General features: G+C 38.1%; 1 protein-coding gene and 1 pseudogene across 1 annotated transcript; one reads left to right on the top strand and one right to left on the bottom strand.

The window, feature by feature from the left end:
* Positions 1-34,731: 34,731 nt before the first annotated feature.
* LOC138382426 (zinc finger protein 726-like) lies at positions 34,732-62,759 on the bottom strand. The gene is made up of 4 exons (XM_069466932.1): positions 62,748-62,759; positions 55,716-55,842; positions 54,783-54,878; positions 34,732-36,542 (listed from the first exon to the last, which is right to left on the bottom strand). The coding sequence occupies exons 1-4, from the start codon at positions 62,757-62,759 to the stop codon at positions 34,732-34,734; spliced, it is 2,046 nt and encodes a 681-aa protein (XP_069323033.1).
* LOC138382861 (UBX domain-containing protein 7 pseudogene) lies at positions 45,118-45,974 on the top strand (annotated as a pseudogene).
* Positions 62,760-72,089: the final 9,330 nt, after the last annotated feature.

Genomic DNA, 72,089 nt, shown 5'->3' with positions numbered 1-72,089 from the left:
TGTTAGCCAAAATTTTATCTCTGTGAGAACAGATAGTTAAATTTTATGAAGAACAGAATCAGCAATGTGAATTATTGAAAAAAGATTGCTATAGAAATACAGATTTCTGTGTGATATCATGTCAGATAAAAATGACTTGAATATTTTTTTGCAAGGTAAAAATAATTCTATATATATATGATATGTGGCAAAAAAATCCAAACATTTCAAAAAAAAGAACCTATCTTTTTTTCAACACACTTTTCTTCAAAAGGAAATGTTGCATGAACATTTTCCTCAGTTAGCAAAGGTAATTGATGAGCAGAATAATATATGCAAATCATTTTTGAAGAATATGCAGCTGTTATAGACCTATTAGTTGGAGAATATAATGAAAGTTTCATTGACTTTGAGAATCATGACATCACACTCAAATTAGCACTTTGGCCTCACCTAGTTGATATCACCAAGCCACCTACAGAACTACAGATGGAATTGATCGAGCTCTCAGTAAGTGACATTTTAACGTCATTGTTTAATATTAAGAAAAAAACCAATTGACATATGGGAAAATGCAGTAGAATACCCATGCTTTTGACACCATGCCCCCAAAATGATTTCTTGCTTTTCAAACTTATTGCTGTGAATCTACATTCTCCTACCTAACCAAGTCAACATACTCTTAAGGTCACAAATGACTGACCCTGTCTAAAGGACCGACTAAAACTGCAGACCTCTATACTGCAAGCAAATATTCAAATGCTTTTCCACAAAAAGTAGACATAACAAAGTCATTAAAAGGTTAGTTAACTTTAAAATTAACAAATGATTTTTATTTTTAAATTATTAAGTATATAGTAGTTAGGTTTTTACAAAATAATGTACATTTTTAAGCATATCTAATTAAAGTTTCTTGAATGTGACCTTATTTGATTACAGCTAAATTAATGCACCCTCCCAACATGAAAATGTTCCCCATCCCTGACATAGTGCAAACCTGGGAGAATCAGAATAGAGACGAAAGAAAGAAAGAAAAACCAATAGAAGTCATATATAGGTTAGTCGGAATGTAAAGGAGAATTGGATCCTGTCTGATACCAAAATATTATAAATCTGAATGCACATCTCAGCACATGCTATCAGATGTGGTGACCCAGTGTCTTTGGGCCAAGAGTGAAGACTCTGAGCACTTTTAGAGATAAATAATGAAGATCAAGTTTATGTTCATTATTCTCACTTTCATCATAGGCTATAACCGTGAATGTAACAGCTTTTCTGAGTACTTTCTATTATTATAATGAATTATCAATCCTAAGAGTGGTCCATACAATACCTGACAAAGTTACATTGGAAGTGGAAATTGCTAAAAAGACTCTGACTTACTGAAATGTGGCAAAAGCACTGCTTTGGAAAACAATTCAAAAAACTTTGATACCTAAATGGCTACCAAGTCATCTATGAGGTGAAATGGCAGGTATGCTGTGATCAATTATTAGAATAAAGGTTACCAATGGAATTTCAGAATGACAGACCCAACTTCTAAAGAGTTGGCTGAGTGGCTACATAATGGCATTCAAAATAAATAGCAAAAAGTGTTTACAAAAATGCTAGTAGGGGGCTGGTAGACTGAGATAGTCCAAGTGCTTTAAGATCCTGAGTAAGCAAACCAGAATCGCATGTAAACAGTAGAATGAAACTGGAGACTTTACTAATTAAAAACCACCAACTAATCTCTGACTAGGGTATTCTTGCTCCATGCCAATCAAGTACATTTTCTTCATCTTTTCTGCACATAAAAGCTCACAGCCCATGTTGCTGCAGAGGAGCACTCTACATCTCTTGATTCTGAGCACTACTTCATTCATGAACCATTCTTTGTTTGGAAAACCTCTATTAAATTTATTTTGTCTAATCTTTTAAAACATTTGGTGTTGGAAGTGAGGATCAAGAAAGGATCTACAAGCAACTAGAAAGGGATTAACAAAATGGCAATAGTACGTCTTTACCTATCAATAATCACACTGAATGTAAATGAATTAAATTCATCAGGTAAAAGACAGAATAGTGGAAGAAATAAAGAATAAAACAATACCCAGTGATATACTGCCTATAAGAAACTCACTTTACCTACAAGAACCCTCAGACTGAAAGTGAAGGGATTAATGAAAATATTCTACATTTTTTTTTTTTGCTTTCATTGCCTTGATTTGGGTTATATACAAAAAAAAAATTGTTGTCCAGACCAATGTCAAGAAGCTGTTTTCTTTTAGTGGCTTTACAGCTTCAGATATTACATTGAAGTCTTTAATCCATTTAATTGATTTTGCATATATTATGAGGTTAGGCCACCATTTTATTCTTTGCTTATGCACATCCAGTTTTCCCAACACCATTTATTGCAGAGATGCTCTTGTCCATATGGTGTGTTAGTAGAATTACTGAACACCATTTGATAGTAAATACATCATTTTGCTCCTGGGGTCTCTATGCTGTTGAATTGATCAATATGTCTTTTTAAGATAAGACCATGCTGTTTTGTTTACTATAGGTTTGAAATATATTTTGAAATACGATAGTGGATAGCATGAAGCTTTCATCTTTGTTGTTCTTTTTCAATATCACTTGGCTACTCAGGGTATTTTGTAGTTCCAAATGAATTTTAAAAGAGTTTTTACTATTTCTGTAAAACATTCTATTGAACTTGATAAAGAGTGTGTTAAAATTGTATATAAAAATATTATTCAACAATACAGCTTAAATAAAGTTTAATGAAGTAATGAAGCATGCTACAATATGTACAAAACTAAAAAAAAATGCTAAGTAATAAAAAAAGCAAACATTGAAACGTTACATATTATGTGATACAATTGACATAAAATGTCCAGAAGAAGGAAATACATAGTGAGAGAAATCAGATTAGCAGTTGCCAGGGGTGGGGATGGTGGGAGGGATGAGAAGTGACTGTTTATTGAGTGTGGATTAAGTTGTGTGTCAGAAAAGTTCTGAAACTAGCTAGTGGTCATGGTTGTACAACATAGTGAACATACTTAATGGCACTGAATTGTCTACTTTAAGATGGTCACAATGATAAATTTTATGTTATGTATATGTTATCAAGATCTTCAAAAAGGAACTTTGTATGGTTGCATAAAAGAAAGCCAAAGTTCCCAGTCAGCAAAATAAGACAAATAAAAATGTTGATGATGTGCTATAAAAATATAATTTATATCATATACAAAAGAGCATGATGTATCTGGATATCAATATATATGCCTATATCTGATCATTAATTTTTATTTGCTTATTATTGCTTATTTAGATATTCCCTGTTTTATCTTTGTATCATAAATAAGTGTCCATATCTTTCTATCAAATTTTTCTTGTGTTTATATCATTAAATGTACTTTAAAAGTCTTGATTATTTATCTCTTTTTGGGAAGTCAGCTGATGCCACTCTTTTTCATTTTTATTATTTGGTAATATTTGCCATTATCAAAATGAACTTTTCTCATATTTTAAATAATATTTTATAATCTCTTTTATCTCTTCCATGCTAATACTCATTTCATATTACAATGCAATTATTTTAAGCATAAGTTTTTTGTTTTTCATGCTGAAACATATACTTGTTTTCAAAGCAATTTAGATAGGAGTCCTTTAAGACTCACAGACATGAAAAACATAGGAAAGTCACACAATGAGTGAGAATTCTAGGTCTTCAACCACAATCTTGTACCACACCACACATTTATTTTGGAGAATTGCCAGTGGATTTCACCCAGAATCTGACCTTGGTTTCCCTGCAGATTGGGGTCCTCACTCTCCCCATGTCCTCAGTTCTCCGGCCATCTCAGTCTCCTCACAGCTGCTTCAGCTCCAGCTCAGAACTAATTATCTCTGTCACCTGCACTAGTACCTGGGTCTTGGGTCTGGGACTGTCACACCTGGGCACAGGATAGTGTTGTGATGACTGAACAATAGGTCTTCATCTCGTATTCATGTTTTCATACAGAAAAGACTGCAAAGGGACAGAACCCAACTTTTGCAGAAATCAAACCCTGAGATATAAAGAACTTGAGTGTAAAGAATATTGCTGACAAGCTGTTTGCACGCTGCCTTTATGAGTGTTGCAGGTATGTGTTAAAGACAAAGATCCAGTTTAGACAGAGTTGGCTTTATACTTGGTCATTTTATTTCCAATTCTGCTCTCTCAAAATCCAACATTCACATGGTAGCCATGGTGATTATTCCCAATGCACTGTGATTATGTGGACCTGGTGACATGTGGCCTTTTTTAGCTTTCAGTTACAAAATGAGCCTGACGTTCTTACCCATCAGAATCTGACCTACACCTACTACTTTAGCCTCAACTCTGCTTCCCATTTCAAGGCAATCAATCACTCAGGGTTGCAAATCATAGAAAGGCAAAACATGTTTTAATTACCCAAGCAATTATACCCCCCTGAAGCAAAGTAATATGGTTTATATTTAGTTTACTGTATATTCAGGTCCATGAGGCCTAGGACTATAATGATATAGAATTCATTACCAGTGAATATGCATTGAATAGTAAGATAATAAACTCAGGTTAAGGGTGGATCTGGCTTCAGACATAATTGGAATCAGGACTGAAGCATGATACCCAGTGGTCAAAGAGGGATGGCAATGTGTAATCTCACCTCCTCCCCTGGAATCACACATCACTGCTTTAACTGTCTGAAGAGAATTAAAGTTATAGTGAAATAAGTAAATAAAACAGAAGAAAATAGAGAAGTAGTAAATTAGGTTAAGGAAGAATTAAACCTGGCTTTAAAATAGAGAGATAAAGACATAGAACTATGGAAAATGCTGAGGAGAAATTAGCATAGGTAGAGCAGCACTTAGATCTAAAATGACTTCCATTTATACTGTGATAGAGAAGAAATATATTTAAAAATAATTATTAGTTCCTGAGATAATTTTGTAGATGTAGAAAACTGACAAAAAGAGTTGCGCCTACCCATTGAACAAACAACAAATGAAAAAATGCAGGACAAACTAAATAATTTTTCCTAAGCCCTTCAGAGAACTGAGGTCCCAGGGCAAGTAAATAATCTGTTATCTGGGGACACAGGAGCCTACTGGAGGCACAGACCTCAAGCCTTTGCACCCTGACAACCATGTACACGGAGTAAAACTAAAAACAAGAAGTTTTGAACCAGTCCCTGAAGACTGTGTGGGTGGGCGAAGGAGAATGTGAAACTCTGGAGTCTGCAGACATGGGGTTTGCAACCCCCAGGGAGGCTTTTCCTCAGGCACCGCACAGGCATGTCAGGGAAGATGGGGTGGAATCCTGAGAACGCTGCCCCCACGGTGCTGACGGGGAGGGACCACGGGCCAGGGCTACCACTCTGGAGACAGGGCTGTCCCCTGCAGAGCGCGGGGCCCAATCTACGGAGAAAGAGCATGAGCCTGAGCCAGAAGGCACTGGGGGAAACTCACAGCAGCTGAGGGCGGGGACACGAGGCCACCGGCCGAATCTCTGCGCACAACCTTCTCTCATGAAGAAAATAAAGCCTGAGCCTTCTGGCCGCTGTGGTCTGCGGGCTGCAGGAAGTTGCCGGCGGACGCTTTTGCCACGGGGGCCTTTGTCAGGGACCCCGCGAGGGGCACCGCCGGCCGCCGCCACCCGCTCTCCCAGCAGCCGGCGCTCCCGCTGCGGTCCGTCCCGGCGCCCCGCCCGCTCCGCCCGTGACGGGCCCCGCGACCTCCGCTGCTTCCAGCCCGGGCGGCGCTGTCCCCTCTGCGGGAAGCCGGCGGCCTCCGCCCCCTCCCCGAGGGCGCCACGGCGGTGAACGCGGGAGGTGTGGTCACCTGTATCAGCTCTTCCAGCTCAGCCTCTGGCCCTGCTTCGTGTCACACTGAGGGTTCCCAGAACAGTTTCCTGTCCTGCTCCTCCTCTGTTCCCTCTTCGCGGAGCAGCGCTAATCGCCATACCAATGGGAATCCCAAGAACGTCTCTCTCCAATATCCAAGGCATCGTGAAGAATGAGCGAATGGATTGTTCTGTGGCAACAAGCAAATCGAGTGCACCTGGGATGACACAGAGTCATAGTGGTGTGACAGAAATTAGTGGCATGCCCCTACTGTGTAAAGTCTGTGGGGCTGTGGCGTCAGGATTCCACTGTGGAGCTCACGCTTTGGAAAGCTATAGGGGTTTCTTTCAGAGAAGTATTCAACAAAATATCCGGTACAAGAAGTGCCTGAACAATGAAAACTGCTCTATAAGGAGAATGAATAGGAACAAATGTCAGCAATGTCACTTCAAGAAGTGTTGGTCTGTTGAAATGTCAAGAGATGCTGTTTGGTTTAATCATATTCCTAAGCCTGACAGGGGATGATAATTGAAATGCAAAGTGCCATGAAGACTATGACGGACAGCATCTCCCCATAGACCTATCAGCTGTGTCGCACTTAAACTGGGGAAGTTACACTGAATTATCACACTGAATGTTAAACTTCTTTACCTGCCAAAACCAAAAGCCATTTTATTTCCCTGTGGTATAAATATAATATGATGCATATTGACAAGTATAGGATGACTTAGAAATTAATCCTTTTGGTAGAAATTCTGTTGAATGATGGAAATACTGTTACCACCGTGAGACTTTTTAATGTGGTAATTGGAGACTTTGGGAATTAGGAGATCTCCTCGTCTGTATTTCGCTCTGCCTCTGTTAAAGTTATATGATCTTGACCAGGTTACATGGTTGTGGAAAATGAGAATTGATAATGCTCCCAATACCCTACCTCACAGACTTACTAAAAAAGTCTATAAAGCATATTTAGTTCTTAGGAGATAGGCATTATGGAAATAAGGTAAAATTTTTGTTGTAATTATCCATAATGATCTTCCTTTCTTATCTCTAAACACTTCTGGGAAGTCATTTCACAGTCCATATCAACCATATAATTCAGGGTTCTTGCATAAGTGTGGGGTATCCTACTAATATACACATATTCAAAGTTTATGAGTATATCAAATACAGAGTACATGTGCATAATATGTTTGTGAACATAAACACAAATATATTTTACAATATTTTATTTGTATTAATTTTCAATTATGGATACAGAATAGTTATAAATATTTATAGGATACATGTGATGTTTTGGTACAGGCATATAATGTATAATAATCAAATCAGGGCAATTGGAGCATCCATCACTTCAAGCATTTATTTTTTTTTAGGGTTATAAAGTTTAATATATGCTTTCTTGTGTTTTTTTATTTCAGGAAATTATGGGGGTACAAACATTTTGGTTACATGTTATGACTTTGCCACATCCCAACCATGATTTGAGATGCACCCTTTCCCCTCCTACAATGCTCACCACGTCCATTAGTTTTGAGTTTACGCACCACCAAGCCCCCTACCCCCAAAGAATATAACTACTGTACCTCAAGCAATTATTATTTCTTTATGTTAGAAACATTCCAATTCCACTCTTTTATTTTAAATTATGCCTTAACTTATTATTGATTATATTGACTTTTTTGTGCTATCAAAACTTCACAAACTTCATATTTTAAACTTTAAGTTCTTTAAACAAAGAATTTTATCATACAATAAACAAGAGATGTCAAAAGACTCAAATTAGATGCATTTGATCTGTTGATGACATATAACCATTGCTTTAGAATGTCTATACAGGAGAATATTGAATTTCTACTCTATTTTTGTTTATTGAAGCAACATAATGTGAAAGTGCAACAGCCCATTGAGTCCAAATTTCCAAAAAATATGTATTTTAGTGTTCATCTTTGCTTAAATCTTTGGTTCAAGGCACTGGTTGCTTAAAATTTCATTCGTATTCTCACCTTGTGCTAAAAAAAGGACATACTGCTGCCCCTCATGCACATGCTATAGGTCAGTGATAAAGAATTTTAATTTTTTGTGGAGAACTATTAATGTTTAAGGAAACTGTTTAATATGATGGCATGGGTATGTGTGCTCATATGTATGTTTTGATTCCACCTTTTTCTACACCACAAGGATTTTGTCAAATTAAATTTAATCTGTAACTTAAAAAATCATTTAGTGTGTGACCTACAACCTTTGAAATGGCATAGTCAAAAACATGTCATCCACATTTCTACTAGTGGGCTTTAGCACATAGATAAGATCAGCCTGTGTATATGGCCATAAGAGAAATAGCCAAAGTTGATGATTTTATGTAGGACGTTATTTGCCCTGGAAAATATAAATTAATTGGATTTTTTGGTAAAGATTGCCTTCTATATACATCCAGATTATATAAATTTGCAAAAATGATAAAAGCTTACTTTATTGTACTAAGCCTGTTACTTTCATGATGTGTGAGTAGAATGCCTCATTTTGTAATTATATTTAACTTGTTTCAACTGGGACTTGACTTTCTGTGGCACAAGTTAAGTAAATTAAAAAAAAAGTTAAACCCTCTCATTATGAAAGAGAAAAGTGATGGTGATTTCTGTAATAAAATATAAACCATAATTGTGATATACCTTAAGTAGATATGACTTTTATGGGGCATACCATATAGTTGTGTGAATTTTTTACATGATAGCATAATCATTTTTCAATTTGTTTTCCTAAGATAAATGCATGGTTTTCTTCCATGAGAGACAGAAACAGCTTTTTGAGGTAATATTGAAAGCCTCCATGATCATGTTGATTCTTAATTTTTGCCTTCTGTATAAGCCTCTTTATAATATGTTATTTTAAAATACAGCTAAGTCTAGGAATGTGTAACCAGAATTATATTAGTTTTGCTTTAGTTAGGTTCAATATATACATGTACACATTTCTATATAGGCATATAGATTTGCATTGTGTCTACTAAAATTTTATTTGAATAAATTCTCCCTGTGGGTAATGGAAAACAGAATAGTTCATGTTCTACTTATAGCATTTCTACATTTGAAAATAGCCTAATATAAAACCTCTGATTCTAAAATTAAACCAGGAGCCTATTGCAAGCATAATAATTGATTGAGTCATTGGTTATAAACTTACTAAATACAGAGAAGACAACCAGTTTAGAAAACTTCTGAGTCAGTGGGATATTGTTGACCAATAATATACTGTATAAATTAAGTGATATATTAACTACGATTTTATATTTTAAAGCTAAAATGTGGGCATTATGTCAGCAAACTAAAACATTTTTTTCCTGTGCTTTTGATGCATCTCTTTACATGATTTGAGAGAGGACTCAAACTTTTAAAAAGTAATAGCTGAGAGAAAGGGGACATATCTTAAGATGAAGTTTGTTCTTATGGTGATGGTTTAATTACAGATTAAAAAACTAGAAGGAAATTTCAGTGGATTAATTATATATCTTTCATATCTACATTAAAGGAAATTACCATTATGAGTTGAGATGATTTTTTTATGTAAACATCATTGTAAAGCAAGGTGTAGATGCTCAGCTAGATCTTTTTACTGTGCATGACAGTAAACACTTATCTCAATTTTCTTTTCCAATATAAATTTTGCTGGATGTACAAAAAGAGCTTGTCACTTAGATAGAGAATTTTTTTAGTGCTTGGAGAGTGGGGGCCTCTATCAGGAAATTGTTACCTATAAACAAAGATTGACTTGATTTGATACAAAAGATAAAACTTGAAGTGATTATTGAACTAACATAGAAAAATTGCTTTTAAAAAGTGATAGAAATATATTGTTGAAAGGATGTGAATTAAGTTTATTTTATACGAACTGTAATTGATGAGTTAATGAAGACATGAATAATATCTTTATCATTCTGAGAAGTAATCTGTACATGGGAAGAAGGGATAAATATTATTTCTGAGCAAAAAAAGAAGAGGAAGAAAGAAGGAAGAAGAAGGAGAAGGAAAAGGAGGAGGAGAAGAAGGAGGAGGAGGAGAAAGAAGAAGAAGAAAAGAAGAAGAAGGAAGAAGGAAGGAGAAGAGAAGGGAGGAGAAGGAGGAGGGAGGAAAAGGAGGAGGAGGGAGGAAAAAGAGGAGGAGGGAGGAGGAGTAGGAGGAAACCAAAGGTTTACTTTACAGGGCACTGTTGCAAACCCACTTCAGCAGGGAGTTAGGCACAGGGACAAAGTGCATCTCATCACTAGGGGAGGGGCAGGAATGTGCTCCTGTCCCAGCATTGTGTCTGCAGGAGGAGCAGGAAGATCTTTGAAGGTCAACACCTCCACACCCTGGTGCACAGTGCTGGCAAGTCTAAGACTTCATCAGAACATCAGAGATACCCTCACTCCCCCACCCCTCTGCCACCAGGCTAAGAAACATGGAGTAAAAATAACAGTGGAATATAACTGGGCCAAGTGCAAGAGACTGGTAAGTAGCACAAAGGGAAGGCACAGCAAACCTGGGAGATATTAGCAAAATACGATGAAAGGAATCTGAATTCTCTGGTGCTCATAAGTTTATCACTGCAACAAATTTTAATCCCAGCCTAACTCTTGTCTACATTAGCAGAAACTCATACTAAGCCCTATCTGAGGGAAAACTATTCATTAATAACCTTAAAAATTATTTGCCCCTAAGATGCTATCCTTTACAACATATACTGCTTTCAACAAAAATTACAAGGCAAGTCGTCAATTCTATTTTTATTTTCAAAATTGATTTGATCATGTGATTTCCTTTGCTTTCACACATGGATTTTAGGGTCATTTGGTCAATTTATGTAAAAAGACACTTGAAATTTCAACAGGAATTGCATTGAATCTGCAGATCTATTTGTGGAATATTGTGATCTTATCAAGTTAAGTTGTGTTATCTTTGAATATTAGCTGCCTTTCCATTTATTTAGATCTTTCCATTTTTTTTAACTTTACACTGGACAAGTCTTAAATTTCTTTTGTTAAATTTGAAGTATTTTTGAGCTATTGTGAATGGAATTGTCTCTTGATTTCATTTTGAGGTTGTTCATTGCCAGTTTACAAAAATTCTATTTTTTATATTGCTCTTGTAACCTGCAACCTTGATGAACTAATTTATTAGTTCTAGTATTCTTTTTTATGTGTGAATTCCTTAGAAATCAATATATACAGGATAATGTCACCTGCATAGGCTTCCAAACGGGAAGCCATTTGCTTTCTTTGTTGTAGGATACACCTGGTAAAACCTCTGGTATAATGTTGAATAGAAGTACGAAAAGCAGGTATTCTGGTCTCATTCTCAAACTCAGATATAAAGCTCCCAGGTTTTCACCTTTATGATATTAGCTGTAGGTTTTTCATAGATGACCTTTAGCAAGTCTAGGAGGTTTCCTTCTGTTCCTGGTTTGCTGGGGGTGTTAATAATAAACTGTCATTGGATTTATCAAAAGCTTATCTCTGTCAATTGATTATTTTGTATTTTATTGTATTATAGTCTATTACACTGACTGATTTTAAATGCTACACCATATTTGCATTTGTGAGATAACCCCTCTTGGTAATGGTGTCCAATCTATTTGCACAGAGAATCACAACCAAGAATGTGGAGAAAGAGCAGTGGAAGTGTGTATATATATCCTTTTTTACTTTTGAGGGTTTAAACCAAATTGTCTTGGTATCTAAAGCAGTTTTTAGTACAGAGAAAAAGAGTAAAGGGAAGCTGAATCAGTTTTTACATTGGGTAGGTCACAGCATGTATGAAAAAGTCATTTACGTAAAGGTACAATGTTGAAATATTATTTTGTTTGTTTTTACATTTTTGTATTAAAAATGCAATAAAAAGCCAAGTTTAAAATTCATACTAAGGTAAGTGACAGCATTGTTATTGAGTTGCATGGTAGTCACGCATTTTGTTCACATTTACACAATATTTAATAGTATGATTTGTCAGGGAAGGCAATGTGGGTGATGGTTCTGAATTTCTTTTACTCTTAGGGTATCTGGATCTAAGAAAAACATTTTAAAACTTATCAAAAACTCAGTAGCATTTAGAACATATAGGTTTAGGATTGGAAAAAAATACAGGTATAGTAAGAAAAGTGACCTCTATAGAAAGCAACATGAGGTTGTTGGTTGACTGTAATTAAAGGAGGGACAGATGCAGGTTGTCAGCAGTACCTGATTGCTGTATGACTGGGATGTGATTGTTGGGGTTTGTCTACTGGAATAACATTTTCTAGAAATTTTCTGACCTGAAAGTTTTCTAAATGAAGTCCCACTTCTGGGTCATGTGCCCCTTTCCTGAAGATGTGAGAAGACAGAAATGTGTAATACATGGGTCTTGTGGTCTCTCACCTTCAGGGATTTTAATTTCCTTGAAGGTAGATTTTTTTTTTATCCTAGATCTAAAGTGAGTTTCTTGTATACCGTATGTAGTCATATCTTTGATTTTTATCTATTCAGATGCTCTATACCTTGGATTAGTGAGTTTAATCTATATACATCCAAAGTAATTATTTATAGTTAAAGACTTCGTATTGCCACTTTGTTAATGGCTTTCTGTTTTGCAATTTTTTTTTTTTTTGGTTCTCTTTTGCTGCTTTCTATTTTCCTTTTTGATTTGATTTTTTTGGTTTTTTTTAGTGATAGTTATATTCATTTCTCTTTATCTTTTTTACATCTATTGAAGGTTTTTCTTTGTGCTTACCATGAGGCTTGCATAAGAGTTCTTGTAGTTAATAACAGTTTTAAGCTGATAACTTACCTTTGATCACACACACAAACCTCACTTTTACTTTCCTCACACGTTATAGTAATTATGTCAGAATTCAGTTCTTAGTATATTATGTATCCATTAACAAATTATTGAGGCTACAGTTATTCTTAATACATTCTTTTAAATTTTATACTCTGTTTACAGTGATTTACACACCACAGTCACAGCATTACATTACTCTGTATCTATCTATATATTTACCTTTAACAGTGATATATATATATATATTCACATTCATGTGCTTTTGCTTTTGTTATCATCCTTTCTTTTCAAATATAGAAACCACTTTAGCATTTCTTTTAAGGCAGGTCTAGTAGTGATCACTCCCTCACCTTCTAGGTCTTTCCTAAGAGTGCACCCATCCTGAACATTGACATGGATCTCTAGATTCCCAGGAACGGGTGGATGTGTTTCAAAGCCCTAATCCTCAAAGCATCTGATTCCCTGGTCTTTCCACTTGGGCTATTCAGCGTGTGCAGTGTTTGTCCCAACTGGTGTCCTTTGCCCCAGGGCATACAGTAGTTCATTTGCTTTTAAATGTTTTAAAAAATATTAGCCTGTTGCTAATTTTTTCTCTTTTTTACTGTAAGCATTTACTGCTATACATTTCCCTCTAATCACTATTTTACAGAATCTCATAGTTTTTGGTATGTTGTCGTCATATTAATTAGTCTTCACATATTTTTTTTTTTTTTTTTTTTTTTTTTTTTGAGACAGAGTCTCACTCTGTTGCCCAGGCTAGAGTGAGTGCCGTGGCGTCAGCCTAGCTCACAGCAACCTCAAACTCCTGAACTCAAGCGATCCTCCTGTCTCAGCCTCCCGAGTAGCTGGGACTACAGGCATGCGCCACCATGCCCGGCTAATTTTTTCTATATATATTTTTAGCTGTCCATATAATTTCTTTCTATTTTTAGTAGAGATGGGGTCTCGCTCTTGCTCAGGCTGGTCTCGAACTCCTGAGCTCAAACGATCCGCCCACCTCGGCCTCCCAGAGTGCTAGGATTACAGGCGTGAGCCACCGCGCCCGGCCAGTCTTCACATATTTTGAATTTTCCTTGTGCTTTTTTTCTTTGATATGTTGGTTATTTAGCCCTGGGTTGCTTAATTTTCACATAAAGACAAGTTTATCAAATATTTTGCTGTCATTGACCTGTAATTTTTCTTTCATTTTTGCTGGACATTTTTTATTTTTTAGATTTTAGTAATTTTCTAATGGCCTAGTATATGATCAACCCTGGACAGTGTTGTATAAACATCTGAGAAGAATGTACATTCTGCTGGTTTTGGATAGATTGGTTTCTACATATCTCTTAGGTCTAGTTAGTCTATGGGGATTTTTCAAGTACATTTCCTTGTTGATCTTCTGTCTAGTCATTCTATCCCTTATGGAAAGTGAGATATTGAAGTTCCCAAATATTATTGTTGAATTATCTATTTGTTCCTTTGTTTCTGAATTTCTTTTACTTCATGTATCTGTGAGTATTGTTAGATGTATATATGTTAGATGTATATATGTTACAAGTGAATATATTCCTGAGGCATTGGCACTTTTATCTTTATAAAATATCCCTTTTTGTCTCTAGTAACTCTTATTTGGTTTTAATGTATTTCATCTGATTTTAGTATAGTTCCCTCATCATTCACATGGTTGTGTTTGTATGTTTAAATGCTTTTACTTTTATCCTACTTATGTCTTTGGATCCAAAGTGAATGTTGCACAAAGAACATATATTTGAATCTTTTTCTTATTGTTTTTATTTTTAAAAAAATTTAGCTTGACCTATTGGATTGTTCATTGTTGTTATAGTCAATGTCATTATTGATATAATTGGATTTGCATCTATCACTTTAGTTTTTTTCTGTATATCATATTTGATCAGTTCCAGCAGTCAGACAAATTCACTCAAAATATCACTTTTAGAGTTTCTCAAAATCCATAGCACATGATTTTTATTCAAACTACACCTTGCCTTTCTGACTCTGACCTCTCAGTGACATTTCTCCTGCCTTTGCTTTTTCTCAGGAGAGTGAGAATTGAAGGTCTTCTGATTGTGAATATCCACATCAGCTGGTGTTTTCTTCCCATACACCCTCCACTAAGTCCAATTGCCAAAGAATAGCAGTTTTCTTTCAGTTATTCAAGGATATATTATGCTCTTCATATGTATTCTTTTGACATTTGTACTTTTCATAGATGTATCTCCCTACAAACTGAACTAGAAGGAAAGGTGTTTTTCTTCCATAAAATTATCTGCTGCATTTCACAGATCACCAGCTCTTACCACTGAGCCAAACTAACCTTTAATATTTTCACCTGCAAGTCTCATGCTAGCTTTATGCTATTTAAAATCAATCATAGGTTTTAGAAGCCTTTTTCTAGAATATGATAAAATTGATGACAAAATTAAAGAAAACATAGGGTATTATTTTGTGATTACATTATATAATATTATCTAAGCTGAGCATAGTAAAATAGATCTGTTTAGTATATTGTATCTTTTATAAAATAACACAACTTAAAATTAGACATTATAATAAAGGTGAGGAAATACATTTTATCAAACTTCATTTTCCCCAACATATCATTTTTTTCTCCCAAAATAACACTTGGATTTTTGTAAATGGTTTCCTTTTATTACATTTGTTATCTTCAGGTGACTGATATAACCCACAGTCTTTTCTACCTGCTCCATTAAATGGTGCTATTTCACAAGGACTGTCCATGGTTATGTATATACTTTGAGGATTACTGTATTTAAAATAGCCTAAGGTAGAATCCAGTATAGTGAGGATGAACTTCTGCATTATGTTTCTTCTGAGTGTGCCACGGGCTTCACCCTCAGCCCCAGGACAGCCTGGGTAATCCTTTCACTGTGAGTGCTAAGATTTGCATTCATACTTGTCAGATTTTAATGAGTCAGTTAGAATCCAATTCTCCTTTACATTCTGACCAGCATTTATGGCTTCTATGATTTTGTGTATTTCATTTCTCAGAGTTCTGTATCATATTATTACAAATCCCATGATTCTCCCATGGATAGGAAAGCCAATTTAAGCAAATAATAATACACACAGGTAGGTTTTAATTTTAGAAAAACAAAGATAATTTCATTGTATAAGTATTCAAGATTTACATAGTTGTATGGAATATTTCAATATTTAGGACATACTTATAATAAATTTATTAATTATATAATTTTATATGTAGCTTTTCTCCCATATTTTATCTGGAAATCCTGGTCTATGAGATGATGGGCCTTTCCCATCCAGACTTTGCCCCACCACTCTCAAGAGTCTCAGAATGGAATCCTTTGCAGGATGCGATAGTCACTTTCAGAGAGAGAACATGCATCTGAGGAAGTGGGTCATATGTCCCTTGAGAAGATATAAGAAAATAAATTCTGGGCCGGGCGCGGTGGCTCATGCCTGTAATCCTAGCACTCTGGGAGGCCGAGGCGGGTGGATCGCTTGGGGTTAGGAGTTCGAGACCAGCTTGAGCAAGAGCGAGACCTTGTCTCTACTAAAAATAGAAAGAAATTATCTGGCCAACTAAAAAATATGTATATATAGAAAAAATTAGCTGGGCATGGTGGCACGTGCCTGTAGTCCCAGCTACTCGGGAGGCTGAGGCAGTAGGGTCGCTTAAGCCCAGGAGTTTGAGGTTGCTGTGAGCTAGGCTGATGCCACGGCACTCACTCTAGCCTGGGCAACAGAGTGAGACTCTGTCTCAAAAAAAAATAAATAAATAAAACAAAAAATAAAATAAAATAAAATTCTTATCTGTGTACAGTTATCTAATAATTTTTATTATCTCTGTTACATGGCTTGTATAATAATTACTGTATGTTAAGAATATGATTCAGACATATAGTTACAACATAATTATACATACATTAGTGACCATTGCCCAAATATTGTTTTACTGACACTGGAATGTCATCTTTAAGAAGTGGAGATTATTATGCCTATAACACAGTATTATCCTGCTGCTTCTCCTGGGTTCAGCATGACTGTAGAAAAGTGTGCTGAGGGTGAGATGTATGTTGGTGAAAACTATTTTTGGTTCTGGCACCTGGGATAAATGTGTACCTTAGGTATATTAAGCTCTGGTAGAAAGAGTAACACTATCACTGTGTAAATTTTCCATTATACACACATATATATTCATTTGTTTTAGAGAAGTTTTCTGCCTCAATCATGCATTTCTGAATATAAGCCAAGGACAGTAACTGTCAACATTTTATTTTTAATTTATATTTTGGGGCTACAAAGCTATATATTACTTTTAAACAAAAACATTCATTAACCTCAGAAGAGAAATGTAAAGACAGGTGGGTGCTTTTTATTATTAGATTCATACAGATGAGCTTTTCTTAAACCTGGATTGAAAAGAATATGTTTGTATCCATAGAATATGACTTGCATGAGTAATGGTAAAATTTGCCACATGGAGTGGAGCTTCAAGGAAGAGACACGGGATGATTATTTTTTTATCCTACTTCATAGATGGTGGAAAATGGAGAATTGTGTGGATTATTCCCCATAAAATTGAGAGACAGATGTCAGTGATTTCCTCCTGCGTCTAGAAAGCTTCTGTAAGGATTATCTGGAATAAAAGTAAACTGGGAAGAGCAGGATCATTTTGAGGAAATGTTAAAGGGACTTGTGGTTGGCAGAATAATGGCCCACAAAGATGTTCACATCCCAATCCCTTCTTCTAGTCCTGAGCTTCTGTGAATATATTAGGCAGTGTGACAGAGAACAATTAAGGTTGCAGATGAAATGAGGACTGCGAATCAGCTGACTTTAAGAAAGGGAGATTATCTTGGGTTGTCCACATGGGCCCAATGTAATCACCAGGGTCCTGAAATGTGTAATCAGGAGGTGAGAGACTCAGTGTCTGACGCATGTGAGAACAACGCAACCAGCCCCTGCTGGCTTTGCAAGTGGTAGGAAGACAGGAGCCCAGAACTGCAGGCAGCCTCTAGAAACTCGCACAGCACTGCTCCCTCTCACCCATGAGCTACATCATTAGGGGCTTGATTGTCACTCTGTCAGTATCCAGGGACGTCCTTCTATTAGGAGTTATGCTTTCCCAAGTGCCTACATGGTGATTCTCTTGTGCAGAGCCAATACCAGGACATGCACAGCACCAGCCTCTCCCCAAGAGCCTGCCCAGAGAAAAGGGCCACACAGACCATCCTGCTATTTGTGAGTTTCTTTGTGGTCATGTACTGGGTGGACCTCATCATCTCATCCTCCTCCACCCTGTTATGGGCATATGACCCAGTTCTCTTGGGTAGCCAGAGGCTTGTGGCCAACATCTATGTCACAGTGAGTCCTTTGGTGCTACTCAGTTCTGATAAAAGAATAATCAAGGTTTTCCAAACTGTGGCAAAAAGTTCATCAATTTTTAACAGATTAATTATGAAAATAATTATCTAGAAATACATTATTTTGTTACCAGTTAAATAACGTAAGTAGCACAGGCTCTGCCACCTGGTTTAATTAAGATGTGTGGAATGACACGTTTAAACTATGTAAACACTGTTGGCACCTGTGCTGCCATATTTGGGTTTCAACTCTGTGGGGCATCATAAGGATCCTTGTCATTTCTTCATTATTTTTTTGCTGTGTGCCTTCCAAGGATTTTTAGAATATGTGGTAATTTTAAATCATAATATGCACAAAGTACACAGGCAAAATACTTCACAGTTTTTGGGGAATAAAACAGAGTTTTATGATAAATATTGATTTCCTTGATTTGGTTCATCACCTCACCCTCTTACATTATATCATATGGCATTGATATTTGTAGAGTTGGATAATTTCTCTTTCATACTGAAAAGTTTTCTTATCCTTTGCACAGATTTCTGGAGTTATTCTTTACCTTTAGTGAAAACTATATATACAGAATTACTGCTTTTGTGTAACAATACTCTTGTAGTTGATAGGATTAATTACCTGAGTTCAGGATCTTTGACTCCCGGCACCGTGATTTCTTCTTAACATTTTTCTAGCACTTAAAAGGTAATATCGGTTTGGGTTTTTCACTTGACTCAGCAGTTTTTAAAAAGCATTTTAATTGAAATATGCACATGTTTAAATCTTACTTGCTGGTTACTCTTCAACTGATAGTTTCTACTGTCATTCATGGTACCTAGAAAATATGATTTTGTTTGCACTAAGTTAATGGTATTCTGAGGCCAAAAACATTTCCATCTCTAAATATTTTCACTTATATTTGAAAGTAACGTGTATCCTGTGCTCTCTGGTTTAAAATGCTGTCTATTTGATTATCTGCATAACTAGTAAAACTTACTAATAAAGTTATTAACACCCTTTATGCTTACTTGTTGTAGTCAAAACAGTTAACCTTTATCATTGCTTTAATGTTATCTAACATTATCATAAATATTTCTTTTTTTAAGGTATCAAGTGCATATATTTATTACTTATATTTACATGTTTCTGAAACAAGGAAGCATACAGTAGGATATTTCCTTTTGAAATTTATTTCAGAATATTATGGGGGTACAAACGTTTTGGTTAAATAAATTGCTTGTGTACAATTTCAGCCAAAGTGTGCCCATCGCCCAGATAGTGTGCATTGTACCTGTTACATGTGAATTTACCTGTCCTTTCTCTCCCTTCCCACCTGTTTGATTTATGATGAATGTTATTTCCATATGTGCACATAAGTATTGATCAATTAGTTCTGATTTAATGGTTGGTACATGTGGTGTTTGTTTTTCCATTCTTGTGACACTTCACTTAGAAGAATGTCTCTTCTAAGTGAATATAAATATTTCAATTATAAATATTTCAATTTCTTGCATGAATCTTTGTGTTATACATTATAACTCTTATGTTATGCTATATGTGAAATTGGCTTGGAATAATACCTAATATATTGAATTTTCTTGGTAAATATTAACTCCTCTGATTAAAAAATTTTCATCTATTGATACAATTATCATCTTAAAATGTTATATTTGGCCGGGCGTGGTGGCTCACGCCTGTAATCCTAGCACTCTGGGAGGCCGAGGTGGGCGGATCGTTTGAGCTCAGGAGTTCGAGACCAGCCTGAGCAAGAGCGAGACCCCATCTCTACTAAAAATAGAAAGAAATTATATGGACAGCTAAAAATATATATAGAAACAGTTAGCCGGGCATGGTGGCGCATGCCTGTAGTCCCAGCTACTCGGGAGGCTGAGACAGGAGGATCCTTTGAGCTCAGGAGTTTGAGGTTGCTGTGAGGTAGGCTGATGCCACGGCACTCACTCTAGCCTGGGCAACAGAGTGAGACTCTGTCTCAAAAAAAAAAAAATGTTATATTGTATATTTTCCTACAAAAATTCTTTCTCTCTACCTACATATCGAGGCAAAAGAGGAGGATGGTTCAGTGTGCCACCTTGATAAAATCCAAGTCAAATGGAAGAGTTTCCTAATTTACTTTGAATACTGTACAGCATTTGTCTCACAAACTAAATATGAGTGGTAAGAATGGCATATATATTAATTTTATTCTCACTAAAGTAAAGCACTCTAGAACTTAGGGAATTATGAATTGCTCCAAAGCATCATTCCTCTATTTTTTCTGATTCTTCCAACCACTGCCATGCAAATCTATATACTTGGAATACTACAAATTATAAACAAATTCCCTGACAGGCACTGATAAAATTACCTCAAGAAGGTACAGCATGGAGGAATAGACCTATATATGAGGAAAGAGAATGCATTACTAGACTGATAACAGTGACAGAGATATAATATAAAAACTGATTTTAGAGATTACACACATAAAATAAAAACAGAAGTTTGCAAGGCATATTAAGGGACAGAAATCTGTTTGTTTTTATGAAGCCACAAAAATGAAATAAATAATATCAATTTATAAAAGACACACTGCTGCAACTCACTGATTGTTAAGAAGCTGTAATGACATCACCGTCAAGATAAGAATAACTTTGAGAGTGACACCTTCAAGACAGAAGACTAGTTAGCACCAGGCTTCATTCCCCCACATGAACATTCAAACAAACAATTGACTGAATAAACTTTATAGGGAGCTCTGTAACATAGACAAAAATTTACAACAAACAAGCCAATGTCCATTCAAGAAAAAGCCATATGCAACATGGTAGAAAATTTCATGGGGTTTTTACTCACCCTTCCCCACCACCTTCCTTGCACAGCACAGCATGGACTGCAGGAAGCTGACCAATTCTTTGTTCCCTGTACCAGGACAGAAGGAGAACAGAATATATTTGAAATGTTCAACCTGTCTGTGGGCTGCCCTAAGGGCTGCTTTTGTCTTGCCTCACTTGGAGCTCAGATGGGCAATGGTGGCATCATGTGGATCTCAGGCTGGAAGGAGCTGCAGAAGGCAGGGTGGACTTCATAGCACTTGAACACTGTAATGGAGCTGGAGAGTTGTGGACTCCTGGGGCCAAGGAATGATGAGTAGAAAACTGCAATAGAATATCAGTGGCCATGACAAGAACCTGAGCTGAGGCTCTTTAAGAAATTGAGAAATTCTTATTCATGTAAGCAAACTGCTAAGCTGAGTAATCAAAAGTGTAACTGAATCATAAAACAGAAAACCATGGTCTCTGCAGGCTCGAGCCAGTTTACAGACCCCAAACCCTTTAAATGATGGGGAAGCCAAGTCTCTTTGAGGTAGGACCCCGTTACACTGCCAAAAATTTATATAGTTAATCCTTTTCAGAGCTTTCCCCGAAGAGGCCAACATTCTTTTACCAGAGTGAATGGGCATTGGGGAAAAGTAAACAAGCAGATCTCTCTGGGACTACTGGTCACTGGCTGTGAACTGACATTAATTTTGAAAATCCTAAATATCAGTGTGGCCACTTGTCACAGCAAGAACTTAAGGGGAGCAGATTATCAATGGAGTTTTTGCTTAGGACCATCTCACAGTGAGGCCAGTGTGTCCCAGAACCCAACCTGTGGTTATTTTTCCAGTTCCAGAATACACAATTGGAATAGACATACTCAGCAGCTGACAGAATTTCCACATTTGTGCGTTGACCTGTCGAGTGAGAGCTATTATGGTAGGAATGGCCAAGAAGATACCACTAGAACTACCTCTGCCTAGGAAAGTAGTAAAGCAAAAGTAATTCTGCATTTCTGGAGAGATTGAAGAGATTAGTGCCATTATCCAAGGTGTCAAGAACTTAAGAGATGCAGGGTGGATGCACACTGAATCTCCATGAAACTTTTCTATGTGGCCTGTGCAGAAATCAGATGACTGTTGGAGAATAACAGTGGATTATTTTTGGCTTAAACAAATGGTGATGCTGATAGCAGATATGGCTGTAATAGATGTAGCTGTGAGAGATGGGGATTAATTCTTGAGCAAATTAGCATATTGCGGGTACCTGGTCTGCAGCTATTGTTCTGGCTGACGTGTCTATCTTGATGCCTGTCGATAAGGCCCGTCAGAAGCAGTTTGCTTTCAGCTGGGATGGGCAGCACTACACCTTCACTGTCCTCCCTCAGGGACATATCAACTCCCCAGCCCTGTGTCATAATGCAGTTCACAGGGACCTCGATCACCTTTTCCTTTCACAATGTATCACACTGGACCATTTCATTGATGATATTATGCTCAGTGAACCTAGTGTGCAAGAAGTAGAAACTACACTAAACTTGTTGTTAAGATATCTATGTGTCAGGAAGTGGACAATAAATCTGCTTAAAATTCAGAGACCTTCTTCCTCAGTAAAACTGTTAGTGGTCCATTGGTGTGGGGTGTGCTGAGATAGGCCTTCTATGGTGAGTGATAAGTGGTTGTATCTGAAGCCTCATACAATCAAATAAGAGACACGACACCTAGTGGGCTTTCTTTTCTTTCTTTCTTTCTTTTTTTTTTTTTTTTTTGGATTTTGGAGGCAATATATTCTTCATTTGGGTGTGTAATTCCAGCCCACTTACTAAGTGGCTCAAAATGCTGCTAGTTTTTAGTGAGGCCAGAATAGAAGACCCTGCACCAGGTCCAGGCTGCCATGCAAGCTACTGTGACACTTGGGCCATATAACCTATCAAATCTAATTGTGTTTGAAGCATCACTAACACTTAAGAATACTGTTTTCAGCCTTTAGCAGGCCCCTATAGGTGAAGAACAGCTAAGACCCTCAGGATGTTAGGACAAATCCCTGCCATCCCCTGCAGATAACTACCCCTCTTTAGAGAAACAGCTCTTGCCCTGCTACTCAGCCTTAGTAGGTACTGAACAGTTATCCATGGGCCACCTACTTGCCATACGACTTCAGATGTCCATTATGTGCAGGCTGTAATCTGATCCACCAAGCCATAAAGTTGTACTTGCAGAGCACCACCCCATTATCAAATGGAAGTGGTGTGCACATGATTGAGCCCCACTGCGCCCTGAAGGCACAAGTAAGTTACATGAAAAAGTCATCCAAATGCCATGGTCCCCAAACCTGCTACACTGTCTTCTCTCTCCCATCCCCTATGGGCTCATGGAGAGTTCCTGATAATCAGTTAACAGAGGAAGGGGAGACTCAGGTCTGATTCACAGATGGTTCTGCAATATATACAGATAGTACCCCAAAGTGGACAGTTTAGGACTGTAGCCCCTCTCTGGGACATCCCTGAAAGACATTTTTGAAGATTATTCCTTCCAGTGAGCAGGACTTCAAGCAGCATCCCTGGTTGTTCACTTTGTTTGGAAAGATAAGTGGCCAGATGTGGAGTTAAATACCTGTTCATGGGCTGTGTCTAAAGTTTTGGCTGGAGGGACAAGCACTTGGAAGCAACATTATTAGAAAAAGTGTTGACAAATAAATTTGGGGAAGAGCTATGAAAATAGTTTTCTCCAAATGGGCAAGAAAACTGAAGATATATGTTGCCCATGTTAGTGCCCACCAAAGGGTGAGGGCAGAGAAGGACTAATGACAAAGTGGATAGGATGACCCATTCTGTGGATACCACTCAGCTTCTATTCCAGCCACTTCATCATTGCCCATAAGAATCTTAAAAAATGTGGCCATGGTAGCAAGGATGAAGGTTATATTTGGGCTTGGCAAGGTGCACTTCCACTCACCCAGCCAACCTGGCTCTGACCACCCCTGCACGCACAGTCTGTCAGCAGCAGAGACCAACAGTGAGCCCCAAATATGGCACTATTCCCCTGGGTCATCAGCCAGGTTTCTGGTGGCAGGTTGATTACATCGTACCACTTCAGTCATGGAAGGAACGGCATTTTGTCCTTACAGAAGCAGGCATTTACTCTGCATATGGATTTGCTTTCTCTGCACACAATGCTTCTGTCAAAACTACCATTAATGGACTCACAGAATGCCTCCTCCATTATCATGATACCCCATGCAACATTGCTTCGCACCAAGGAATCACTTCACAGCCAGATAAATGTGGCAGTGAGCACATGCTCATAGAATTCAGGGTCTTGCCATGTCCCCACCATCCTGAAGCAGCTGGCTTGATAGAATGGTGGAAACACATTTTTAAGACCTGGTTACAGAACAAGCTAGGTGGCAATTCTTGCATGGCTGGGGAAGGTTCTCCATAAGGCTGTACATGCTCTTAATCAGCAAACAGGACATGGTGTCATTTGTCTTATACCCAAGATGCCTGGGTGCAGCAATCAAGGGGTGGAAATGGGAGTGGCACCACTCAGTATTACCCTGTGACCCACCAGCCAAACATTTGCTTTCTATTTCCATAACCGTAGACTCTTCTGGCATAAAAGTACTAGCCATAGAGGGAGGACTGCTCCCACAAGGAGACAGTATGATTTTATTGAACTGGAGGTTAAGACTGCACCTGGCCACTTGGGCTCCTTATGCTTCTGAATTGACTAAAAGAGGGAGCGATGGTGCTGGCTGAGTGATTGGTGCTGACCACCAAGCAGCAACTGGACTGCTGCCCCACACTGGAGGAAAGGAAGAGTGTGTCTGTAACACAGATGTCTCAGGGCTTCTGTGAGTATTACCATGGCCTGGGATTATGGTTAATGGAAACTCAGTCCAGGCAGGACTACAAATGGCCCAGTCACCTACGGAATAAAGAACAGGTCCACCCCGCCAGGTAAAGAACTACGAGCATCTGAGGTTCTTGCTGAGGGTAAAAAAAAATGCACAGTGAGTAGTGAGGAAACTAGTTATAGATGCCAGGTACAGTCGTGGTATCAGTTACAGAAAGGAGGACTATGATTGTCATGAGCATTTTTTTCTTGTTTCCTCATGAATACATGTGTGAATATATATACATACACTATGCAAATATCTGTCCTCCTTTTGTTCTTACTCCCATTTCATGCAATATATGATGTATTGTCTCATCTCAGTATTTATTTTTTGTGATGGGGTCTTGTTCTGTCACCCAGGCTGGACTGTGCAGTAGCATTATCATAACTCACTATAGACACAAACTTCTTTCCCCAAGCAATCCTCCTGTCTCAGCCTCCTGTGTTTCTGGGGCTAGAGCTAAGCACCACCACACCTGGCCTTTTAAAAATTTTTTGTAGAAGAGGGTCTCACTGTGACGACCAGGCTGGTTTCAAACTCCTGGACTCAAGTGATCCTCCTGCTAAGGCCTCCCAAAGTGCTGAGGTTACAGGTGTGAACCACTGCACCAAGCCTGTATCATTGCTTAAGTATTGTTAATTTTACATGATAGTATTTAAATTGCCAGTTATCAGGAAAAAGTAAACAGCAATCAACAACTTTATGTCTTCTACTGGGGAAATGACAATTGGGTTTTCAGTTGTACACAGGATAGTTGTATCATAGTAGATGGAATCATGACCTTGTTATTGTTTTTACTTATAGATTAAGTATGGCTTAAGGAGATACCCATGGGTACCAAGGTGACAAGACGTAGACTGTAAGGGTTATTTTATGTGCTCACTTCAGTGCTTTAAGGGATGCTGAGATGGCTGGGAAATCTTATGTCTGGCTATGTCTGTGAGGGTGTTTACTGATGAGATTAGCATATGAGTCGGTAGACTAAGCAAAGAAGACCCACCGTCTCCATTAGGGCAGGCATCATTCAATCTGTTGAGGGCCCAAATAGAATGAAAATGTAAAGGAAGGTGAATTTTCTCTTCTAGATCTGGGTCATTTATATTTTCCTTGAACATCAGAGCTCCTGGTTCTCAGGCCTTTGGACTCGGGGACTTACACCAGCAGCTCCCCTTGGTTCTCAGGCCTTTGGCCTTGGACTGGCAGTTACACCACTGGCTTCCCTTCTTCCCAGACCTTTGGACAGGGACTGGGCTACACCACCGTCTTTACTGGTTCCCCAGCTTGCAGAGGGCATGTTGTGCTACTGCTTGGTATCCATAATCACTTGAACCAATTCCCACGATAAATCTCATCTTACATATCTGTGTATATTTTATTGGTTCTGTCACTCTGGAGAACCCTGATACAGTGTGTCGGGGAGAAGGCACCCCTCGTGCAGAGTGTGCAGACAGAAAGAAGTGTGGCCAGAGGAGATTAGAAAGGCAGCCGGTGTGGCTGTGGCAAGCCTGGGAGGAGATGACATGGGAGGGAAGAAGGCAGGGTCAGATGCTGTGGCCTGACAGGCTGACATTATCTGCTGCTCTCTGACAACATTATCTCAAAATGGAGTGGCTTCAAACTCCAAATGTTGATTGTGTCCCTACTTTTGTGGACCAGGCATCTGGCCATGGCTTAGCTGGGTGTCTCTACCTCAATGTCTTTTATGTGGCTGGGCTGTGGTCTCAACTGAGGCTCAATTGGGAGAGAAGTTGCTCCCCAGCTCAATCGGGTGCGTTGTTGGTGTATATAAGTTTGGGATGAGGCCTGGATTCCTTTCTCTCTATTGGTCAGGATGACCCTTTCATTCTTTGCCACATGGGTCTACAAATAGGGAAACTCAAAAGATTGGAGCTCGCTTCCCCAGAAAAACATATACCACAGAGGGAGGTAGGGGTTAGAGAGAGAGGGTGAGAGGGAGAGAGAGAGAGGTATTCAAGAGAGAATAAAATTGAAAGGAAAGTCAACACTCTTTTAAGTTTTAAGAGTAAGGTTAAGTTTTGTCATGAGTCCATCATTTTTGCTGCAGACAAAATGTAGGCACTTTGCTGGGGAGGAGCTTCTTCCCCACCACATGGACTGCAGGATGCGGATCCCCTTGCAGTATGAGAAGACCTGGCAGAGGTGCCTGCCCATGTGCCCCGTTGCAAGATGGGCACCACTCCCTGTGGACTCAAGAAGGAGAACATGGGGGTCGCCTGATGTCTCCTCTCTGGCCCCGAACACCCTACACACACCCTTCAGCCTCCATCATGGCTTTTCTTCCCTCCTCACATACCCCAGGAGCTCACTGGCCTCAGCATTCTGAAGCTGCTCCCTCCTCCAGGCCCCCTCCCAGTGATCCTGTCCATGCCTCAGGTTTAGCTCAACGTTTCCTCCTCCAGGAAGCCTGTGTGTGATAAAGCTGTGGCTCTCAGCTCACCTCAGACTTCACCCTGGACACTCTGTCCTTGGCATAGTCCTTGACGGTATTGGTTTAATGGAATCACACCACAGGGTTACTGTGATGCTTCCCTCCATAAACAGAGCTGCCCCTGCTGTCAGGGCCCCTTTTCTCTCCACCTGGAGTCTAGGGACCGGGGAGACCTTGGGTCTGCTCCAAATCCCCCTGATAACAGCAACTGGTATTCTGTGTAGAAGAAAATATTTTGACAAAATGTGCCCTCCCTGCCTCCTTGGTCAAACTTTAGATGAGAAACTCAGAAGACGGATAGGTCTTTGAGATGTGCTGCACAGCAGAGTGACTACAGTTAATAAGGGAAGGTAGATACAAAAATTGCTGCAAGTACATTTTAAACATTCACACTACACACACAAAAATAAGTGAAAGGTGATTGATATGGTAAGTAGCTTGATTTAATCATCCCATATTGCATACATGTATCAAAGCATCACATTGTACCCCACAAATATATACAATTATTATTTGTCAATTAAAGTAAAATACATGGCAAAACTAAACTAACCAAACTGCCACAGAAGCCCAATCATTTTTCAGGGTCTTAGGCTCTGTGGCCCCGCCAGCTCCTCCGCAACTGTCCGGCCTCTGCCCTGCGCCTGGGCCCCGTGGGGAGCAGATCCGGACCCAGCGCTGCGCAGCGGTGCAGGCCGGGCTGCTGTCCCCACGCTGTGCCGCCCTGGCACAGACTCCCACGGATCCCACCAGGGCTGCAAAGCGGGAGCCCCCGCCCCACACGGGGATGAGGGGACGGAGCTTGGAAAGACCCCGAGCCACGCAGCTCTGCCCGCTGCTCCGTGGCTTTTGGGGCAGTCTGGGTGGATCTTTAGGGCGGCGGCAACCTCAGAACCAAAGCCTTGGGGAGGGGAAGGAAACCGTGTGCCCCAGGGGGCCTCCCGCTGAAGGGCTGGGCTCACTGACCCCCACCCAGGGCACACCCCACCTGGCTTCTGCCCAGATTCCCCCGACAGCCTGCCAGCCGCTGGCACTCCGTGCTGGCCCCTGAGCCCGTTTCAAAGTTCTGCACAAAATAGGAGGCCAAGTCCCAGGGGCGGCAAGGCGGAGCCTGTGCAGCACGCGGTTTAGGACTGTGAGGGCTGCAGTTTCTCGGTTCTGGTTTCAGGCTTAGATCCTTGCCACACCAATTTCCGCCTGTTGTGGCTTCCAGCAAGTTCCTTCCCTTCTGTGAGCCTGGGTTTCCTCATCCATCAGGCAGGGCTAGTGTGAATCCGGGGGACCCAGCGAGAGCGCGGGTGGGCAGAGCTCCGCTCCTGCACAAGAAGACGGAGTCCCCACCGCGGTTAGGGCTTCCCTGAGATTCTTAGGGATGAGGTGGGGGGTGGAGCTCAGTGGGCAGGGCCAGACCCTGGAGTGAAGATCCAGTCCCCAGCCCTAAGCAGGCTCTGCCCTGGTGTCCCCTCCAGAAGCAACTGCTGGATGGCAAAGGCTTCCCCTGGGAGGAGGGGGAGGTGGGGTGGGGAGGGCGTCCTTCTTCCAGGGCAGGTGCAGGAGGAGCTGGAACCTGGGACCCACGCAGCTGGGGAACCAGGCTGGGAGGGGCCTCTTGGTCCCCGGGCTGTGAGCAGAGTGCACCCCTGGGGGACCCACCCTGAGTGTCACTGGTGTATCCAACCATCCTAGTCATCCTAGCCCGTCACAGCAGTCCCTCTGCGCTGGGCTCCAGGCTCATTCTGCTGCCTCCTTCAGCCTCACTTGACAATCAGAAGGATCCCAGGCAGTGAGTACTCTGGAGGCCCTGCTGAGTCAGGGCACGGCAGGGCCACACCAGAGCAAGGAGTCCCCACCTCACGATGCTCCCCTCTACAGCAGGGGTTGGCAAATATTTCCTGTCAAGGCCAAGGTAGTAAATATTTTAGATTCTGAGGGCCCTCAGGTCTCTGTTGCAACTACTCAAAGCACTAAAAGCAGCTCTAGGCAGTGCAGATGTGAATGGCTGTGGCTGTGCTCCAATAAATACTTGTCTATGGACACTGAAATTTGAATTTCATATCATTGTCACATCATTAAATGTTATTTTAATTCTTTCAACCATTTATAAATGTAAACTTTGTGCTTAGCTGACAGAGCCAAACAAAAGTAGGCAGAGGGCCAATTTGACACTCAGGCCACAGTTTGCAGACCCATGACCCAGATTATGACATACATATATATTTTTTAAATGGTAGGGAGGTGGAGTGTGGATTTCACAACAGCTTTGCCTTTCGGCCCACATGCTGTGAGTCAGTGAGGGCCAAAGAAGGAGAGAAGACCCAGAGGTCAGTATAGCCCACCTGAGAGCTCAGGCTGGCTTCTAGGGCTGGTGATGCTTTTTTATACTCCCCAAACTCCACCTTCTTTCCCTCAGTCACATCAGTGGGAGATGGGACAAGTGGAGAGATGGAACTTCAGGGGCAGCCAGATCAGGGGTGTGTCCTTGGGGAGAACAGAAACAATACCCCAAAGGGAGGGGCATGAGCCAAGGGGGGGCCCAGAAGCTGACCTTGAGGGATGGTGCCCAGGCAGTGACAATAAGTACTTGAGATGTGGGACCTCCACTGGCCTTTGAATGAGCCCATCAATGGCCAGTGAGTGGGGCCATCCTCCTCACCCTGGGCAGCTCAGCCCTCCAGGCCCCTTCTCTGGGCTCTGCCACTGCAGAAATCCCTACAGGCCCTGGTGAAGTGGACGGTGTGGTAAAGCCCTGACCCCTTCAGCTACTTTCAGGAGGCTGCGTGGCTCGGGCAGGCACCAGTGTGCTGTCGCTGCAGGAGCTGGAGCCTGAGTGGAAGACACAGCAGCATGGGCAGAAGCGCAGTGTGAGAAGCAGGTGCAGGCCCCACACTGGGGCATCCTCAAGGGGGATGAGGGCCGGGCCACACCCAGGCAGTCATCAGCCCCGAGGGCCCCGCACTGCGGCCCATGTATCCAGCCAGGATTCAGATGCAAAAAGAAAAATAAAGCGATGAGAACTTTGATCCATAGTTCATGCCAGAAACAAAAATTAACTCAAAACACACCCTAGACCCAAATGTAAAAGCTTAAGGTGTAAATCTTGTGCTGATGGGAAACAGGTTTATCTTGGTCATGAGACTGGATGGGAAGTAGCAGAAATTTGTTCCCATCCTGGTCTCAGCTGTGTGCTGGGAACAAATCATGTCTGGAAAATCATGTGTGTGAGAGAAAGATCAATAGGCTGAGGAGGTGGGTATGGGGCATCTGTCTCTGGCAGTCACACAACCCCGCAGAAGATGACACAGTCTGGGATGTGGGTGGGGACACATCCAGCATCTGATTTTGAGTATGACTGGTAAGAAGGAGAGTGAGGAGCAGGTGTCACGGGAAAATGTAGCAGGGCACTGACCAGGTGGGTGAGTGTCCCTGAGGAGTCTCCTCTGAGCTGTGTCTTGGAAGTACAAGGTGTGCAGGGAACAACATTCCAGACAGGAGATTGCTGAGTCCTGGCCCTGAAAAAACAAGTGTGTAGGCAGAGGTTCAGCTCCTTCTATGGGGGGGAAAAAAAGCCCTGGGCCTTTCTGGAAGCCAGGGCTTCACTTCCAGTGACAGGGTCTCTGCATATCATTTATTGTCTACAAGATATGGTGACTTGCTTCTGCTTCCTCTTGTGGTGAGGGCAGCTGCCAGTCCCAGAGGTTCATCTCAATGAGCTCTTGGACCAGATGAGGCAGCAAAGCCACCGGGAAACACTGAAGATTCACCTGGAAAAGGCCAAGGATTTGATAAAGAACATGAAACCCAGGTAGGCCAACCAGACTCCAGAATTCATAGTCAAGGTCACAGTCAGTCTGCTCAGGAGCCCAGGGTTGGGCCCAGCAAGGTTAAGATGAAAGTTTTACCTCTACCTTGGACAGTGTGGTGATTCCTTGCATCTGTGCTCTCAGCCAACACAGAAACTTCCAGGGGAAATATTGAAAAGTCGTGGAGGGAGGTGTCAAGATGTTCCATGAAAAGGGTGTACATGCAAATACCAAAGGAGCCAACAAACCAAAGAATGAGGATAATCCAGTTTGTTTGTAAAGGGTGACTTATGATGGAAATTTGTGGACAGAAGCTTGGTCTAGGGAGGCCACAAGACAGTCCTCACACTGCAAACTCCCAGACCCAGGGCTTATAGTAACATCTTGGGGAAAAAGTGTACACGCTCTGAAAGGAATGTGCAGTTGTCTACGGACATCACAGTGTGTAATGTATGCAGTCACATCAGGGTTCTTTTGGAGGAGAGGTAAAACTTACATTGAATAGGTGTTTCTACATAAAGAGAAATATGTCAACCAGACATTTCTGAGGCATTCTCAGACTCAGGGCTGGTCAGAAGTTGCATGGTGGATTAGCATTTAAAATAAAGTCACTTTTGTCCCCACACAAGGCATTGTAGTTTAAAGATCAAGACCATGGACCTCCCTTTTAAAAATCTGAACATACCTGCTAATTGTTAAAGGAGAAAAGCTAACATATATATAATACAAACATAAATGTTTTCTTTATTCCTGAAGAACTATTTTTAGAGACCTGTACACAGATACTCACACATATATTGTTGTTTAAATACATGTTGGATCATACTATGCAACTTGTTCTGTAACTGCAGATATTTCAATTTTAAATGATCATGAAGAATAAATTAATATGGATGATTTATAATGTTTATCTTTTCTTATTTGTTCCAATTTCTAAACATTACAAACAGTTCTCTGTGAATCTTCTTGTATCTTTGAGCCTTTTTAACAACTAATCCACTAAAGACCAATCACAAAAATGGAATTGCACTGCCAAATAATTGTAGTACTTAGATTCTTGAAACAAAGATTGCTGCTCAGAATGCTAATAACTGCTTTGTATACCAAATTCCAGGTCAAGCGATCATTCAATACAGGCTAGTTTTTGAAGTTGAGAAAATGTGAGAAGAAAACCCTTTTATTCCCATTCTTTTGTCCAGGGTTTTATTAACAAGATGAAATATTAAAAGGAAGATTATATCAGCTTTAGAGAAACTGTAGGTAACTGAGGGAAGGGATGAAAAGCACAATAAAACTAGAAAATGTCCCAGAATTATTTGCAATCTACAATAGTTCTGTCCCATCTAAAAATGCTCTTCTGGGTGCATCAGAAACAGTACCCAGATGATTTCTGGTTTCTTATTCTGAGAACATGTGTCACTTTGGGGTGTCTTTTCTCTTTCCTTCCTTCCTTCCTTCCTTTTTCCCTTCCTTTATTGCTTCCTTTTTGTCTTTCTTTATAACCCTAAATTTGTGGATAAAAATATGAAGAAATCGATATATTTTATAAAGTGTTTTGTTCTGATTGACAAACTTATTACAGAAAATTAGAAAAGAAGTCCAGGCGTGGTGGCTCATGCCTGTAATCCTAGTACTCTGGGAGGCCAAGGCGGGAGGATTGCTTGAGCTCAGGAGTTCGAGATCACCCTGAGCAAGAGCGAGACCCCATCTCCACTAAAAATACAAAGTAATTAGCTGGACAACTAAAAATATATAGGAAAAAAATTAGCGAGGCATGGTGGTGCATGCCTGTAGTCCCAGCTACTCAGGATGCTGAGGCAGTAGGATCACTTGAGCCCAGGAGTTTGAGGTTGCTGTGAGCTAGGCTGATGCCACGGAACTCTAGCCTGGGCAACAGAGTGAGACTCTGTCTTAAAAAAAAAAAAAAGAAAGAAAGAAAGAAAGAAAGAAAGAAAGAAAGAAAGAAAGAAAGTTAGAAAGAGAAAAAAAAAATCAATGAAGAAACTAAATTAACTCACAATCCTACCACTAAGAATTTATCTCTCTTATACTTCCATACTTCTGGGCCTTTTTGTGCAAAATTGGATCAAATGTGGACATTTGTGTTTGGCTTTCGATGACATTTCCATTCTCCCCTCTATTTTGACAATGTCATAGCTGGAAGGAACAATGAATGAGATCATTTGGTTAGTTCATCTTTCTTATTTATAGATACACATGAGGCCAGAGTTAAAATGGAAGGCCTTTGACATTCCTTCTTGCACCTCAGCACCATCTCTGATCTTTACTTGTTATACTTCATCTTGGAAATATCTTTGGCTTGAACCTAATCTTTCTCCTTTCCCTACCATAAGCCATCATCTGTCTACTTAACAGTCCATAGAACAAAACACAACATGGAGCACAAGAGCTAGTATTTATTGTATTTAACACCTCAATAACTATGGGAAGAGAACCATAGTTGATCCATTTTACAGATAAAGAAACTGAAGCTTGGAGAGTAGTAACTTGTCCACATTCTGTGAGATAAAAATCAATTTTATGCTCCTTTTAAACATACATATGCTTAAATTATCTAACAATTTTAATGTTAAATTATTCTATATAATCTACACACTGCTTTAGGGTAATGTCTGATCATATTAGTGCCTTAGTGCTTTCTACTGTGAATCCTCGTATCTTTAGACTTGGTTTTTTATTAGTTTTTTTCACATTATGGCATCTGTAAAGTACAAGTTCTGTTTTACAAACTGTGTTTTATGAACAAATGTTTTTTGCATTCATTACATTTGTAGAGTTCCTCTCAAATCCAAGTTGTCTGAACTTAAAAGTTTGAGCAGTTGATACACGGTTTCATTTCAGTATAAATTTTCCCATGCACAAGAAGATCTGTGATAGAAGTAAAGGTGTTGTACCACTCTTTATAGTTGCGATTTTTTTTTCTCTGTATCAACACTCTAGCACACTCTAAGACTTTTATTTTCTGAAAGGTATTTTGACAGTTGTCACACCCATACTGCCGTTAACCAGAATGACTCTCTGACGGCAGGTAATATGTGAGCAAGCTTTCTCACTTTTCATACCTTGGTAGGACTTTTCTCAGGTATGACTTCTCTAATGTACAGTAAGGGAAGTGGACCAGGTAAAGGCCTTGTTGCATTCTTAACATTTGTATGTTTTCTCTCTGGTATGAATTTTATTATGTTTACAAATATTTAAGCACTAGTTAATGGTTTTGCCACATTGTTCATTTTCATAAGGTTTCTCTTCAGTATGTATTATCTTATGTTTAGAAACATGAGCATGGCCGGGCGCGGTGGCTCACGCCTGTAATCCTAGCACTCTGGGAGGCCGAGGCGGGTGGATCGCTCGAGGTCAGGAGTTCAAGACCAGCCTGAGCAAGAGTGAGACCCCGTCTCTACTAAAAATAGAAAGAAATTATATGGACAACTAAAATATATATATACAAAAAATTAGCCGGGCATGGTGGCGCATGCCTGTAGTCCCAGCTACTCGGGAGGCTGAGGCAGGAGGATCGCTTAAGCCCAGGAGTCTGAGGTTGCTGTGAGCTAGGCTGACGCCACGGCACTCACTCTAGCCCGGGCAACAGAGTGAGACTCTGTCTCAAAAAAAAAAAAAAAAAAAAAAAAAAAAAAAAAAAAAAAAAAAAAAAAAAAAAAATAGAAACATGAGCATAACTTAAAGGATTTCCCACATTCTGCACATTTGTAGGGCTTCCCTACTATATGAATTATCTTACGATAAGAAAGGCTGGGGCAATATTTAAAGACTTTACTACATTCTTCACATTTGTAGGTTTTCTCTTAAATAAACTCTCTTATGGGAACTAAGGTGTGAGCACTGGGCAAAGGCTTTGCCACATTCTTCACATTTGTAGGGTTTCTCTCCTGTATGAATTCTCTTATGTTTAGTAAGGCATGAATACCGGATAAAGGCTTTGCCACATTCTTCACATTTGTAGGGTTTTTCTCCAGTATGAATTCGTTTATGTGTATGAAGGTTTGAGGACCAGGCATAGGTTTTGCCACAGTCTTCACATTTGTAGGGTTTCTCTCCAGTATGAATTCTCTTATGTTTACTAAGGTCTGAGCACCGGGTAAAGGCTTTGCCACATTCTTCACATTTGTAGGGTTTCTCTTCAGTATGCATTCTCTTATGTTCAGTGAAGGAGGACCACTGGGCAAAGGCTTTGCCACATTCTTCACATTTGTAGGGTTTCTCTCCTGTATGAATTCTCTTATGTTTAGTAAGGCCTGAATACCGGATAAAGGCTTTGCCACATTCTTCACATTTGTAGGGTTTTTCTCCAGTATGAATTTTCTTATGTATATGAAAGTTTGAGGACCAGGCATAGGTTTTGCCACAGTCTTCACATTTGTAGGGTTTCTCTCCAGTATGAATTCTCTTATGTTTACCGAGATCTGAGCACCAGGCAAAGGCTTTGCCACATTCTTCACATTTGTAGGGCTTCTCTCCAGTATGAATTCTCTTATGCTTACTAAGGTCTGAGCACCGGGTAAAGGCTTTGTCACATTCTTCACATTTGTAGGGTTTCTCTTCAGTATGCCTTCTCTTATGTACAGTGAAGGCGGACCACTGGGCAAAGTCTTTGCCACATTCTTCACATTTGTAGGGTTTTTCTCCAGTGTGAATTCTCTTATGTCTAGTGAGGAGTGAGTACTTTGTAAAGTCTTTGCCACATTCTTCACATTTGTAGGGTTTTACTCCAGTATGAATTCGTTTATGTACACGAAAGTTTGAGTACCAGGCATAGGTTTTGCCACAGTCTTCACATTTGTAGGGTTTCTCTCCAGTATGAATTCTCTTATGTTCAGTGAAGGGGGACCACTGGGTAAAGGCTTTGCCACATTCTTCACATTTGTACGGTTTTTCTCCAGTATGAATTCTCTTATGTCCAACAAGGATTGAGCACCAGGCAAAGGCTTTGCCACATTCTTTACATTTGTAAGGTTTTTCTCCAGTATGAATTCTCTTATGTCTAGTAAGGTATGAGTACCGGGCAAAGGCTTTGCCACATTCTTCACATTTGTAGAGTTTTTCTTCAGTATGAATTCTGTTATGTGTAGAAAGACTTAAACTATGGTTAAAAGCTTTGCCATAATTTTCACATTTATACCATTTCTCACCAGTAAAAATTATCTTATGATTAGAATTGCTTGAGCAAGATTTAAAGATTTTGTCACATTCTTTAAAATTGAAAGGTTTCTCTCCATTATGAATTCTCTTATATTCAGTAATGTGTGAGCATTGGTTAAATGCTTCCCCATATTTTTCACATTTAACACATTTCTCTCCAGTATGTCTTACCTTATGTCTATTTAGATTTGACAATTTTTTACAGACCTTCAAACACTTATTACGTTGGAAGATTTTAGCATGGGTAGTTGTTGAATGTTGGTGAAGTTCATCATTACATCCCTTCTGCTCCTTACACTCACTCACAATTTCCCAGTCTTTCATTAAGTTCAAATTCTCAAGGCCACACTTTTCATAGCTTCTTAGTACCACATTTTGGAATGAAACATTTATCCCTTGCTCTGGCAAATGGTCCTGGGTGGAATGAGAAGGCATAGCTGAAAGAAATTTCAAAAATAAAAAATTATCCCACTTATTTCTTTTTTTACAATCTGATGAATATAATAAATTTAATATTTAAAATTATACCAAGAACATTAGCAAAATGGCATAATACGATATAGATCCTATAATTCTCTTTTAGATTAAAAAAAAAAAAGTAACAAAACCATAGTGACCAAATTGCTTTTGTGGGAATTCTAAAAACCAGGTAAGAGCTTCCAACACACCAGGAGAGCACAACACCAAGAGTCATATGGAAAGGGAAGAAATGTTTGTTATGTTTGCCTACCATGGTCTTTCCTCTTTAATACAGCATGTTGTATATAGAAGTAAAATCCGAACTGTCAGCTTCTCCCTCAATAGAGAAAGAAAATAGTAATACCTGTTTCCATTCTGGGTTTTGGGGGTCCTTCCAAAGACCCCTGTTTCTGTGTCTCGTAACACAGAGTACTGAAAGGAATAGTGCTATAGTTTCAAAGACAGACTAGGTGTACTGAACCAAAGGTAAAAAGTCATTACAGCAACCAAGAGCCTTCAGTACCACAAATAGAGAACAGGTATAGCAAATCATGACAGGTTCTTAAGATGAAATGTGGTGAAATTACTTTAACTAGAAAGTAAACACACAATTACACACAATTCCACAAAAGAAAATCCTCAGAATGGGCCAGGCACAGTGGCACACACCTGTAATCCTAGCACTCTGGGAGGCTGAGGCAGGTGGATCGTTTGAGCTCAGGAGTTCGAGACCAGTCTGAGCAAGAGTGAGACCCTGTCTCTACTAAAAATAGAAAGAAATTATATAGACAACTAAAAATACATACAGAAAAAATTATCTGGGCATGGTGGTGCATGCCTGTAGTCCCAGCTACTCGGGAGGCTGAGACAGAAGGATTGCTGAGCCCAGGAATTTCAGGTTGCTGTGAGCTAGACTGACACTATGGCACTCTAGCCCAGGAAAGAGAGTGAGACTCTGTCTCAAAAAAAAAAAAAAAATCCTGAAAATGGATTTGAGGTTCCTTAAATCTCTAGGAAAGTCAATTAGTATCAGAGTCTCCCAGGACAAAGGCACTTTATAAAGTTTGTGAAAAGTGACTTTTTTTAATACTCAAATCTCAACTAAAGGTTACAACATACACAAAATTTCAGGAAAATACAGCCCAATTAAAGAAACAAAATAAATGACCAGTAATCAGCCAAAAAGGAATGGAGAGGTGAAAATTACCTGAAAAGATTAAAAATAACCATCTGAATGCGGCTGAATGAGCCCAGTGGGAACAATACAAACAGCTAAATAAAATCAGGAAAATGACAATATCACAAAAAATAAAATCATAGAAAACATACATTGTGGAGCTGAAGAATACAGTAAGAAATGACTGAGATATTCTCAAATATAAGGAAAAAAGCCATAAAAAATTGAAATTTTACCATATTTTACCGTATTTTACCATACTTCAGCTAGGGTAATCGTGAAGTGAGCTCTAACAAGACAGATTAAAAGTAAAGTTATGAAAATCACATGAAAGAAGAGAATCTTCAAAGCACCAAGAGAAAGTGATGTGTCATCTATAAGCATGCCCCTATGAGATTATTAGTGAGTTTCTCAATAGAAACCTTGCATGCCAGAAAAAGAGTTGGGTGATATAGTCAAAATGCTGAAAGGAAAACTTCAAAGAAGAAACACTATATTCAGCAAAACTGCCCTTCTAAGCAAAGAAAAAGAGACTTCTCAAGATAACTAGATGCTGAAAAACTTTATTACCACTAGACTTTTCCCATAAGAAATGCCAAAAGCACTCCCTATCATTAAAAATTTAAAAATGCTAAAAAACAACACAAAATCATAAGAAAATAAATAAATCTCTTGGAAGGACATACAAGCACACCTAGGTAAAATTCTGTAGTATTAAAATAATGGTGCAGAAAACACTTTTAATTGTGGTATAAAATTTGAAAACAAAAACAGAAAAATAATACTAAAACTCTGTTAATAGGTATAGAATATAACAAGATATAATTGGTGATATTAATAACAAAGTTGAGGACAGATGTAATGAGGACAAATTTTTAAATGCAACTAAAATTAAGTTATTACCACTTTAAAATATGTTGTTTTAACTATAAGTTTGGTATAATTGCCACAGTAACCACCATGAAGATACCTATTATAGAGATATACTAAAAGGATATGAAAAGAGTCAAAGAATATAACTACAAAAATCAGTGAGATACAAAGGAAGGCAGGAAGAGAGGGCAAAATAGCTACAAGAATCAAAGAAAACATTTAATAAAATGCCAGTAGTAAGTCCTTTTCATTTCAAAAAATTATGTAAACATTCATGGACTAAACTTCACAATCAAAAGATGTAAATTGAATAAAGATAGGGATTTAGGAAAATAAAAAAAACAACAAAAAGATCCAACTATATACTCTTTCCAAGAGACTCACCTTACATCAAACAACAAAAGTGGACTAAAAGTGGCAGGACAAAAAAAGATATTGCATGCAAAAATTAATCAAATGAGAGCAGGGGAGATCACAATTAGGCACAATGTATTTTGAAGGAAAACTTGTCCTATTTTATAAACTATGCTTTTAAGTCGAAACTGTCACAAAAGACACAGAAGGATATTAAATAAGTGTTGATTTACTGAGAACCTATGATTTATTTTTATATCATATATGTAATATATATGAAATATGAAATATATATATGCACATTGTGTGTGTGTAAATTCAGGCTTGCCAAATATATAAAGCAAATATTGACAGAATTGAAGCAAAAAATACACAGCAATAAAATAATGCTAGGAAATTTCAATAACCTCACTTTCAGTAATAAATAATAATGTAAGACCTAATATTAACAAGGGAATAAGTGACAGCACTATACAACAATTATACCTAATAGACACATGGAAAACACTCCACACAACAGAATACACAGTCTTCTCAATAGCTCATAAAAAATTCCCCTGGATACAACTGTTGGCCACAAAACAATTCTTCACAAATTTTTAAAAATTAAAATCTTACAAACTATTATTTATAACCAAAATGGAATGAAACTAGAAATGAATAACAAAAGGAAAACCAGAACATCTACAAATATATGAAAATTAAATGGGACATTTTTGAGCATGGTCTTAATCAAGGGTTGGAAGTCTGAATATTGTGAAGATGTCCATACTGCCTAAACTCTTCTACAAATTCAAAGCAATCTCTTTTTAAAATTATCAATGTCATATTATGCAAACAAAGAAGCAATTCAAAAATTATATGGAAGGCAAAGTACCATGAAGAGCCAACAACCTTCAAAAAAAGAAACAATGTTGGAGGCATGACACTTTCTGATTTCAAGACGTGTTACAAAGGTATAGTAATCAAAGCAATTTGCTACTGGCATAAAGGCAGACAACGTAGACCAATGAAACAAAATGCAGGACAGACATAAACCCTTGCATCTATGGTCAAATGAAGACTTATTTGCACATCCCTATTTATTACAGCATTATTCACAAAAGCCAATAGGTGAAAACAACCCAAACTTGCCTCATAAAATGAAGAAATAAGTATAATCTGGGATATAAAAATAATGGAGTATTACTCAGCTTTTAAACAGCAGGAAATCTTATAACATGTACTATAAAGATAAATCTTGACATGCTAAATGAAATAAGCCAATCCACCCCCAAAAACAGATACTTCATGAATCCAGTTATATAAAATATCTAAAGTAGTTACAGCTTTAGAAACAAAAGAAAAATACAATAATGTTGGTAAAGGACCAGAAAATGCGGACAAGAGGTAGCTGTTTTATGTATACTGAGTTTTAGCTTTGCAAGATAAAAACATTCTAGAGATATATGTTACATAACACTGTCAATATACCTAATATGACTACACTCTAATTAAAATATTTAAGATTCTAAATGTTATGTGTTTTTACATGAAAAATAAAAAATACCTAAAATAGATTTTTGAAGCTACTCAAAAATTATCTTCAAATCACACAAATATTTCACACAAAGATAATATATATTCACCAATAAATATATTTTGAAATTAAGATAAATTTATGACTATTTACCTAGACAGGATAAAATAACCATTGACCACCAACCAAGAAAAAATGTACTATTCATAAAGAAAATAGGAGTAATATTTATACGGACAAGCAAACACAAAGAAATTACAGTGGCAATAGACACATAGGTGATTTACCTTTGACTTTTGCCCATCATGCCTTAAAGTATACAGAGTCAAATACTGTCATACGATATTATAATATATAGATAAACCTAAAAACTTAGTTGACTGATGTGAGGTGGCCTACTTTAGAGCAGTAATATTTCACAAAACACACTACTGTCATTCATAAAAAGCACTGATGAGAAAAGTTTAATCATTAGGCATTGAAATGATACCAGAGAAACTTGTTTCTTATTAGGTTGGTACACTTCTTACCCAAAAGTGAAAGGCTATAGCAACCCAGCTTTCAGAAACAAAGCAAAGTCTTACATTTCTAAATACAGAAACAACATTGTACAATGTGTTGTGAAACTGATGCATAAAACAATCAATTAGCAATAAATTATATTATCATGCAGATAGAGGTTGATTTCAGTGGATGGAAATGCTATTTACATGCAGTAAACTGAAACATACAAAACAATCAGTTTAATAAATGTGGTGTGCATACTAATTATCTAGTTCAGTTTTTATAAAACATATAAATTCAAGCATATTATTTTAGATCTTCTCAAAGTTCTCCATTAATACATGATCAAAATAAAATGATATAATTTGTCACATTAATAACAAAGTGAGGGATATAAAGAGGTATGGTTTTTCAATAAAATTAAAATTAACTTGTTATGACACTAAACTATATTGTTATGACTTTAAGATGTACCTGTACTCTTTATTTATTTATTTTTTTTTTAAACAGAGTCTCACTCTGTTGCCCCGGCTACAGTGCCCTGGCATCATCCTAGCTCACCAGCAACCTCAAACTCCTGGGCTGAAGCAATCCTCGTGCCTCAGCCTCCGGAGTAGCTGGGACTACAGGCATGTGCCACCATGCCCACTAATTTTTCTATATATATATTTTAGCTGTCCATATAATTTCTTTCTATTTTCAGTAGAGACGGGGGTCTCGCTCTTGCTCAGGCTGGTCTCGAACTCGTGAGCTCAAGCAGTCTTCTTGCCTTGGCCTCCCAGAATGCTAGGATTACAGGCAGGAGCCACCTCACCCGGCCTGTACTCTTTCTTTCTCAAGGTGTTCCAGAAAGAAATTATCTACAGAAGTCATGGCCAGGTGTGGCAACTCATGCCTGTAATCCTAGCACTCTGGGAGGCTTAGGCGAAAAGACTGCTTGAGCTCAGGAGTTTGAGACCAACCTGAGCAAGAGCGAGACCCCGTCTCTACCAAAAATAGAAAAATTAGCCACGTGTTGTGTTGTGTGTTTGGTGTCACAGCTACTAGGGAGTCTGAGGTGGGAGAATCACTTAATATCAGGAGTTTGAGGGTGCAGTGAGCTATGATGATACCACTGCATTCTATGTGTCCTACCTGGAGTGACAGAGCAAGACACTGTCTCAAAAAAAAAAAAAAGAAAAGAAAAGAAAAGAAAGAAAGAAAAAGAAAGGAAAAGAAAAGAAAGAAAAAAAAAAAGTTCTGCTAAAGAAAATGACAGAGGAGAGAGGAACCAAAGCATGTAACTGCAAATCAGCAAAAGAAAAATGAAGGGTGTAAGAGAAGATATGAGGGATGTCCAGAAGACATGAAGAGTAACTTCATTTCTTTCAGTAACTACTTTAAATATAAATGGATTAAAGACTTAAATCTAAAGAAGATAATATGGCTGCATGGATTAAGAATAATGGAGTTTCTACAATATTACGTCCACAAGAGACTTATTTTAGCTCTAAGGAGTCAAGTAGGCTGAAAATAAAGGATGAAAAAAAAAAAAAAACATGCAAATAGTAACCACAAGTGGGTGTAGTGGCCATAACTGTATTAGACAAAATACACTTTAGGTCAAAACTGTCACGAGAAAGAAAAATTGATGTTAAACAATGACAGCATAGGTCCACTTACCAGGAATCTATAACGGTAATATATATAATATAAATATAACACATATAATATGTATGTTATATATATAAACACATACACGTTATATATGTTATATAATTTATGTTGTATAATATGTACATTACATGTATATACAACATCAGGGATTCAAACATATGAAACAAATATTGCCAGCAATGAAGCAAGAAATACACAGCAACATGGTCACTGTTTACTTTAAGACTTCACTTTCAATAACAAATAGAAAAATCAGATAGAAGATCAGTAAGAAAATAGAAAACCTGAATATTATACACAAATTAGACCCAACAGGTACAGAACTCTCCAGTGGAAAGCAGCAAAATGTACAATATTTTCAATTACACCTGGTGCCTTCCGTTAGGACACATAATAAGTTTAATCAAATTTGAGATGACAGAAATCATACAGTTTATCTTTTCTGACCCAAATGAAATAAAACCAGAAATAAAAAGCAGAAAAAAAACTGACAAATCCAAAAAGATGTGGAAATTAAACACACTCTTGAACATATTCTAGCCCAGGGATCAGATGATTTGATATTATTAAGATGTCAGTATTACCCACAGTGATGGACAAATTTAATGTTATATCTATCAAAATCCCATTGGCACATTTTTTGCAAAAATGCTAGAACTTGTTTAGCAACTATGACTAGCCAAATCCCTTTCAAAAGAAGAACACAGAGACAATACACTTCCTGATTTCAAAACATATTACAAAGCTACAAAAATAAAAGCAATGTGGTACTGGCACTAAGACAGGTAAGTAGAAAAAGGAAAAGAATAGAGAGCCCAGAAATAAATCCTTGTGTATATGATCAAATGATTTTCCACAAGCTGGCCATGACCACACAATGGGGAAAGGAGAGAGTCTCTTCAACAACTGGCGTTGAAAACTGGATTATCTATATAATAAATAAAGTTGGATCAATCTCTTGTGATATAAAAAAATTTTTAAATAGATTAAATACAGAGAAGAAATATACCTAGTAAAACCCTTAGAAGAATATGTAGGAAAAAAGATCATGACATTAGTATTGGCAGTGTTCTCTTGGATATCACATCAAATACAAAAGCAACAAAGAAAACAAGAGAACAATGGGACTTCAGCAAATTTCAGAATTTCTATACATCAAAGGAAAGATTTAGTGGAGACAGCATGCCACATACTAAATGGGTAAAAATATTTGTAAAACATTCACATTACAGGAGTTAATATTCAGAATACATTAATGTAAACAACTCTGAAAATTCAACAATAAAAAGTTAATAACTTGATAAAAAATGGACAAAGTATTTAACTGTTTTCCAAAGAAGATATACAAATGCCCAACAAACATTCAAAAGGATACTCAAAATTAATAATTTTTAGGGAAATGCAAAGCAAAATTACATTGAAATATCACCTCACACTCAGAATGGGCAATATAAAAACCTTGTCAAAAATGTATAGAAATTGGAACCCTTTTGAAATATTGGTGTTGAATAATATAAGGCAGACACTTTGAAAAATGTATAAGGGTTCCTTAATTAAAAATAAAAATTAGCATATGATAAAGAAATCTCATCTCTGGGTATCTATCCAAAGTATGCAATGCAGAATCTGGAAGCGGTATGTGTGCACCCATGTTCATTTCAGCATTATTCACAAAAGCCAAGAGGCACAAGCAACCCAAATGGCTTTCAATTGATGAACACATTAAAAAAATAGAAAAATTAGCTAAACATAGTCATGTGCACCTACTGTTCCAGATACTCACGAGGCTGAGGAAGGAAAACCACTTGAGCCCAGGTGTTTGAAGTTGCAGTGAGCTATGATGACACACTGCATTCTACCCCAGGCATGAGAATGAGAACCTGTCTCCTGTCTGAAAAACCACGGAAGAAAAAAAAAAAAGAAAATCTTGGCACATTCTATGATAAAAGCAAACCTTGAGGCCATTATGTTAACTAAAATAAGCCAGTACAATGTTAGATAGTGTATGATTACACTTAATATGCTGTATCTTAAGTAGTCAAACTCACAGAAATAGAAAGTAGAATGAAGTTTGTCAAGGGCTGGAGAGAGGGTAAAATGGGCAGTTCTTACTTAATAGGTATTCAGTTTTAGTTTTGCAAGATGTAAATTTCTAGAGATCTTGTGCATAACAATGTAAACATACTTACTACTCCTGAAATGTACATGTAAATAAACTTAAGATGGTAAATTTTATATGTTTTACCAATTAAATTTTTTAAAAGAATAACTAAAATAGTTGTCAAGCTTTTCAAAAATTACATTCAAATCACAAAAGTGCTTCTCTCACACCAAGATAATATAGATACATCAACAAATATTGACACATGGTAAATTTCAGACTATTTCCATGACTATTCACCCAGACAAGACAAAACAACCATTGAAATCAGCCAGGATAGGTTTATCATATCAGTTAAGAAGCCCAGAGATGTCATACATACAGTTGTATAAACTAGGGGATTTCCCATTTCCGTATTGGACCCACGGACAGGTCAGAAACTAGTGGAGTGGCACCAATTAGATATATCTTCTTTCTTGGGCCAAGTGACAGGATTTCTAGGTGAACATGGGCAACTGGATGGATTATCTAGCAGTCTCCCCAAAAATGTGCCTATTCAGAGAATCTTATAGATGCAAGTGAAGACATCCAGCTAGAAGCTTCCATCAGAGGCTCCTTGCAAGAGACACATTTTGATTCAATACAGACAAAACAGGGAAGTCACTCTGATGAAGAATCTGAATCTGAACTTTTTTCTGGCAGTGAGCAATTCATATGTTTGTGGCTGAAGAACATAATGTAGAAAACCTTGCCAAGTCCAGAAAGTCTCCTCATAAAGATTTGGGGCACAGAAAAGACAACAGAAGGCCATTAACTCAGCCCCCTGCCAGAACTGAGCCAGGAACAGCCACAAACCACCAAGCATTATCAGTTGTCAATGCAGATATACTAGAGATGTCACCTGAAAAATCAGATGGAATGGAGTGGAAGGGGTAGATGTAAATGCACCAAAAGCACAGCTGATGTTGCGGTATCGAGATCAAAAAAGGGAAGACACCATTCATCCAGAGCAAGCTAAACTGCTAGCTTTGGTGAAGCATGTCCAGTGTAAAGGATATCCGAATGAACATGTTGAACTTCTCACCAACTTCCCTCCAATGAAACTATCTCATCTGAACTATGACATTATCTTACAAGAGGCAGACCTTTGTCCTTAAAAGACTGTCTTTGTACAGGAAAGAAATAAACACCATGGTCCGAACTCTCTTTTTTCCCTTTTCCTGTGATACCATATCACTCAGCATGTATTTTGGCTCATAGGACCATAGAGCTAAAGTTGGGCAAACAAGTCATCTGCCTTCTTTTTATTTCTCGTTCTCTCCTATGATCAGTCTCTTGCTGCCTCTTTTTTTTCTTTTCTCTTTTCTTCCCCCACCCTCAGCTTACTTTTTTCTTATCTAATATGGTGACCAAATAGAAGTGTAAGAATAAGATCTCTCCCAGAACTATCAACAGGAAATGTGTTCCAATAAGTGGTCTCTTGCACAGCACTTCTTGGGGATCCAATGTTACTCTCCAGACTCCTTTGGCAAAGGAATGGCTAAATTCAGCATATGAACAAACTCCCTTTTTTATAAGTTCCCATTTTCAGTAAGGAGAAGTAATTCTCTAACATATATTGTTTTCTTTTGTTCTTCATGTAGGAAATATCTAGGCTTTGGTTTACATAGAAAAAGCATCCTTTATCAATATTAATCATATTTAAATTTTTTTAAAGGATTGCCATCTTCCTAGCTGTAAGAATTATTTCCATGGCATCTGTTATTGGCAGAAAGAGCGTTAAATGTGGAGTGTGTAGCATGGGGTAGCTTTCAGTGCCCCAGGCTGAGACAGTTTTCTTTATTATTACTCTATTACCTGTATTGACCCTGCTGGTCCTACAATGAACATCCAGTGAGCAAACTGTGGTGATCGGAAAAGGAAGGTGCTTGCTGTTCTGCCAGTATGACATATTAGCTCCTCTGACCCCTCCACTGTCTGGGTCCAGTGATCCATAGGAAGGCAGCTGGTCAATAATCATGCACAACAGTGGCTTTTTTCTTTTTTTTTTTTTTGAGACAGAGTCTCGCTCTGTTGCCCGGGCTAGAGTGAGTGCCGTGGCATCAGCTTAGCTCACAGCAACCTCAAACTCCTGGGCTTAAGCAATCCTTCTGCCTCAGCCTCCCGAGTAGCTGGGACTACAGGCATGCGCCACCATGCCCGGCTAATTTTTTTCTATACATATTTTTAGTTGGCCAGATAATTTCTTTCTATTTTTTTTTAGTAGAGACGGGGTCTCGCTCTTGCTCAGGCTGGTCTCGAACTCCTGAGCTCCAGCGATCCGCCCACCTCGGCCTCCCAGAGTGCTAGGATTACAGGCGTGAGCCACCGCGCCCAGCCAACAGTGGCTTATAATTGTAACCACTGTCATTATTGATTGTCCTATGTTCTTTAAGGCACACTAGATATGCCCCTGGGGAAAAAGAAAATGTGCAGCTGAGAGTTGCTAACCAAGTGCCTTTGGTTAGAAATAATGATTCACTCTTTCCTCCTGGTTGAATGGTCTCTAAAAGTCCCTGTTGACTGAAAGAGCATAATTCCTGAAAAATGGTGTTTTTTTTTTTTTTTTAAAGGTATCAAAACTGAAAGCCTCTCTGAGGGCAAGATCTTTAAACTCAATTCATAAGAAAACATAATGAAGGGGGTTTGTGGAGATTACCAGTAATCTTCAGATGTTGTGAGTTTCTTTTGCCAACAAAAGCCACATTCAAATTGTAGTTAGTGAAAGGTTTTTTCAGTATTTTTTAGAAGAGACAATCTTGAATCTGTATAATACTATTTGCAAACCAGTTTCACTATATATATGCCCAGTTCTTATTTTGTGCTTAAAATAGAGTCCTCTGAAGGGGTAGTACTAATTCTGGTGACAAAATCAAAACTTTAACCTGTTGTAAAATCATAATACGGAATGTACCTATTTTGTCAGTTGGGGCTTTAGATTGAATCTTCTACTTGAGGAACATAAATTGCTTCTGCACAGAGACCTTTAAGTTCCCATCTACTTTAAGATTCCTCTCTCAGCAACTAGGGAATTGGGGTGGGGGAAGAGGCTATGTGTTGCTCCTACACAGTTATAGAATATGGTTTCTAATGGCTGGATTTTGAGGGATCCTCCCTAAAAAATGAGTTATTAATTTCTTCAAGAAGATCACAGAAAATTCTGTTTATTCTTCAGTGAGTCCTTTTGATTTAATGTTCTTACATTTGTTTTCTAAGTCTGTGTAAGTGCTTATGTGTAAGTATATAACTGTATAAATGTTATAAATATATTTACATAATTAGTTTCATTTATACCTTGAGTCAAAGTTCTCTCTTTAGATTGGTGACTGAGTAATACCACTTTGGTGTCTTTTCATAGGCTCGAGAGGCTTAATTAGAAGTTTCTGATTTATTGAGGAAACATGGTTTTCATGTTAATTCCTCAATTGTATCTCTGAACTAGGATAATATACTTGCTATTTGAGGAATAGAGCTGTATACTATCAAAGGTGCACTGGAGGGTAAAAAATTTGTTGGTAGTAGACACGTCAGAAATCTAAAACTTAAGAGAGGCACATTGTTAAGAAGGTTATGCTCATTTTTCAGCTCTGATGGCATCCATCTCCACTCTCAGCAAAGTCACAGCTGAAGCCCAATAGAGAAAAAATGTGAAGTCAAAAATTTTTCCTGTAGTTCTCTGTATTTCATTCTCTTGCCTACTAGCTTCTCTTGATAAAATATATCGAGAAAACCTGAGACAACATGTTCATTAATGAGAATATAGTTCTTTTTGCTTTCCTCAGCACTTCCATATTCATTTATGATAAACCAAAGTGACTTTTTCCACTTGGGTTACTCTGAGATGATTAAATATATAGAAAGTGATTCAAGACACAACATGATACATTCATCCAAGTTAGATACACTGGGATGTTTAGGGTACAAAGGTAGAGGATTTCATTTTATTTTGAGGCAGGAGTATAATAATTATCTTGAGGTTGATATAGAGGCCCATGGGGAGGAGTTATGGATTGTACATGGGAAGAGTAAATAAAGAGTATTGCCTTGATCCAGAACTTAACCCACTTATGGAGTATACTTCTTCCAGTTTGCCTTATTTCTCCTGCAGGTTCCTTTGCTCTTTGGGCGAGAGGTTTTATTGAATAGATTAAATGAAATCAGTCAGGTTAGTTAAAAATCATTCCTTACGGGTGCTGTAAACAGCTTGGAAGAGAGTTTAAAAGATAGGGAGCAAAAGAACAAGGCAGACTTAGAGAATGATGAGAAAAACACATGGAGACAGAATGAAAACTAGTGGGGAAAAAATGAGAGGCATACTTTTTTTGAATTTGATTTAGAAAGGAAGAAGAGAAGTGAAAGAACAGTGTCCAACGAGGAAAGAACAGGGAACTAATTTTAAGTAACTTCCATGTGCTAGGTCCTTTATGTGCATTTTCTCCTTTAATCTTTCTAAAAATCCTACAAAATGTGTATTTTCCCCATTTTATAGATAAGGAATAAAACAAATGTAGAGAACTTGTTAAGGATGTCACACTAAGTGGCAAAGCAGAATGGGAACCCTCCTACAACAGAGGAATCAATTTACCCAAACGATTGTCTTCCCATTGTTTTGCTTTGTAAATTATCATAAGTTTTGTTTTCTTAAAACTAAGGAATGTAGTTCAGAGAAAGCTTGTGGGATTTCCACTATGACTATAAATTCTTATTTATGTCATTATTTTGGGAGGCTAATTACCAATTGCTTTTAAAAATGATACACTCATGAAAATGTGAAAGAAAAATAACTGTGTGGCATTATTTGCCAAGAATAAGTGGAAAGGATAAAAAAGAATTTTATCTTTAACCGTTTTTCAGAAAGGATAAAATCTTTTCTGTGTACATCCATGCTTGATTATTGAACCCTGTATGTGTATGTTTTACAATCTTTTATAAAAGTCTACTTCCTTGACTTTATATACCAACAATTATTAAATGAGTCCTTCATCAAAGTTAGAAATATTTTTAAATATAAGATCTGATTCTTACTTGTTTTATCCAGTTAGAAAACACACTATAGATGAGATAATTGGAGAACATGTAAATGTTCACCTCTCTGAGGTTGAACTATAATTACAATAGAAGTTTAGGAAAGAGAACAGCGTAGGTTACAGTTAGGAAAGTCTTCACAAAGATGTAAGACTGAAAGGTGGCAAACATGGTAGTTCAAATTTTGTTTGACTCACCTATATTCTCTCATACCTTTTGTAACTACTAGATTTAGGGCATAAAGTTTGTCAATAATAAATAACAACTCTCAAAGTAGGAAAGGATTGTTGATCCCCAGGACTAAAGATTATTATCTAGCACAGAGCTCACTTATACACTTAGGAAAAATACCAGAGGGAGCCACTAGCAACTGAAAAATTAAGGAAAGTAGATGACAATTCTAATGATTCCCTTTTGCCTACAGTAGACTGAAACTTTCAAGTGAATGTTTTAGTAAATATGGGACGCCTACTAATTATCTAATTTACATCATGCATGATGTGACATTCTAGTATATCGTTCTGAATATTTGAATCTAAAATTATAAAAACTTTAATATAGAACAAAACAGAAAGTGAAAATACGTAGAGAATGTAAAATTAGCAAGATGGTGGAATATGAAGTCCCCTGCTTCTTTATATCCCCGCAGCAACAAACATTTTGCAGCCATACATGGAAAAAAGGACCTTTATGACAGCCTAGCACAGTGGCTCATGCTGGTACTCTTAGCTACTAAAAGGCCGAGGTAAGAAGATCACTCCAGTCTAGCAGCTTAAAACTAGCCTGGGTGATATAGCGAGACCATATCTTAAAAAAAGTGCTTTTATGAGAGCTTTGGGATCCAGGGAGGAGGATTCCAAAGCTGCTAAAGCCATAGAACAAGGAAGGTAATTTTAAAAAGACAGGCCCTAATTCAGGTGCCACACTTGAGGACCCCTGTTCTTGGCTACAGACCAGGAAATAGCCCAGTCAACTTGGTCCCACTGAGAATTCTGAAGTGACCATGTAGGCATCTCCAACTTCTCCCAGCCATGATCTGGTGGTACTCTTGCCTATCAATAGAACTGGGAGAGATACCCACTTGTGGTCATGGAGACAAGCCTGCACAACTTGGTACTCACTGTGGTCTCTGAAGCAGTTCTGTGACCCAGTTCCAGCCCTCTTAGACACAGTTATTGCCCAGTTCTGCCCACCCAAGGGCCTACACAGTGAAATGGAGAAAACTTCTCAGTGGGAGCCACACTCATCCATACGCTTGATGTCAGGTCCACCCCCTAGGCAGACCCAGCTGCAAGTCCCTGCCCTACAGATCAAAGTCATGAAGGCAACCCAGCCTGCTTATGAATAAGACAGAATTCACAACTAGCCAAGCCCCTGGTAACAGGCCCACACTCAAAGCAGACCTAACTACATACCCAGCCACAGACTTGTAACCCAGTTATAACCCCTCTGATCTACAAACCCAGAGGAGACCCCATAAGCCTGGTACCCCAAAATGAAGATCTTTACCTGCTGAAACTGGCTTATGAAAACTAGAAGAGGTGCGTGCTCCTTCTAATGCACAGATATCAATGCAAGTGTATATTATACCCATTTTCAATGCCTCTATTTTAACACAGTATTGGAAATCCTAGGCAGAACTATTAGGAAAGAAAATGGAAAAAAAAAAAAAGCTGTGCAAATAAAGAAGTAAATTCGTCACTGTTTGTAGATGACATGATCTTATATACAGAAAATTATAAATAGTACATGAAAAAACTGTTTAAAATATGCACTCAGATGAAGTGCAGGTGAGCAAAATATTAAATTAACATATAAAAACCAGTGAATCCATACATTAACAACAAATAAAAAAAAGAAAACAATCTCGTGTACAATATCAAAATATTAATTTTTAGCAATTAATTTTACCAGGATGAAAAAGCTTTGCACTGAAAGAATACAAGATATTCATGAGAGAAATTGAAAAAGATACGAATAAATGTAAAAATATCGCATGTTTGTGGATTGGAAGAATAAATACTTTTAAAGTGCCATATAATCCAATGTGTTCTATAGATTCAATCAACTTCCTATCAAAATTTTAATGGCATTTTCTACAAATATAAAAAACAATGTTAAAATTTTAATGGAACTTCATTAGACTTTGTTTTCTTTTTCTTTTCTTTTTTTTTTTTTTTTTTGAGAAAGAGACATGCACTGTTGCCCAGGCTAGAGTGCCATGGCATCAGCCCATCTCACAGCATCCTCAAACTCTTGTACTGAAGCAATCCTCCTGCCTCAGTCTCCTGAGTACCTGGGACTATAGGCATGCACCACCATGCCTGGCTATTTTTTTTCTATTAATATTTTCAGTCGTCTGGCTAATCTTTTCTATTTTTAGTGGAGATGGGGTCTCACTCTTCCTCAGGCTGGTCTGGAACTCCTGACCTCGAGCGATCTCTCACCTCAGGCTCCCAGAGTGACAGGATTACAGCCATGAGCCACCATGCCTGGCCAAACTACAATAGACTTTGAATAGCTGAAGTAATCTTGAGGAAAAACAAAGCTGAAAGCATCATATTTTCTGATGTTGAACTATATTTCAAAACTATAGCAATAAAAACAGAATGGTATACATATTAAAAATGATACAACACCAATGGAACAGAATAGAGAGCCCAGAAATCAACCCACATTTATAAGGTCAACTAATCTTTGACAGACACAACAAGAATACACAATGCAGAAAGTATAGTGTCTCCAATAATTGGTAAGAGAAAAGCTGGGTATCCACAATGAAAAGAATAAAACTGGATCATTTATCTTACACCATGTCCCCAAATTAACACAAAATAAAATAAAGACTTGTGTAAGATATGAATCCTTGAGAATCTGAAAAGAAAACATATGAAAAAATCTTCTTGATATTGATATTGGTAATGGATTTTTTGAAAATGGCACCAAAAGTATAAAAACAAAAAGAAATATAAACAAGTTGGACTCCATCAAATTAAAATGTTTTTGCACAGCAAACAATAAAATATTTATAGGATGGGAGAAAACATTTGTAAATCATGTGTCTGACAAGAGGTTAATATCCAAATTATATAAGAAACATAAATCAAAGGCAAAGACAATAATGACCGTAATAACGGGTTGAAAAACAGTCCTAAGACTGAACTGATATTTTCCCAATGAAGAAATACGAGTGGCCCACAGGTGTATGAAAAGGTGCTCAACATCACCAGTTATCACGGAATTACAAATCAAAATCATGATGAGATATCACTTCATTCATATTTGTTAGGATGGCTAGTATAAAAAAGAAAACAAGTTTTGACAATGATATGAAGAAAAATAAATCATTGTTGGTGAGTTGTAAATCAGTAGATTCATTTATAAAGCAAGTGTGGAGAATCTTGAAAAAAAAAAAATACAATTACCATAAAATTTAGCAATCCCACTTCTGTGTATATAATCAAAGGAAATAAAATCAGCATCTCAAATAAATACATGCACTCCCAAGTTCATTTGCAGAATTATTCAAAGTTGCCAATAAATGAAAACAACTTAAATGTTTGTGAATGCTGAATGGACAAAGAAAATGTGGTATATATACACAATAGTATATTATTTGGTTATAAAAATATTATTCAAACATTTCAACAACATAGATGGACAGGGAGGATATCACACTAGCTGAAATAAGTCAGGTACAGAAAGACAAATATTGCATGATCTCCCTTACATGGGGAATCTAAAAAGGTTGTACTGATAGAAGCAGAAGGTGCAAAGGTGGTTGCCAGGCCCTGAGGTGGGGAAATGAGGAGATATTGTTCAAAAGGTACAAACATTCATTTATATAATATGATGAATAAGTTTTGTGGACCTAATGTATAGCATTGTGACTATAGCTAATAATGGTTTTTATCTTAAAAATCTGCTATGATAGTAGACCTTAAGTGTTCTGACTACCAACAAAAGGTAACTGTGAAGTGTTAGATGTGTCCATTAACTTGAATGTACCAATCATTTCACAATGGACACACATATCAAGTCATTACATTGTATACAATAATTATATAGTTATACAACTTTTGTGAAGAAAGTCCATATCACAGACATATATATATATGTATATAAATGTGTATACATATATATGAATGACACAGTCCCAGTAATTTTCTTACTAAACAAGAGAAAATTATAAAATGATAGTTACTGAGAAATAAAGAAGATGGTAAAGATTATTTAAAATTGGAAAAAAAAAGTAAAATGCAGAATTTGAATATAGGCTGAGCAATATTCTAAGGTGCCCAATGACATAGAATATTTAAGAAATGTACGGAGTAGATATATTGAACTATATTAAAGTTGAGGAATTGGGGTGTGTGGAGTTTATTATTAATCATAGTCCACACTAAAACAGAATTTAGAAGTAAAATAACATTAGATTTTATTTATGGAGATACTTAGTGTTCTGATAATATTACTGAGTATGAATTTCTATAGAATTGCATTTAACACTTCCATAGGATATCAAACAATAAAGCAGAAAACACATTTGCTTGTGGTGTTATGGGATTTCTGAACCAAATACCAATACCACCACTACATTAAGACATTTCTAGATATGATGCAAAAAGGGAAATTAAAAAATAGTTTGTCATAGAGTTCCTCAGAAATACACACATATTCTCATTTCTTGAAAAGTAATGGAAGAGCAGTCACATCCTGTGGTCCCTTATTAGGGACCCTGACTCTGAAAAGGACTCTGACTCTCACTGTAAATGTGAAGGAAGATCACTAAGTCAAGTCCTTAGATAATAACAAAGGGCAGAGATGCCAATATCTGAGATTAAGAGAAAGAAACACAGACTTCTCAGAAACCATTTCCATTGGAGCAGAACTGCCCAAACCACAATTTAAAGTCTGGCTTTCTCCTTGACCTCTCACCTGTGTCATCTGCTTCATTCACCCCCACCTACCTGGGCGTTCTGCTACAGTTCCATGCCTCTTCACAGTCCAGAGCCCTTTCCTTTGCTCCAGACAGGTGATCAGGTGTGGCTTAAAGACAGCAAGACCTGTTTTATGAGGGAAAAAATGATATCACTCTTGCTAGGATTTTTCAATTACCAACCAAGTATTGTACTCAGTAGAAAAGAGAGAACATTATATAAGATTCTAGAAAATTAATCAAAAACTACTATTCCCTGATGGAAACTTTAGAATATTTAGGAAATATTTAAAATTTGTGGGTCTTGACCAGGTGTGTTGGCTCATGCCTGTAATCCTAGCACTCTGTGAGGCCAAGGTAAGACAATCACTTGAGGTCAGGAGTTTGAGACCAGCTTGAGCAAGAGTGAGACCCTATCCTTACTAAAATTAAAAAAATTAGCCAGGCATGGTAGCATACAACTATAGTCCCAGCAAATAGTGATGGTGAAGCAGGGGGATGGCTTGATCCCAAGAGTTTGAGGTTGCAGTAAGCTATGTTGACACCACTGCACTCTACCCAGGGTGACAGAGCAAGACTCTGTCACAAAAGCAAACTAAAACAAAACTAAAATAAAAGAAAAGAAAATGTGTGGATTGTTATCTCTACTACCCAGCACTAGTGAATCAAAAACTGATGGTGGAAATTTAATTTTAAGGTGTAGATAATATTTTATACCACTAAATTTCTGAAATTACCACTCATCTAGAATGAAGGATACAGATCAGCTCAAGAATGAGTAAGATTAAAGTCAAGATAAAACATCTTGAAGATTTTTCCTATACAACAAATCCCCAAGATTTCCTTGGAAACAAAGATCTAAAATTAATTCATATAAAGCAGAAACTCCCAGGAAACTTCCTACAAAGGAAGGATATGAAATCCTTAGTGTGGAATACAAATTGTGTATTGAAGTTATCCTCACCGAGGGAGACCAGGTTTCTGTAGTTCTCTAACATCACGTCCCTATACAAATTCCGCTGAACAGTGCTCAGGCATGCCCACTCTTCTGGAGAAAATTCTATGGTCACATCCCTGAATGTCAACCGTCCCTGAAAGAAAAACACATATTTTCAAAGTGGCTATGGGAAGAGTTCTTAATTTGGCTCCAGGTGAAAATGAAAGAGAAAAGATAACAGTTTCTTAATTACATGAGTGACTGGAATTGTTCAAAAAGACACTTTTTAACACAAAAATATTCTGTAATGTATTCCGTAACTCTGAGGAATAAAACTGACATAGATCAACAAATCCAGTGTAGGTACTACAGTTTTCTGGATGATATAGTATAAAATTCAAGGCACCAAAACGGACATTTACATTTTTAAGTTCTACATTACATCATGCAGGATAATTTGTGTATATATTTCAGATGGAAAAGTCATGCTGAGGTAAAAAGTACCTCTCAAACTTTCATGTGTATGACAATGCAGATTTTAATTCAGGAGATATGGAGTGAGACCTGAATTTCTATCAAGCTCACTAGTGATATCAATGCTTCTGGTCCAAGAGGAATGTCTTTCAAAGGTCCAGTAAGTGGCAGAGCCTGGCTTTACTCCAGTTCATCTGACTGGACAATAAATATGAGTGCCTTCGTTTTCCAAAGCAAGCTATGCGCAAAGAAAGTCTAAACAGAAAGGGAGCTTCCAGATTAAATGTGATAGTTTATGCACATCAGTTGGTAAGTCCTCACAAGTTACCTATTAATAATTAAGAGAAAAATAATTAACTCTAAAGTGGAAAAATTTTATCAGAGAGAGCCTTAACCAAGTGAATCAAATTAGCATGAACTATGATAGGACAACTTAATATTAGGAGCCAATGGACGCAGACACAACATCACTAAAAGCAAACTAAAATGAATGAAAACTATGTATCGTATCAATATAACCACAAAGAGAAAAGTTTAGTTGTCATGACTTTAAAGCACAGTACACTAGTAAGAGATCTTTAGTGGAGTATACATAATCTATTTGTGCCAGACATTAAAATGATGCAATTTCCAGGTTCTAGAAACTGATGTCAAACATACAAGTATAGAAAGCTTTCAATGTGTTTCTATGATGTAGTATATCAGACAAAAAAAACTAAATAAAGTCAGCACAAGACAACTTGAAGTTAATCACAAATGTCAAAATAGGTACTGAATTTCTAATAAAATAAGATTAAATTTCATTAAAAACATATATATATGTGTATCATACTGAAATGCAAACATACTTGAAGATGTAAAGTGTTGTTATATTAAGTTAGTTTAGGAGATGAAAATAGTGATCATTGTTCACGACTGTGAAAACAGCATTGTCTAAGCAGATACCTCTTTATATCTACATATCATCTGTTTATTTTCTATCCATCCATCCATAAGATGTATGAGAAAATACACTTAAAGTAAATGGGAGTGTCTGATAAAAGGCACATTTGAAATGTATGATAAAAGTTAGATTATTACATGGTGTCCAGAGACTTGTATATCAACTCAGAAAATACAAAATGAGATTGTTTCCGCAAATCTTTCAGATGATCTGAGAGAATATGCAAAAAAAGCTGTAGTTATGGTTATGACCTGACGATATGAGAGACAACATTCATTTCCATGGAGAATAGAAGCCCATTTTAAACTAGATACAAAATATAAAAGTATCATTGAAAATGCTAATAAATCAGATGATCTCAAAAATAAATCTCTCTATGCTATTGTATAATAACTGGATCTATGAACAAATTTCAATGATCTCCATATGTTTTTATAATCCTCTTTCTCTCGTTTTATAATAGACTCTCAGACCAGTGGGGCCTAAAAAAGAGAATGCTGTAACTTTTAACTACTTAGCCTTTTTGAGTTGTTTCCCAGAAATGGCAGATTTTCCCCAAGACAAAGGAGTTGAGATTCCAAAGGCCCCTGTGCAGACTTTCTGATGCCAAGACTCACCATCCCTCACTAACCTGCTCCAATGCATGTAGCACCTCATCTATTTTAACACAACCTATATGCCCCAATGCACATAGCCTCTTGTTAAAAAACTTGCTCCTTCTGTGAAGTAGGAAGTGGAAACAAACAAATCTCTCCTTTATGACTTGGAGAAAAACAAACATAAGAATCATTCTTTTCTAACAAAATATGGTACTCTTCACACTGTGGCCTTTTTGGGCCCGAAATCTATAGACATACCTGGTCCAATTTTTTCAAACCTAATTTTACTTATTTTTCACAGTATCTTTTCAAGAAGCCCTACTGAGTAATTCTTGAAAATGTATATAATCTGGTTTACACTTTAAAAAGAATTTCCCCAGTCTGAATGATGTGAATAGACATGTAATGCTTCCCCACTAATTGCAAAAACACAAGTCAGAAACCTGATTTCATGGTAATCATTCTGATTTGTTTGGTGCATTTTGCAATTATTTGTGAATACTCATGAAGCCTCTCACATAAGAGCACATTAATCCCACAAGAATCCTACTATGATACTAAAGGTATTTCTACTTTTATGTAAACAAAAGTATTTATTTTGAAAAGTTCTATGGATTTTCCTAACATACAGTTTAAAATACAAACACAGGTAACTCTATATACCAGTTTACAGACCAAAACACATGTAAGGAATAATTACACTACATATAAATTTCTCCTACAAAAGAAAATACATCTCACAGTTCCATTTCCCCCTTGGCAGAAGGGAGAATATAGGAAAGCTCAGTAAAAATAGTTAAAGGGAGTGGACACCAAATCAGAGAGTTTCAAGTTCATGACTACTAGAAGGACAGGGGAGTGGAAAGGCTCTCAGTGAAAAAGGAACAGGCCTGGAAAGGAAATGACTTGCTCAAGGTCATGCAGGTGCCGCTCCCCATCATTGGCATCACCACCTGAGTTCTGTCTCCTGTCAAATCACTCACTGTCTCCCATCACTCCTCCTCCACGGTCTAAAGTTCTACTGTCTTTTATGTTTAACTCCACATTCTCTTCTTTTACATGCATGCATGTGTACATATATAAGTTATATATTGTGTCTACATGTATCCATACATTTATACATGTGATTGTATATTGTCTACATGGTACCTAATTAACCTAAAAATGAATGAGTGCTCATAATTAAATAAATAAGAACAAATATTTTCCAATTTCACAGGACTTGAATAAATATTTTGGTGAATATGACCAGTTTAATATGTTTAGTTTAATAAAAACAATCATGTCTTTTGATATATCAGCAAAATACTCATTTATTTAACTTTAAGATTATTGCTTTTATAATATTTGCCTAACAGAGTAGTATAAAAACGGTTATAATAAAAAGTTTAACCTGAGATGATGGCTAGATTTTTTATGTCTCATGAATTTTTATAAACATAATTGTTAACAATGAATAAAGCAGACATAAATGGAATGGAAGTTAATAAATGAACTTATAATAATTATGCTTCATAATATGTTTATTTAAAAATGTTTTTCAAATATTTTTGGTAATTATACTCTTAGAGTTTTGCAATGGTAAATTAAATGATGAATATTCATTGACTATATTGATCATTTCCAAATAAGATATAATGCTAAGACATTAATTACTAAATACGAGTTTAAGCTTATATACATTTGGTTTCTTAATTCACAGATAAAATAGATTTAGATATGGCAGTAAATATGTTCTTTTCTACATTGAAAAATTATTCCATTACAAAGGCTATTCTTCTAAACATTATAAAATACATATTCATAAATTTTTAGCAAGTGAGCCACTGTTAAACTTCCCTACATCTTATGTTTTCACTATGAATTAAAGTTACTAAGACTTAAAATTCTTACTAACATATGGTAACTAAAACTAGAGAAAAGAGAAACAATTCTACATGGAGTATGTATAAATAAAATAAGATGTATGTTTTTGTGCGTGCAAAAGGTTATTGAAATATACATAAGGATGTGATTTCTGGTTTAAAAAAGTAACTTTGCCTGGTTTAGAATTTATTTAAAGGCTGAATTCAATTGAAAGAATAAAACAAAAAAATGAAAGAGATAAACTCAGTGGGTATAGAAAGTTAGAGAAAAAAGAGAATGGAAACATAACAGATTATAAAATGTATATAGAGATCTTATCTTGTGTGGCCAAAACTGATTTAGATTGGATACATTTGTTTACAAGGTTTTATTACAATTAGCTTTAATATTGATAATACAGAAATTCAAGGGAAAAATTTGGCTTTCTCATTTCAACAAGATTTTCATTCAAGTATTAATTGGAGATAATAAAAGTATTTGCTTCAACTTTTCAGTAAACTTTAAAAAAAAAAAGGAAAAAAGAAAAGAAAAGAAAAAAGGAAGAAAGAAAATGACCAAATTCCTTAGTTCAATTTTTGTTTAACTATGACCCTCTACTCTTTCCCTATTCCTTCTTGGGGATTTCCTTCTGAGCTTCACAGAGACTGAGAAACTCCTTTCACTGGTCAAATAATTCAGTCTATTTGCAACATGTGACCAATTTCTCAGCATTTCTATTGGGGACACTACCCTCAGTCCTCCAGACCAATGGAATATATAAATGAGGTACTACCACATCAACTGACAAAGTTTACAGAAACTTTTAACCTTCTCTGGACTAATGCTCTCCTATTGGTATGTTTAATATATGTTCTAGGCCAGGCGTGCTGGCTAATGCCTATAATCCTACCCTCTCGGAGGCCAAGGCAGGAGGATCACTTGAGGTCAGGAGTTTGAGACCAGCCTGAGCCAAGAGTGAGACCCCATTTCTACCAAAAATAGAAAAAATTAGCCAGGCGTGGTGGTGCACACCTATAGTCCCAGCTACTCAGGATGCTGAGGTAGGAAGATTGCTTGAGCCCAGGAGTTTCAGTTTGCTGTGAGCTAAGCTGACACCACGGCACTCTAGCGCAGGTGACAGAGCGAGACTCTGTCTCATAAGAAAAAAAAATGTTCTACCCCCTTTGGAAAACATTAGCTTTCTCCCGTCAAAATAACAACATAAAAGCCCATGCACCTTCATTAAGTAGCACATAAACAAGATCTCCTTAAAGGTGATAGTCTTCATTATCACAACTTCAACCTAGAAATTATGTTTATTGAAAATACCATCAAAAACACATTCCCTCTATCCCTGGTGGTAGAAACCATATCAGGTACTGCTGACCAATCTCTGTGATGCTAAATTAAAGGTCACTATTTCATAACATTTTGTCACCCCTCCATCTAAAAATGGCTCTGAAAAAACCCAACACTGGACTATTTACCTCAAATTTTTCTCTAGGAATGACCACCTATCTATTATAGATGGAGATTCTATTTTGGGGAAAACTATCAATTGCCTGCCTGGCCATCAAGATAGCTGCATGCAATTTAGAGTGCTTTTGCCTTAACAAGGTGCCACTTCCCATGAACACATAAATAGACATTTTCCTGTAACCTTAGGAAAAATTGCTGGTAGGTCAAAGTGCTACCTCTATCACACATCAACAAAAAGCAACTGATTTGCTGGCAGAGGTTGTATTAGACATCATGTTGCTTTAGATTATATATTATCTGAGCAAGGAGACATATGTACCGTGGCAAATACCTTTCATGTATACATAAATAGTTCTCATGAAATAAAAACTAATCTAGGAAAAATCATAAAAGATGACACTTTTAGAGACAAGTCTCTAAGAAAGAACCTAGATTTACTTTTCTTCCTGATGTTTTTAACTGGCTCACAATGGGATAGGTTTTTGTTGTTGTGCTGGCATACAAATCCTCTTTTGATTATCCTTATGAGCATTATGTTTTTACTATTCAAATTATTAATGCTATGGATCTCATGGTTTTACTTCTTCCAAGAAAATCAAAATCATGGTATTCCAAAGATGAGACATAATAAAACAAGCAACAGCAGCTATATAAACCAATGACTGGACTGAAGTCTCATTCTTGGCACTCTGTGATGCCATTTCAATTTTGCTTTTGGGTGCTCTTAAAATATCTCACTAAGCTACATCCTCTTCCTCCTTTCCCAGTGTGGGACAGGACTGTCTAAGAATGAGAATACCTGGTGATGAGGGACACCTAGACACTGACACTTTGAGCCACAGAGCTCCTGAAGTGAAATATTTTGATTAAAGGGGAGAAATATGAAAGAAAAGAAACTTTCTGTCTGAAAAATGCAAGCCTCCTCTAAATCATCAGGCTCAGAGAAGCACAGAAATGAGGCAGCAGTCATGTTCCACTCCCCACCTTGAGTATTAAGCTAATTAATCATCTCTAGAAACTGCTTGCTCTATGTGGCCTCTACAATGACACAAGTATCTATAAATCAACCTAAAACGCCACATGCTGAACATCATAACTCACTGCATACTTCAACTTACAGCCAATCACTAATCAATGTTTGTGTAAATTAATAAGAATTCCTGACAAACAAGTTTGCGTTTGCCCACTCCATATCCCCCCTTTGCCTTTAAAAACCTGCTTATAACAAATACCAAAAGGATCGCATAGCCAAGGTTACTTTGGTCTGTATTTACTCTGGCTCTGGTAAACTCTTCAAAATTATATTTTGTGCCTCAGTTTCTTCTTTTAGGTTCAAAAGTTTACAAAGTGTTAATGCATGGGGGACAACACCAAAAATGGCCTTGTCTATAACATCAAAAACTGAACTTGAAACAAAGTCCCATGAACAATGGAATGTGTTAGCAAATTGGGTGAGCCGCAGCCTCAGACAGCAGTACAAGTGCCACAAAATGAGGCACAGAAGCCACAGAAAAACCTTTACAGCATAATATTAACAGAATATTAAAGGTAACATTAAATTATGAGAGCTCAAAGAGCAAAACTGAGCCATCCTCTGCTCATGATAGATATTTAAGCTACAAAGGGTCACAAAAAGAATCAGGATGGCAGCGGACTCTGGGTGCAGAAGGGAGGTGAGATCAGGGGGCACACCACAGCTGCCTGAGGCTGTTTATTTACCTGGATGTCCATATTCTTATTACTTAAATTCTGCATGAAACTATTTATTTTAAGAATACTCTTTATTTCTTCAGATCATTATCACTCAATCCACTCTGATTTTCCGGCAAGAAAATAAGAATCTTACATTCAAATCATTGAATAAAATTCACAAATACTTGGGAAAACTGGAATTATATGGTAGGAAGATTTTATAAAGGAAACAAAAGGGAAACAGCTCAGACAAGCAGCCTGTTGCATCCACAGTTCACAAGGACCCTATATTCAGTAGGTTGAACACATTTTCAAGCTTGAGGACCACTCCTACTGGGGAGATACAGCCTAGTGTGGCTCACTATTAGGTAGTGAGCAAGAGAAACCTGACAAGCTGGGAAATTTAATTCTGGGAGCTCCACACATCCTACTGCCTCTCCTCACAGGATGGAAATGCTCCCTCTTCCAGTTTCTCAATTTTCACCAGTGGTCACTCAGTAAATCAGTTTCTGATTTTGCTACGCCATATTCTCCCTTCCCTCTCCCACCTGTCTTCCAAACTTATTTACTCTTGCCTGTGAAAGAAGCTTGTAGATCTTGTATTTGGTGCTTTTCTCATATTGCAATACTACTTTACAACATAGTGACTTCCCACCTAAATCTGAATTTGTTTCATTTGTCAATGTATAAAAATAGCCCCAAGACAATGACAGTTGCAATCACAGATGGGGCATCACACACTCCTGCCATCCCAAACCCAACCAAACTTTCCTCTGAATCCCCAGATTTCCAGGGCTCTATAGCTTCTCAGGATAAAGGGCTCCTTCCATGATGTTTTGAGCAGGCGGGGACACCTCCCAGGGTGGCTCCCCACGAGAAATAATTGGGCCTTCAGTGACCTCCTCTTGCAAACTCAAGACTGGCTTTGGCTTCAAGTCACTGGGCTTATGTCTCTGCTTCTCAGTCAGGGTTATTCCTTTAATTGCAAATGAGAAAATACAGAGTGTTTCAAGAATCCAGCAAAATCACTAAAACTCAGATTTTATGTTTATAAAAGGGAAGGAAATTCTGAAGGAAAAAATCTCAGACCACAAGTATTTTTTCTCTTCTCTCACACAACATCAATCAGCACAGAAGACTTCTCTCACAAAAAATGTACAATTTCACCCTACCACTACAGAAGCAATCAATTTTGCAGGAGATGCCAGCTAGATATCTTCAAATACAATTAAATTGTGACACTATCTACCTGGACATAGCATCAAATCACACAGAATGAGGACTCAGTCCTACAAAACTGTCCCCACTTCAGACACCAGTTGCAAATCCAAGCCTCCAAAACCTCTGACTAACCAGCTTCAAATAACAAGTCTGAGGACTGAACTCTGATCTGTTCTTTTGCTCAAAATTCCTTCCTAAGGTGGCCTGATGAGTCATGCTCACAAATGGTAAAATCCCACTAGGCAGGTTTTGTGAACCAAATATAGTGTAGTTTACTTCCCAAACTGACTTTGGTATAGCATTAGCATCACCTAATAGAAATCCGCCTCCCCATCTTAACTCAAGCATCCTAGCAGATCCTTATCTTAACTTGAAAGATTCTCCTGTCTGGACCTCCCAGAGTGTTCACACCTTTATCTTAAATTAAGCATTTCCTTTCTGGTTTTTAGATAAAGCCTAACTATCTCAGCCAAAGAATCTTTAAACCCACCTATAACCTGTAAGCACCCTCACTGCTTCGAGGTGTCCCACCTTTTTTGGGCCAAACCAATGTATGCCTCCCACGTATTGACTTATGACTTTACTGTAACCCCTGCCTCTCTGAAATGTATAAAACCAAACTATAACCCAACCACAGTGAGTCCACTTGCTCAAGGCTTCTTGGGAGTGACTCCAGGCCATGTCCTCAAATTTGCCTCTGAATAAACCTCTTTCAAACATTTCAGAGTTTGGGTTTTTCCATGCACAGTTCCATGACTCCCTTTGTAGATTTATTTATTTATTTATTTATTTTTTTGAGACAGAGTCTCACTCTGTTGCCCAGGCTAGAGTGAGTGCCGTGGTGTCAACCTAGCTCACAGCAATCTCAAACTCCTGGGATCAAGGGATCCTCCTGTCTCAGCCTCCCGAGTAGCTGGGACTACAGGCATGCACCACCATACCCGGCTAATTATTTTCTATATATATATATATATATATATATTTTTTTTTTTTTTAGCTGTCCATATAATTTCTTTCTATTTTTAGTAGAGATGGGGTCTCGCTCTTGCTCAGGCTGGTCTCGAACTGCTGAGCTCAAACGATCCACCCACCTCGGCCTCCCAGAGTGCTAGGATTACAGGCGTGAGCCACCGCGCCCAGCCCCTTTGTAGATTTGATTCATTTGCTAGACCACCTGAAAGAACTCAGGGAAACACTTATATTTCCGGTTTATTATGAATGACATAGTAAAAGATATACACAAACAGCCAGATGAAGAGATACATACAGCAAGGTATGGGGGAAGGAGTGCAGAGTTTTGAGTCCTTGCTAGGCTCACCACCTTCCAGAAACTACCATGCGTTCAGCTGTCTGGAAGCTGCCCAAACCATGTCCTTTTTTTAAAATTGAAGTTTCATTTCATGGGCATAACTAATTTAACAATAGGCCATTTTCAATCAACTTAACCTTCAGCCCAAAGTTTGGGGGTGAGACTGAAAATTCCATCCCTCTAAGCACATGGCTGCTTCCCCTATCAACAAGCCTCCCATCCAGTGGTTTGTTTCTAGGGGCTTTGCAAAACAAACCACCGAGGAACATAAGCTAAGGTGGGTTTGAAAGGCTTATTGTAAATAACAAAAGACTGCCTTTCACCTTTACCATTCAGGAGCTCCTTCAGGAACCAAGAACAAAAGACCAAATATTTAAAGAAAAGAAATTCTTATTGCTCTAGTCATTTAGCAAATACCAAGGCTTACAGGAGCTGAGAGCCAGGAAACATGGACAAAAACAAAGGGTGTATCTATTATAATATCACAGAAATTGTAAGGCATTTAAATTTTATACCTCAACAGGAAAATCAAAAGTATCTAGCCATTTCAGAAAATAAAAACAGGTCATTTAATTGTTATCTTCATGGTAAAAATTATTTTGTAAACAATCATGTGTGAATACTTCTAGGAATTGCCAAATCCTGTCTCCTAGGATTTATCATTGAACTCCAACACCCAGCTAACAGGATACAAAACAGAATTACCCACTGTCACAAGTTCTCCACCAAGCACAAGAGAGAAACTGATGCCTGGGTAAACCTTTGTAATTCACCAATTTTTCTACTGCGCTTTCTTGTGGAAATATATTAATTTTTCTGCAACAAAAATGGAAGACATTTTTTTCTATTTCCTTCCCTGAGTAGCATTCCCAAAACAAAGTCCTGAAATTCTATTGAAAATTACCTCCAAATAAGACAGATCTCTAAATAAGAGCCACCATAGTGAGGCCAGAGTGAGTGGTGGCTCGCACCTGTAATTCTAGCAATTTGGGAGCCCAAGGTGGGAGGATTGCTTTAGGCCAGGAGTTTGAGACCAGTCTGGGCAACATAGTGAGACCTGTCTCTACAAAAAATGTTTACAAATTATCCAGCACGATGCCACATACCTATAGTTCTACTATTAAGGAGGCCAAGGCAGGAGGATTGTTTGAGCCTAGTCATGAGGGATGCAGTGAGCTACAATCAGCCACTGCCCTCTCTGGCCTGTGCAAAAGATGGAAACTCTGCTAAAACAAACAAACATCAACAACAGCAAACAACAAAAAACCAAAACTGGACCTGAGAAACTTACTACACTCACTCTAGGGAAGAAAATAGGTAAATAATAATTTTTAACAAATGGAGGCCGGGCGCGGTGGCTCACGCCTGTAATCCTAGCACTCTGGGAGGCCGAGGTGGGCGGATCGTTTGAGCTCAGGAGTTCGAGACCAGCCTGAGCAAGAGCGAGACCCCATCTCTACTAAAAATAGAAAGAAATTATATGGACAGCTAAAAACATATATATATAGAAAAATTAGCCGGGCATAGTGGCGCATGCCTGTAGTCCCAGCTACTCGGGAGGCTGAGACAGGAGAATCCTTTGAGCTCAGGAGTTTGAGGTTGCTGTGAGCTAGGCTGATGCCACAGCACTCACTCTAGCCTGGGCAACAGAGCGAGACTCTGTCTCAAAAAAAAAAAATAAATAAATAAAAAAAATAAAAAAATAAAAAAATAAAAAAAACAAATGGAATATATGAGTAGTTTTTATTTTCTGAAACCCACCACTTTCATGCCGCTTTGAAAGTATTTTTTATCTTTCAAGCTGGACTGCCAAACTTGATTTTACTGTTAATGAAAACCCGAAGTTGCAATGAGTGAACAAATCTTTTCAAGGTGACACGCCCAGGGAAGAGCAGTGATGACAGAAACACAGTCATGTCTGACTCAAGTGTCAAGTCAGGCCGTCCTATCACTTGGGACACACTCCCACAGCCAGCCTGCTCACCATACTGCTCAAAGACCACCCTCCCAGGAGCCACTGCACCATTCCTGCACCACACTGAGTGCCTGAAGTGCAAATTGCTTTGCAGGTTCTTGTACCAGCTCACTGGGGAGGGTTTTTCTTGTCCTTGAGGATAGTTTTATCCCTCACAAGTGTTAGAAAATCCAAAGAACAGGAATCATTTTTGTCTTTTTCCCTTAAAACCAGTAACTGATTGGTTAGCCACCAATGTGTCTCCAAGAAATGAAAACTAGGGCAGGGAGAAGAAAATATTAAAATCTCAAGGGGTTAGCTTTTCAGGTGAAAGGTACACCAGAAGACTCTCTCAGTCCCAGGACATCCAGCAAGCTGGTCCCCATAGGCTCCAGCCTCATACCTAAGGCTGTCCTGTGCAAGGAGGTGACCCAGGGCTGATGATATTCACTAGACACTCCAGGACACATGGCTTCTGTGGGTGTCCTGACTCATCCTCAGATAGCTGTGGAACCCATGATTAAAAAAAAAAAAAAAAAACAGGATGGTGGCTGAGGACACATCACCCTGTAAAGTCTCCAGAGAAGAAACTCAACCTAAAGACATGCTAGTAAGATGTCTGTGGCTAGGAAAGATTATCTGAAATTTTCAGCAAGAGAAAACAAATGTTCTTAAAAGACAATTACTATTTTGTGAAATAATATTAAACAATTAAAATACTCTTTCCCCTTGGACCACACAAGGAAAAAAAAAAAACCAAATAATTGATAATTTTTTGACTTCTGAGGGGAAGCTGGCATTTGGGAATCTGGGGAAAGAACTGGAAATTTAGGATTTCACTGTAAGCCCTAGAAGAGTTAACACTGGGGGCATAGTGTTGGATTTGAGACCCTGCATGCCATACATCTGGAAAACATACGAAAAAACCAGTCCCTCTGTGGAGTTTTAAAATAACTAAATAGGAGGCAATTAGACTGAAGTGACTCTAGTGCCCTGGGTTCCTACCTAATACAGAAATATAACTCAAATGTATTTTTTATAAATTACTACCTTGGTGCGAAGCAGAATTCAGGCTTAACCAACCACGAAGCACCAATTACATGTAACAGCACCTCTGATTACAAAACAAGAAAATAGCCATTGTCATAGTCCAAGAAAGGTGACTACAAAACTGTAACCAATTATTGAATTAGGTTTCCTTTTTCATGCACCTTATAAAACCCTTCCCTTCAAGGCCCCCGGGGAGCCCAAAGCACAAACCATTGCTGGCTGATTCTGGATTCATAAATTGCCGTTTGCCCTTATGAACTCTTTAATGTTTTAACAGTGCCTTAGTTTAATTTTTAATGAGAGGAGGACTGGGGACCCCAATGAGCATAGCTCCTCCCACACACGAGCCCCCGCACACCGAGCAGGATCCTCCCATGACGACCCTCCTGCGTCCTCACCGCACACTGAGGAAGACGCGGAGCCGCGGGCGCAGACCGGCCCCCACACGGCTCCTGCTGGGCCACATACGCCTCAGCGGATGGACAGGACGCTCGGGGTCCGGCTGCCGGCCCAGGCCCAGCGCCACCCTTTGGCTGAAGGGGACTGAGCACCGAGCTGTACCAGCAGGGACTCCGATCCGCAGACAACGCGGCTGACTGTGGGGAAGCCTAGGTCCACCACAGCCACTTCCAGTGGGTTCCAACTAGCCCTCGCCCCCCTCAGGACACCTGGCCTGCATACTCACCGGTTCCTGGATTCGGGGGTATCCCGCCATCCTCCACAGAGGCCTTCCAGTAACCCCCAGAGGAGAAGCTGCAGCAGAGCCACCCCGACCTCCCAGAGTAATGGCGAATGAGCAGTGAACAGGAGGCAGTTTGGCGGCCTGACGCAAGAGAAAAAGGCCCCGCCACGATGGTGGAAGACCCCGCCTCTTCCGCTGCTCGCCGATTGGACAGTTCCCGCAGCGGCGCCCTCATTGAATAAGGCCCCAAGCCCACCCTTTTGGGCCCTGAGTGACAGGTGATGGGATCCCACACATTCATGGCTGTGACCAGAGCTTCCTCTCTCTGGTGGGACCTGCCCCTTCCTTGAAGATATTTGCATTTAACCTTGTAGATACGGTTATATGCATTTATGTATAATATATATGATATTCAAAATAGGAAACAATATAATAAAATTATTTTTATTTTTTATTTTTGATGAATTTTTTTATTGATACATAATAATTGTACATATTCCTGGAGTACATGTTATATTTTGCTACAAGCATATAGCATACAATGATCAAATCAGTGTAATTGGGACATTATTCACCTGAAACATTTATCATTGCTTTATGTGGGGAGTATTTGAAAGCTTCTAGCTATTCTGCAATATAATAAATTATTGTTAGCTACAATTGCCCCATTGTACTATTGGACAACAGAACTTTTTGCTTCTATTCAACAGAATTACCCCATCACCAACACCTCTTCCTTACCCCTTCCCACCACCCTTACCAATCTCTAGTAGCCACCATTCCACTCACTACCTTCTTGTGATCAATTTTTTTTTTTTTTAGGTCCCATATATGAGTGTGAAAGTGCAACACTTGTCTTTCTGTGCCTGGTTTACTTCACCCAAAATAATGTCCTCCAGATCCATCCATGTTTCTGCAAATGACAAAAATTCCTTCCTTTTCATGGCTAAACAATATTCCATTGTGTACGTACACCACATCTTCCTTATCCATTCGTCCCTTGATAAACACTTAAGCTGATTCCACATTTTAGCCATTGTGAATAATGCTACAATGAACACTGAAGTGCAAATATATTCTGGTTACATTTTATGTCTTTGCCTCACCCAAGTGAGGTTTAGAGGAATGCCCTTCCCCTCTACAATGCTCACCGTGTCTGTGACCATTAGTTGTGAGTTTGCCCCCCCAAACCCCCTAATCCCTGGAGAATATGACTACCGTGTGAGCATAGTGTTGATCAGTTGGTACCAATTTGATGGCGAGTATATGTGTAGACTCAGCCCTTGAAGGCAGGGAGAATGGTGAAAAGTCGCTTTCCCTGTGTGACCAAATTATTTTTCAGTTTCAGATTTTCTAACCTTCTTGGCCTCTGGTCTTTTGAAGAGGCAGCCTAAATTTTAAAGAGGGAGGTGATCCTCTCAGGCTGCAATGCCCAGTAGAAAGAAAATATGAGCCACCTGTGTCATTTTAAACTTTCTAGTAGCAACATAAAAGAAAAGGCAAAGAAACATGCGCATTTGATTGTAATTTATTTAACCCAATACATCTAAAATATTGTTTCTCTATGTAATCAATATAATATTATTAATGGAGTATTTTTTTTTATTTTGGTATGAAATCCCTCAAGGTCTCTTTGTATTTTAAGCTTCCAGCCCAGCTGGATTCAGAAAGCACCTTTGGATACACAGCTGGTTTTTCCACATTTATTTATGTTAAAGTCGTTCAATGGGTCCAAGTAATTTCTGCCTGTTTCTTTCATATAATTATTTAGCATTTTTTGATTAGTATTTTTGTAATTTCATTTATTTTACTGAGGGTTGCCAAATAGCAGTTTTCTAATTCTATTATATCCTTTGAATATATTAGTTCTCACTCTTCTATTAAGAATTGAATTTTTTCATGAGCTCATCATTCTATTAAATATTAGCCTAGTAGGGCCAGGCATGGTGGCTAACACCTGGCATGGTAACATTCTGGGAGGCTGAGGCAGAATTGCTTGAGGCCAGGAGTTCAAGACCTAACTGAGCAATATAGAAAGATGCTGTTTCTACAAAAAAAGGTATGGTGGTGTGAACCTATAGTCCCAGCTACTCAGGAGGCTGAGGCAGGAAGATCTGCCATGGCATTCTAGCCCTAGCAACAGAGTAAACAAAAGAGAAAAAAAAACTAGTCTATCAGGAAACGAAAGATAAATGCTTGGTTCTTTCTTTTATCAGTTGTCACAATAATGATGGTGTGGCCCCAGCAAACAAACAAAACTTATAAGTGGATATTTTCCTAACATTACTTTTTGTTTTTGATGAACTTTTATACACTGCCATCTAAGTTTATTTTTGAGCTCAAATTATCCCATCTTAGGTCAGTGAGGGACCCTTCACATTGCCTCCTTTTTCCTTATACTTTGAAATCGTGTTTTGAGAGCTTTCTTGTTTTCTAGAACAAACAGATGTGTACTTCCTTTTGTCTGTTATATATAAGTTGCAAAAGATGTCCCATTTGGCATTTTCCTTTTTACTTGACTTATGATGCTTCCTGCTATACACAGTATTCTTGCTTTCTATTATATGCTTTATCAATCTTTTATTAACATTTTCTGGTTTGAGTCATATACCAGATTTATGACAACTTATAAAAATATTTATCCATATTTTCTTCTACTATTTGTATGTTTTGGTTCTTGCCATTTAGATTTCTCCTTTGCCATTTATCTTACTATAGCATGTAAAGAAGGAATCCATGTTCACCTTTTTTAGGAATATGCAGCTCCCAAACACCAAGTATTAATAAAGGCTTCCCTTCTGTAGTTTTTATTCCATATCTTCTCTTATGCACTTTGCTAGAGTCCTGAATTTTCTACTGTCCTGGTCTGTTTGCCTATTTTTGAATCAACACCATACTGCTCTAATTATGGAATATTTTATTTGAAAATGTGTTTTAATTTATCATAGGACCAGACACATTCATTGTGTTTCTCAGGGATTTTGGCTATTCTTACATGTTTGTTCTTCCATGTGCACTTTGTAAACTTATTGCTAGCTTAAAGAAACTAACATAATCTATTATGAAATCAAATACAAAGCTGAAATGAGTTTAAGGATAAATGACTTCTTTACCTTATTGAGTTTTTCTATCTAAGAATAAGATGCAACTTTT

The sequence above is a fragment of the Eulemur rufifrons genome, chromosome 4 (genome assembly GCF_041146395.1).
Source record: "Eulemur rufifrons isolate Redbay chromosome 4, OSU_ERuf_1, whole genome shotgun sequence".
NCBI lineage: Eukaryota > Metazoa > Chordata > Mammalia > Primates > Lemuridae > Eulemur > Eulemur rufifrons.
The sequence above is the reverse complement of the archived record's forward strand: the minus strand, read 5'-3'. Positions and strand labels throughout refer to the sequence as shown.

Bases quoted from the DNA above. Each gene is read 5' to 3' on its own strand.
- LOC138382426 (XM_069466932.1), bottom strand. The intron at 54,879-55,715 runs GTGAGGATAACT...CTCATAAAACAG, and splicing joins CAGAAACCTGGTCTCCCTCG to GTCTTGCTGTCTTTAAGCCA. The intron at 36,543-54,782 runs GTAGGTGGGGGT...AATTTCTTTCAG, and splicing joins AACTGTAGCAGAACGCCCAG to CTATGCCTTCTCATTCCACC.